Genomic DNA, 69060 nt, shown 5'->3' on the forward strand with positions numbered 1-69060 from the left:
CACCACGTACTATGATATTGAAACTGATACCTCCACCGGTACAACATCTACTACGACATCCGAACAGCCGTCTATTGTCATTGATGAGTCTTGGCCCAACACCACGTACTATGATATTAAAACTGATACCTCCACCGGTATAAAATCTACTACAACGTCCGAACAGCCGTCCAGTGGTACTGAGGAGTCTTGGTCCAAAACCACGTACTATGATATTGAAACTGATACCTCCACCGGTACAACATCTACTACGACATCCGAACAGCCGTCTATTGTCATTGATGAGTCTTGGCCCAACACCACGTACTATGATATTAAAACTGATACCTCCACCGGTATAAAATCTACTACAACGTCCGAACAGCCGTCCAGTGGTACTGAGGAGTCTTGGTCCAACACCACGTACTATGATATTGAAACTGATACCTCCACCGGTACAACATCTACTACGACATCCGAACAGCCGTCTATTGTTACTGAGGAGTCGTGGCCCAACACCACGTACTATGATATTGAAGCTGATACCTCCACCGGTACAACATCTACTACGACATCCGAACAGCCGCCTATTGTCATTGATGAGTCTTGGCCCAACACCACGTACTATGATATTGAAACTGATACCTGCACCGGTACAACATCTACTACAACATTTGAGCAGTCTTCCCTTGTAACAGAGCAGTTTTGGTCAAACAGCACGTACAATCACACTGAAACGGAAACTACCAATAAAAGCACACCTTCTACAACAACCGAGCATCCTACCGTTTCAGTTTACTACGCGACATTGGTTAACGTGGCTCAAGGTGACAACATTTGGCTGATATTTCTAGAAAAACGATATATGAACTGGACACATGTTTTCATATTAGAGTGTCCTTGCGTGCGCAGTGGGGTTGCCGCTCTCTTTCTTGTACCTACCATTAGTATCAGCAGAATATATAAGTAAGAACAAGCACTTATTGTTCACAGGGACCATTGCCACTACCATATCGCCTCTGGCTGCAGAGCTTGAGAATGCTTCTAGCTTGGCTTCCTACCCAGACAATACCGCTTATTATATTCACTCGACAGGCAATGTTTTAAATGCATTTGCGAGTGGTGTTACCAATAAAAGCACAGATTTTAACTTTGACGCTATTATAACAACATCAAAGTACTTTCGAGATTTCGCCGGAACCGAAATTCCTACCGATTTACCGGAGGGCGCTCAGCAGGAAGCCATAAACACACTGCTTCAGATTACGGATCAAATCATTTCTGCCCAAGAATCTGGTAAAGTAGCCGCGCCAGTTGCAAGAAGCGATGGACAAGACGCCGCAGCTGGGATTTATGAGGCGCTGGAAAACATGTACAATAATCTGCCGCCTGCCGAAGAGCCATATGTGTTTAATGATACGAGGACATTTGGGTGCTGTGAACATACCCTGCACGATTAGGCTGCGATGAACAGCCGGCTAAATTTATAGCCGTTTGCATTCAGACCGAGCTACGGCTAGCCAGCTGTTCATCGCAGCCTAATCGTGCAGGGTATGTTCACAGCACCCAAATGTCCTCGTACGTCTTCTGTGACATATGCCAATGTCGTTCTGATTAATGCATCTTCACAATTCGACGATCTAAATATTCGAACCACCATGGAAATTTCCAGTTATGATCGTGGAGAACTGACTTTGGACACCTCGAACAAGAGCTCTGAACCGGCAGCGACTATCGCTTTCAAGGATGGCGTGCTGCGGGAAGCTTTCGAGGAACTCAGTAAGCTTGGGGTTGTTTTCACTGTAAGTGCTATATTATAATTTTTTAAATTTACTGTAGAACGAACGGCCAACGAAACAGGCGTGAAATTCGCATTCTCCTTGTCTGCGATGCCAGCGTTTAAGTTCGCCCGATCTATTCCAGTGAACGAAGTACGGGAAAAGTCAGGTCCATTGGTTCTATTGGCGTCTGTAGGGCATAGCTTGAAGCGAAAAGACATCATCACCATCCGGCACAACGTCGACCAGTTGTTTAATGTAAAGTCATAAGCCACTCACTCACTGATCGGCCAATCTAACCAGTTACGTTTTTAGTATCCATCAGGAGCCAGAAGGAACCATGAATGCATTTTCCTGGACTACACGTCCAAAACTTGGGTGCAGAAAAGGATGGGTGCAGAATGTCAGCTAAATATCCAAAATGGGATAGCACGATTGTGGAATGCACCTGTGATCATCTGACGCCATTCTCGCTGCTATTGACGTTGTGTGGCAGTTTGTCGACTTCTTTCGCTCCCACCGATGAATCCTTCACTCCAGACTTGGCCATCGTGACCATAGCGACAACCATCGTCTCCGCCGTGTGCTGCGTGACAGCTGTGGCTATCATAATGTACGTGGTCTTGGCAATTTACAGCATGCATTTCCTGTTGTACATCAGGTTTGTTCTTAGAGTGAAAGCTTGGCGAAGGAAGGTCATCTTTGACGAGATGACCTTCACGCAGACCGGTTTATGGGTCGTATTGTTCGGCATGTACTTCTTCATCATATCCTCCCAGATGATGGTCCTGATCCCAGAAATGTGTGGACAGCGGTTCTGTTTGGCCAACGCCATTCTTGTACACTGGTTTGCGCTTATGAGTGTGGCGTGGACAGTGGTGCAGACAGTACGAATCGTGCAGCTAACACGCTACCCTGAAGAATACGGCAGGCGGGAGCCCATTCCTGGTGACACGTATGGCGGCTTCCGGATCCGAGCTTGGCTGGCAGCCACAGGTAATTTTTTCGCATAAGTTTGCATTGATTACAGGACTCCTAAGGGATTGTTTTTTAGTTCTTCCCTGTCTGTTTCCATTTCTCGCTTCCATGCCGCATTTTTCTGATACTCTCGCAACAATCGTTGGTGGTTATGGTTACGGAAATCATGAGAAATGGTAAGCAAACAGTAAACTGCAACGGAAAACAGCCAACAGTCATTTTCTGTGTAGGTGCTGGTTAGACGGCGATCATTCGTGGATTCCATGGGTGACCTTTATTACACCCCTATCTATCGCAGGGGTACTAAACATATCCGCTGTATTATTTTACGCTTTTAGTGAGTGGCAGTTCTACGTACTTTCAGGACCATCAAACAGCTTTCTGAAATTTTATACGTTTTGATTCATTCATTTTCATTGTTATAGCCTCCAAGAAGCGTCAGAAAAAACTGTCAATCCCATATACACGCGCCGCCGCGCAACCGGATACTGTTAAACAAAAAGTCCATGGGATCATCATAACCACGGGACTAATGGGATTGATCTGGTTGGGCTTGTGGTTGGCGCTTTTATCCTGCTACGTCGATGAAATTCTTCAGTATGTCTTTGTTCTACTGCTGACGGTGGCCTGCGGATCGCAGGCCGTTTATATCATTATCTTCCAAGCAATTATTCCGGAAAAGCGAAAGAAACGTTCAGTGCGCTCTTTCTCGAGTCTGAGCGGCACTATATCAGCGCAGCTGCACGACACCAGTAAAAGGTCATCAGATCTACCCCAGCACTATAGCGCCAGAATTGTGACTACAATTCAGTTATTTATGTACGTTAAACGGAAAAAAGACGATTCTGGCTTCTCCATCCGGTTTGCACCAAAAATTAATCATTCGAATTGTTAAGAATACGCATCTTTATAGAGATCCTTCTTCGTTTTGTTTTTGTTACCAATGAGATACTGGAAGTCGGGAAGGCTGTTTAACGATTAACGCGTTCTCTGTTCTGATTTCTTGATGAAGTTATTGAATTAAAAGAATTCTCTGACGCTTAAAAAGCAACTTCATTTTTTTTCACACCGCATGGTAAAATACAATCTATGTTAAAGCAAAGAAAATTATTGGTCCGCTATTCTTGCTGTTAATCGTAAATCGTAATTAATGTGGTAAATCGTAATCTGGGAACGGGTTTTGGTTGGGAGTACGGGGAAATTCTATCCTTATTAAACCCTTAAAATGTTTTTTTTTAAATTTTTTTCATGCCGAGTTTTGGGTTGGGGTGTTGCGGCGGAAACACAGCGCCTAATGATTATCAAATGAAGTTAGGTCAGTACAAACGGGCTAAATGTGGTCAGGAAACGGTGCCAAAAGCAGGGGCGTTGGATACGGTGGCTCTATTCTCCTATACCAACGGTCACCACATTGGTTTTACACCTTTACGGGCTTGATCCGGGAAACGGCAACATTCGAACCGAAGATGATGGGAGGTCATCTGAAGGCTGGATTCGAGGCACATAACATCATACCATTCCCTCCTAGTGATGACAGAAGCCTGAACACATAGACATTAATTTTTCTGACTATATACGTCGATTTTAGGATCCGGCATACCACAAAATACGACTCAAAAACGCCGAAAAAGGTTGAATAAAGTATGAAAAGGCTATAAAATTATCTTACAGGAAATTACCACTCTGCAGACATTATTACTGTTACACTGTAGAAAGTAAAATCAAAAAATTTTCATTGAATACTCAAATGTAAATGTAAGAATCCGTGCACGCAGCCAAAACGCGTGCGGACTCGAGAAGGTCACCCGTGCACGCTACCAACGCTCGTGTTAACCGTTGTTCAAAACGTTTTTATATGAGTACGTATTCATCGGGCAAAATGATTGAACTGCTCACGGCCAGCCGCAACGCGCATCGGCTTTCACTGGTCTTTAGCGGTTACGAAGTCGATAAATCATCCTATTTTGGTGCTGACTTCCAGTCTGTTTCGGAGCGATCCCAGTGATCGGGTAATTAATGCATGAAATAGATTTATTTTTGTCGTTATTGCTTTGTCGGTTGGTGTGCCGTTGCGCCCGCTGATACATGCATACTTCTAGTTCTAGTTGATGTCAAAGTGACTTACGCAAAAGCGGCCTCCCAGTTCCCACAACACTCGTCCACCAATTAAAACTCGTCACTGGTGACCCACTTATAGCACCTCTCTCTCTCTTATCGGCACCATTGAATACAAATGGGTCGGCAATCAAAAGTATGCGCTTATCAGCCTCAGCGTAGCAAATAACGGACGAAGACCAATAAAACTTTTGTGTTAGTCGGAACCTGTTAATTTTCCGTGCCAGTCAGTGAGTGCTCTGTGCATGTTTCTTTAGACTGGTTAGGTAAAAATTTTTCGGCAGTCCACACAGGTCAAGGCTTTAGGTTTCTATGTTTTTTTACATTCATTTGACATTTCATTATGTCAGGAAGGCGTGCCAACGACGCAGCAGTATTGACTACCCTACTTTTTTCCTTTATTATCACTGGTAAGATGACAACCAATTAGATGACAATAACATTTGGAATTGATATACAGTTATACATTTCTTGTTAAGGTTTTCATCACTTTTTTTTTAAGCAAACGTCAGGCTCAGTCATGACAGAAAGGGATAACGCAAATGGGTGGCACGGATGTGTCAGATCCCGGCGTAATCATGAAGTATTTAAATTAATGAAGTATTAAGTGAAGTATTAAGAATTAAGTATGAAGAATTAATGAAGTATTAATGAAGTATTAAAGATAAATGAAGTATTAATAAAGCAAAGTATACAAGTCAAGTACTTTAAAGTTTAATAAGCTAAAATGCAGAAAAAAAAACTTTCTCGTGTAACCCAGCTGCATAAAACGAAAAGGATATATGTGTACAAGACTGCAAACAGGAAGTTTAGCGCCATCAGCCAGCTTTCTCATAGACGGACGCTCTAGGCCATAGGTGGTATCTCTACTTTGTTAAAAATTCAGTTTGTTACTGTACCCGCGCGAGTTTAAGGGACAGAAAATTCCCCCGGAGCGCCCGCACTAGATGTCGGCAGCTTTGACATCAGGGAAACCGACGCCTAGCGCGGGCGGTCTGGGGGAATTTTCTGTCCCGTAAACTCGCGCGGGTACAGTACTTGCCAGTCATTAGTTTTTGAACCTTTCCGTTTATTGAACATTATTCTAAACTGAAGGGCATTCTAGACTGTACACCTCTTTTCCTGAGTTATAATATGTTCTCTGAGTTACTGATTCATTTATGAAGCAAGAGCATACAACTCGATTGCGGGACTCCAATGTCTACGAGTAGTTGGTTTCTTAAATTGTGCTGCTGTATCGATATTATATTTTTATATGTACTGCCAAACAGAAAAACGGTTTTCCAGCTGTTGCATGTGCTGACTGATTCTGTCGTATCACATACAGCTCAGCTGGTTCACGATTCCACGGAATCTGACGTATGCGAAAATATATACGAATAAAATTTAAAACTATACTATGGAATAATAAAGGATGATACGCCAGATGCCAGATGGTAAGCGCAATGAATGAATTTAACTGTAGGTAAAGGTGACTGACAGAAAAAAAAGTGAATCAAAAGGCACTGTACCAAGAATGACCACTTCACATTTAATGTTAAGTTGTGCAGAGAGTGGTAAGTTGTAACCGTCTACCAATTAACCTTAAGAAACGCCCTGTGGCCATTTGTTTAAGCGATTCAGATTTAATTACTTTCAAATTCAAACCATTTTTTTAAATTTCTAAAATCATTTTGATAAGCTATGCTTCTCATCGTTCGTTTTTTTATAAATCGTGTAACTTTCTAGAAAGTTCCAACGTGACTTACGCATCGATAAACCCGGGTTCCGCAAAAAACCAAACTCGCATGTGTATTTACCACGAAGAATGTTATATATATCCTCCTCAATCTCCCATAGGTCAGCTGACCTGCGAATTTGACAAAATTATGCATGGCAATGTAACGGTATTCCCAAATACATGCTCAAGCTGGTCTTTTACGCATTCGTTATATCCGTATCAGTTTCGAATTCTTCCAAGCACGGAAGTTGTAGGACGGGATCAAGATTCTGATTTCCAGTTTGCTCAGTCAAAATGCTATGTCAAAGACGATCCGCTATCCGCGTATCCAGAAAGGAAATCTGCTATTCTGCGATCGCAGATCTTTCCTCCAAACGACTGTATGAAATTCCAAACCTCATTCTGGTACCGAATGTCAGCTGCGCCGATTCTCATTGGGCGTCCTGACAAAGATTATTTTCTGGAGTTATTAGTTCACCATTATCGCGATGACTCTCCCGATTTCATCCCAAAATGGCAGATTTGGGGTAGCAAGAGAGATTACGCGGGGTTTCTTGGTTCAAACCTATGGATCTATGTGGTCGCGGAATACGCTACTGATTCTCAATTTGCACTGACATTCCAAGCGCATCATGGCGATACCTGCAACCGCACATCCATCGATCTCGACAATATAGTCACAGAGGCTGCAGGTAGGCCTTAATAAATACGAGCCTTGTAAAAAACCAATTTCTGAACTAAACGTTAAATTATGCCACAGTAAACCATATGAAGAAACAAAATGCACGGAATCTGGTATCCCAAAAATAAAATGCTGTTATCCGTAGTTCCGGCTGCTTGCCCATTCGATGAATCGGAAATTTTTATCGTAACTTCCACCGCTGCCGTTGTTGACAACGCAACAGAAGAAATTCCTGCATCTACTATTCCACCAACGTCCATTACCATTGGTCCCATCACATCATCCAGCACCATTACCGAGGATACCACGACAACTACTCCTGACCTCACCACATCATCCAGCACCATTACCGAGGATACCACGACAACTACTCCTGACCTCACCACATCATCCAGCATCATTACCGAGGATACCACGACAACTACTCCTGACCTCACCACATCATCCAGCATCATTACCGAGGATACCACGACAACTACTCCTGACCTCACCACAACATCCAGCACCATTACCGAGGATGCCACAACATTTACTCCTGTTCCCACCACAACACCCACCACCGTTACCGAAGATCCAGCCACCTCACCCGGCCCTTTCTTGGATGGTATTACGCAGTTGTGCATGCTACTCCCTCATCTACTGGTTGATGGTGTGTTTGAATAATTACAGGAGCAAGTGGCGTAATACAATCAGTACTCAGCGCTGAACTAAAAAATGTTACCAACAAAGAAAGCTACGCGAATGAAACCGAGTACTACGTTCATTCGGCTGACAATGTTTTAAATACCCTCAAAAGCGGTGTTAGTAATGGAAGCAGAAAACTCAGTTTCGAAGACATCGTTGCAACGTCCAAGTTTTTTGAGGAATTAGCGGGAACAAATGTAACTGCTGATCTACCAGAGGGGGCTCAGAAGGATGCCATAAAAACTCTCCTCCAGATTACAGATGAAATTGTAAGTGCTGAAGAATCTGGTAAGTTAGCCACATCAGTGGTAGGCGACGGGGGTCAGGATGCTGCAGCGGCTATCTACGAAGCACTAGAGGACATGTACAATAGCTTACCTCCTGCGGAGGAACCCTACGTGTTTAATGATACTACTTGCGTGGCTTTTGTGAATGTGGTGGAAATCAACGGTTCTTCGCGGTTCGACGATCTGAAGTTTCGCACCACCATGGATATCACCGGTTTTGGTCAAGGAACATTGACTTTGGGTGACGATAACGAGAATGCCACTTCCGTGGCAACGATTGCGTTCAAAGAAGACGTGCTAAGAGAAGCCTTTGAAGAACTGAGTGCGCTAAATTCAGTAAATTGCTTATGGTTCAAGGTCAACACTAAGAAAAATACAAATTTTCCGTTATTGTAGAACAAACGGCCAATGAAACAAGCGCGAAATTCGCATTCTCATTGTCAGCTATGCCGGCATTTAAGTTCGCCCGCTCTATTCCGTTGAACGAAGTTCGGGAGAGGTCAAGCCCTTTAGTCCTTTTGGCATCTGTAGGGATTAGTCTTAAGCGAAAAGACGTTATCACCATTCGGCACAATATCGACCAGTTGTTTAATGTAAATCCAAGTTCAGTAATCATTCGTCCGTCGAACTAATAAATATCGTTTCTTAGTATCCATCAGGGGCCAAAAGACATCACGAATGCATTTTCCTGGACTATACGTCTAAAAAATGGGAGAAAGACGGATGCAGATTGTCAGCTAAATACCCGAAGTGGGATAGCACGATTGTGGAATGCACGTGTGACCATTTAACGCCCTTCTCCTTGTTATTGACTTTATGCGGCAGTCTGTCGAATTCTTTTGCACCAAACGACGAGTCGTTCACCTTTGATTTGGTTGTTGTGACCCTAGGGACGACGATTGTCTCGGCTGTCTGCTGCCTGATTGCTTTGATTACCATAATGTAAGTGACCATTACGGTTTAACGTAGAGCCCTTCGTTGTGACCAGCTCCGCTTTTTAGAATGAAAGCTTGGCGAAGAAAAGTCATCTTTGACGAAATGACCTTCACGCAGACCGGTCTATGGATTGTTCTGTTTGGAATGTATTTCTTCATCATCTCCTCCCAAATGATGGTTTTGATCCCAGAAATGTGTGGACAGAAATTCTGTTTAGCTAACGCCATTCTTGTACACTGGTTCGCACTGATGAGTGTCGCGTGGACTGTAGTGCAGACAGTGCGTATCCTGCGGCTGACGCGCTACCCGGAAGAATATGGCCGGGAATACATTCCTGGGAGCAGTTACCGTATTTTCCGAATCAAGGCCTGGTTGATAGCGACAGGTTAAATTTTTGCGTAACGTAGACCTCTGCAGTAATTACAATTACAAGTGGAATCTGTATTTAGCTATTCCCTGCGTGTTTCCTTTTCTGGCCTCCTTGCCGCATTTGTCTGAGAACTTCGCACTATTCGTTGGTGGTTACGGTTACGCAAACCACGAAAAATGGTAAGCAAGCGACCAATTAAAAGGGAAAGCAGTTGACAGCGTCCTGTTTCTGTAGGTGCTGGCTGGACGGCGATCACTCGTGGATTCCATGGGTGACCTTTATCGCGCCACTATCTACTGCAGGGATACTCAACGTATCGGCCGTGGTGTTCTACGTTTTTAGTGAGCAATCTTCTTTCGTAGTCATTGAGCATTATCAAACAGCTTTTTCGGTACTATAACTATTTGGTTGCAATTATTTTCACCCATTTTTGTTGGTAGCCACAAAAAAGCGCCAGAAAGAACTGTCAATACCTTATAAGCGCGCCATCACGCATGCGGATCCTGTCAGGCGGAAAGTGCATGGGATAATCATAACTACCGGCTTGATGGGATTGATCTGGTTGTGTTTGTGGCTGGCGCTGTTGTCCTGCTACGTTCATGAAACTGTGCAGTACGTTTTTGTTCTACTGCTGACCGTGGCCTGTGGATCGCAGGCCGTTTACATCATCATTTTCCAAGCCATTATTCCGGAGAGGCGACCGAAACGATCATTACGTTCATTCTCCAGTTTGAGCGGTACACTATCAGGCATCAGCACAGTACCCCAAAGTGACCATGCGCCGGTCGAACACGTGGAACGCGGACTTTGTGACCTGTGGGTTCTTTGCTGCTGTTTTCGTTGCACCTAAGATACAGCTGTGTAGCCGGTCGGGTGGGGAGAAAAGGTCAGCACGCCTTCTAGCGTCGTAACTAATATTTCTTATGTTAACAAAAAAATGTTTCGTGATTCGTTGCTAAAAGTACTTTTTTTTTATAAAAATGTGTGTTCAGATTCCATATTTTTGTTATACTGACTTGGATTACTAAAGAAATGTGGGAAAGTTACTTAAAGCGCGGTATACTTTCGATTATTGATACCACGTGGGTTTACGATACTAACGAGATAACAGCTGTCCGAAGGAAAAATTGCCTTCACATCAACGAGCACATTAGTCATCAAAATATTTTTCGTGACCACCTGAAACTCTTTGAAATTATCGCGAAAAATTTGTTCGTATTTTTGTGTCCGCCGTGCAAAGTATTGTACTTAATAAATAAATAATTATTAGACACTTGTTCGGTTGCTTCAGAGTATAAAAAATACACATGCCCTCAAACAATTACAGTTATGTTAATTTTGTGTACCAACGATTTTACGAGCTGCGGATGCTAACGGTCGATCAATATCATTTCCTTTACCAAATAAATAAAGTTTTTACTGTTAAGTGCAATAGGTGGATGAACCGATTGACCGTTACACAACAAAATGTTCCCGGTGTCTTCCATCCAGGCTACCCCAATTCACGCAAAGTCAACCGGAAATTTCTTCGGTACACAAAGTTCACTGCACACTGATGGTGTCCCGGGTATCGCCGTGCTTGTTAAATTTACCTGTTTCATTACGCCACAATAGCATTAGCCGCGCGCAACTTTATACCGCAGCGCCAGCGCGGAAAGCCGCCATACGGCGCCACAATAGCGCTCCCACACGGCGCTATTGTGCGGCAGGCAGCCTGAGTGACAGGGCCGCTTATTAGCGCAATTACACGACAGCACAGTACCGGGCACACATACAACCATGCTCACTTGTTGTTATATAAAACACCGCGGTACACACTCAACCACAGTCAAGCAGTCACCGGGGCGATAAGCAGCGACGATTAGCAGACGATGGTGGTGAGAGATTACACGCGGTTAGTTGCTACTGTCTTGATTGCGGTCGTCTACACTTGTTGGCGTGCTGGTGTGGTGTTGGCGCAGAGTGGTGTTAATAAGAATAATATTATAACCATTATGGAGGCTGTGACGAATTTGGAGCGCAGCACGGATCCGGCGTTGGATGTCAAGAGCAACATCACCGAACTGACCAAACGCGAGACGCTGGCCGTGCAGCAAACCTGGGAGGAAGTGCTGAAGCTCGGCACGCCCACCGTCGGGGTGGCGCTCTTTGACCTGTAAGTCTGCATACTTGCACCTTCAATTTTTAATTGATTTACCGTTGTATTATTTTTTGTTAAACTTTTTTGGCTTGATTATAAATAAAAATGGCAAGTTTTAGGATATTTTGCAATACATACTCTGTATGTGCATGTATCAGAAAAATGTGTAAATAACCCAGAGCACGAAACGAACCCAAGGAATACTGCAATAAATTGTGAATTTATGACAAATTAATGCAGTCAACGTGCTGCCTAATTGCTGTGTATGGCCTTGCTAATTGCCGAATATAACGGTAAACCAGCGAAAATTACGCGCTCATAAATAAGATCCTGCAGAGAAAAACCGGTTTTCGGTGTTTTACGGCCATTAATTTACCCGTATAAACTAGCTTAACTATAATGTCGTAAATAAACATATAGTAGTTAAACACAAAATTATAGTTACTTCTTAGTTATCAAAAATCGTACTTACTTCAAATCGTTAAAATTGGTATATTAGCTTTACTGATTACGGCCACAGCCTGATTTATTTGCAATGCAAATTCCGCTGTGCTGCGGTGTGAAATTTAGCGTCTGCTATCTTAACACCGGTTTAAGCGCTTATCACAACAAACGAGCGCTGTCAAAACATAAGATTAAAAAAGACCGTTTTCTGCGAGACCACTTGACAAACGGTGCGTTATTTCAACTGTACTGCAACATTTACCGGAAGTGCCGGAAATGCTAGTGTAAATTGTATTAACTGGCAAACATATCGTTGAAAAATCAGAACTTACATAAAACTAGCGATTTTTGTTACTTCCATAATTATAGCAATTATTAACAGTAAAATAAATTTAAATTTACCTAATTGCGCCTCGTTTTTGAATCTTATGTGACTAGCCTCAATATGAATTATGATCGTTGTTAAAATACGGTTGTGTTGGTTGTGATGACAGGTTTTTCTCGCGCAATCCAAACTACGTCCAGTTCTTCAAAGCACTGCGTGACGTGCCAGCTGGCCAACTGAAGACACATCCACGATTGAAAGCCCACGGAACGACGGTGGTGCAGTTGAGTACTTGATATCTAATGACTAATATTTTATAATAATTCATCGTGTCGCATTCCACCTCGGCTGTCAGATTACGGCCGACTAATTGGGCCCGGCTTGACATTGGCCGTCGGGCCGGATTAATGTATTCAAGCGCTCTTTGACAGCCCGCGATTGACAGTGTTGCTTTGTATAGAGTACCAAGCAGAATCTAATACCGGTGTCATGTTCGAGTTAAATTATACAATCAGATGCCAAACAGCCACATCTGAACAAACTCAACGCTTAACATAGCAAATAAAGTCAAATTAAGACGTCTTTTGGCATGACTTTAGAAGCATGTTTACGGATTTTAACGAGAGTATTTTTTGTTTTCTTACAGGACACTTTCTGGAATTATACGTAAGTCTCACAATTAAACTAAATATTTCGCTCGATACAGTTTAAACGAATACTGAATTGACGTCAAAACTGCGTTTGTTTTTCCAGAAACTCTGGACGATCCCGGTAAAAGCAAAGGTCACAATCATCCTTGCTTCAGTCAGCTGACTAATCGCTTGTTTCAGAGACAACCGTGCTGATTCTGCAGAAGACCGGCCGCGATCATGTGCGCCGTAAGATCCACGCGGAACAGTTTCAAGTAAATCAAGGCACTATTGAAAAATGTGACGCGAAATTAACAGAAGAAAAATGGTGCATTCTATGGGTAATTGTTTGCAGGAGCTGCACCGAACCGTGTTTGTTTTATTGGAGCAAGTATTGGGTCCATTGTGGACGCCGTTGGTGCGCGAGAGCTGGGATAAAGCATTGAGCGTGGTGATGAAGGTGGTCCTGGATTCCCTGGAAGATGAAGAAGCCAAGCAGCGGAATAATGCGGTGTGAACCAACCCAGCGGTGCGGAAACCGTGCTTGTTATTTAATCATTCCCGGTGATTGCGCAGTACAAGCTATTCAATGCCCATTTAAAGGTTAATTTAAAGTTTTAAACATGCCTAGTAGTTATTCATTACATTTGGCCATTATTGCATGCAAAATGCTAAAGCGAAAGTGCATTCTTTGCCTGGTACAACAGTAAAAGTACGTGCTTGTTTCTGAGGATTTAGCGGGAGAATCATTGTGACGACATTTTAATATTTATTTGTCTGCGGCGTTTTCACGTCACATCGTTATTCTGTACAACTTTTTCGGCGTACATGCGCATACATTAAACCTGTTTTAACCACACAAAACCAACAAACTTGAGCAACAATAGTAGTCGTACAATATTAATAGGCCAAAAGGAACTGCAAATTGAAATAACCCTCCATCCACCCATGTATTCAACCCTCGAATTCGCCTCTACCAATCACAGTCTGTTTTATCAGGAAAACAAAAATCAGCTTAAGTATTTCTTCAACCGTGTATTTTACCTACACAAGTACGAAGAAATAGTTTTGACTCTGTTGCAAGATCGATAGCCGAAGGATCAGCCGTATCTGTCGTCTTCCTCGTACTCGTAATCTAAGTAGGACGCCTTGTCGGTGTCCACACTGGATAGGGATAGCGCATCAACTGAAGACGTCGGTTTGGCTTTGGCATCGTAGATCAGATCGAACCGCATCCCGGGGTTCGGCCGCGGTACCGTCTATGTAAACAGCGAGTTATATTGCGCGTTAGAGGAAGATGCTGCTTGAACGCATAATCTCTTCGTTGCGCTTCAAAAAAATATTTAAGAAAAGGGAATAATTATTGTTCTAAATTGTACATGCACAATTTTGTTACTTGCTTGCGCGCTTACCGTCTCGTTAATGGCTTCAACGACTGATTTAATCTCATCGTCACTAAGGATCGTCGACATGACGAGGTCATCTGGGGGCATGGCAATCTCTTCGGCATCCATGGAGGCCAGTGTTATGTTCGTCTTGAATTCTTTTTGTGCTGTACTGTTCTTTGGTCTACAAAGATTACTGTGCATCAATATTCTACACGCACAATTATTTATGGCGCTAAACGGATGTGACTCACTCTCTTCGAGACAGATAACAAAATAAAACGGTCAGACAGACAATTAGCGCTCCACCAATACCGATTACGGTGTAGATCAAGATCATAGGAGCTGTAGAAGGAAAAATGGTCAATAACCACAGGAGCAATGCTAACGTTATTCTGCCCAAAAATTAAAGGATAATCCGTTTGTTATTTGTGGCACCAAGGATACAGTTTACTCACCGTCTGAATCCTCTGCAAATAAAAAACAACAGTATTAACAAGTGCCGCAGAACAAACAGAGTCAGGAGCATTTTTACCAGTGCAGTCGGCGTTAAAAGCTGATTGTAGCGGCCTTGAGAATCCTTGGCGACACGGACACTCAAATCCGCGTGCTACAACCCGATCGTTCAGGACACACACAGCGTTTTCACCGCACGGATCTTGCCGACAGGGATCGAACGTGCAGGATTTGCCAGTGTCCGACAAAAAATAAGGACCATCATTACATCGACACAATGTTTCCCCGGTGGTGGTGTTGAGCGCACAACCGGCTGTATTCTGGCCACAGTACCGAACGCCTTCGACGTCGCAGCGGTCAAAGAACTGTGCGGTGTTGGAGGAGACTGTCACTGGGGTTTGGTTGATGGTTGTGGTGAAAGCTATGACAGCAGCCGCCTGAAGGATTTCGGGCTCGCTCACCGTACTGTTAGTGTCGACAATTTGCAGTACGGTGTCGGCGAGCACGGAGCCTCGTCGGAATCCTTTCATTACGGCTCGGCAAGATCGGGAAGCTAACGTAAGATTGGCACACAATGCAGTTTGAATCTGAAAAGGAATCATTTCGGTGTCGATGTATGGCATGATGCAAGCAGTTCGATGTTTCTCGCATTCCGAACAACTGGCTGCTTTGGCAGACGCTTTAGAGCGCCAGTTATTTAATTTATCAGACACACAACGAACATAGATTAAGCTGGCGGTTGCATTAATACTGTAACTGTCTTTACATGTGAGTTCTGAAAACCACAACTGATGCTTTTCCAGTATAACCCTACATCTGCTGATGCAGCAAGTTGTCCGGCACACGAAAGCAAAAAAGCATTACTGAAGTATGGCTCTTCCATACTGACCTGTGGCACTATTTGGCTGACCAGTTCCTGAGATAGAATACTTGACATGTCTGCCAATTCCTCTTGGAACTCAAAGTCATTCAATCGGAAAGTAGCTTCCACAACGGCCTCAGCTATAGAACAATTTATTAGCTGCTGCAAAAACGCAGAACCAAACAAAAATATTATAACGATTCTTACGATCGCGGCAAAAGCCAGATTCTTCATCCTTGTACTGACTAAATGCGCAGCGACAACTCATCAGAACCGAGTCCATGACGGAGCCATTCACGCACGGCATAATTGTTGTTTCTTCCGGAACAGGTGTACTTTCCTCCGAAACAGGCGACGGTTCCTCCGGTAGCGATGTAGTTTCGCCCGGTTCCGGGGTGGTCTCATCTGTTACTTGTGCGGTTTCCTGCGTCTCTAATGTTGTCTCATCTGATTCGGGTGTGGTTTCCTCAGGTACTGGCGTCGTTTCTCCGGTCTCGGGCGTTTCAGCAGGGGTCGTTTCACCCGGCTCAGGTGTTGTCTCTTCTGAGACAAGTGTGGTTTCGTTAGACACAGGTGTGGTTTCTTCAGGAACCGGTGTTGTCTCCTCTGGTTCAGGTGTTTCTTCCGATACCGGTGTAGTCTCCACTGGTTCAGATGTGGTTTCCTCTAGATCGGGTGTCGTTCCTTCAGGATCAGGAGTTGTTTCACCTGGAACCGGTGTAGTTTCCTCAGGGTCAGGAGTTGTTTCCTCAGGTTCAGGGGTTGTTTCTCCTGGAACCGGTGTCGTCTCCTCAGGGTCAGGAGTTGCTTCCTCAGGATCTGTTGTCGTTTCTACGGGTTCCGGTGTGGTTTCCTCTAGATCGGGTGTCGTTCCTTCAGGATCAGAAGTTGTTTCACCTGGAACTGGTGTAGTTTCCTCCGGTTCAGGAGTTGTTTGCTCCGGAACCGGTGTTGTCTCATCAGGTTTAGTTGTTTCCTCTGGATCTGGGGTCGTTTCTACCGGTTCCGGTGTTGTTTCCCCTGGAACGGGAGTGGTCTCTTCTGGTTCAGGAGTTGTTTCTTCCGGGACCGGTGTAGTTTCCACTGGGTTCTGTGTGGTTTCCTCCGGATCGGGTGTCGTCCCTTCAGGATCAGCAGTTGTTTCACCTGGAACCGGTGTAGTTTCCTCCGGTTCAGGTGTTGTTCCCTCTGGCACTGGTGTTGTTTGCTCGGGTTCAGGAGTTGTTTCTCCTGGAACCGGTGTCGTCTCTTCAGGTTCAGGGGTTGTATCCTCCGGAACCGGGGTCGTTTCTGCGGGTTCCGGTGTGGTTTCTCCTGGAACGAGAGTCGTCTCTTCTGGTTCACGGGTTGTTTCCTGTGGAGTAGATGTAGTTTCCTCTGGTTCAGGCGTTGTTTCCTCTTGAACTGGAGTCGTCTCCTCAGGTTCAGTTGTTTCTTCCGGGACCAGCGTAGTTTCCACTGGTTCTGGAGTGGTTTCCTCTGGAACGGGAGTCGTCTCTTCAGGTCCAGGAGTTGTATCCTCCAGAACCGGTGTCGTTCCTGCGGGTTCCGGTGTGGTTTCCTCTGGAGTTGGTGTAGTTTCCACTGGTTCAGGAGTTGTTTCCTCTGGAGTAGATGTAGTTTCCTCTGGTTCAGGCGTTGTTTCCTCTGGAACGGGGGTCGTCTCTTCAGGTCCAGGAGTTGTATCCTCCGGAACCGGTGTCGTTTCTGCGGGTTCCGGTGTGGTTTCCTCTGGAGTTGGTGTAGTTTCCACTGGTTCCGGTGTGGTTTCTTCTGGAGTTGGTGTAGTTTCCACTGGTTCCGGTGTGGTTTCCTCTGGAGTTGGTGTAGTTTCCACTGGTTCCGGTGTGGTTTCCTCTGGAGTTGGTGTAGTTTCCACTGGTTCCGGTGTGGTTTCCTCTGGATCGGGTGTCGTCTCTTCTGGTTCAGGAGTTGTTTCCTCTGGAGTAGATGTAGTTTCCTCTGGTTCAGGCGTTGTTTCCTCTGGAACGGGGGTCGTCTCTTCAGGTCCAGGAGTTGTATCCTCCGGAACCGGTGTCGTTTCTGCGGGTTCCGGTGTGGTTTCCTCTGGAGTTGGTGTAGTTTCCACTGGTTCCGGTGTGGTTTCCTCTGGAGTTGGTGTAGTTTCCACTGGTTCCGGTGTGGTTTCCTCTGGAGTTGGTGTAGTTTCCACTGGTTCCGGTGTGGTTTCCTCTGGATCGGGTGTCGTCTCTTCTGGTTCAGGAGTTGTTTCCTCTGGAGTAGATGTAGTTTCCTCTGGTTCAGGCGTTGTTTCCTCTGGAACGGTGGTCGTCTCTTCAGGTCCAGGAGTTGTATCCTCCGGAACCGGTGTCGTTTCTGCGGGTTCCGGTGTGGTTTCCTCTGGAGCAGGTGTAGTTTCCACTGGTTCGGGAGTGGTTTCCTCTGGAGTAGAGGATGTTTCCACTGGCTCAGTAGTGGTTGCCTCTGGAACAAGTGTAGTTTCCTCTGGGACAGTAGTATTTTCCTGAGTTGTAATGGGGGTGGTGTCTTCTGGCACAGCAGGCTCGAGTGTTGTGGTATCGCAACCAGGTAATGGCACTGAAAATGGACAACTCGCTTAAATAATTGACGCTGGTTTCAGTAAATGTGGGAATTATTATTTTGTGTTTTAGTACTATAAACGTTTTTTCTTGTTGCCACAAAGGCTTGTCAAAAAGCCATAGATTTGGTAAGCAAAAAGCGCGCCACATTTTATCAGCACACGAGAAGTATTTTATAAGCCCGAGCACTCTAACGGGTGATGCATTGTTGCGGTATGTGGGTGTATGTCGGCGATGGTGCTTTACTTGATTAAAACGAATTTGTGAGATAACAGCTTATGCTACTCGCAGTACTAGTACGGTGTGTTGCGCTTAATAAAACCTGTCGGGCTGATCTTCTGGCTATGGTGCCGGAACATCAATGATCAGATATTTCCCTGTTAAATAACAGTCTACCGGGTGCCGAGACTTTCTTGCTCTCTTGGGTCCACACCGTAGTGTGGTTATCGGCAGTGAGTAAACGTGGCACTGGCAGGTGCCCCTGTCGTAATTATCCGAGTGAAATGCGACAACTGGACGATGCAAGTACGTAGTACTGGTCAGCAAGGTCTGACTAATGAACTGCACGTTTAATAGTTCCATCGTGATGCATGATTGCCCACATTGCCTGAGTCCAGTTAACACAAGTCATCAGACCACGCATGTCGAGCAACCATAAGCTGCTGGTGTCCATCCGGGGTTTACAGATTACTGTACAGCAAACATTTATCCACTTTGCTGAATCGCGGGACCGACATTAGTGAATGTCAAGGTATCGACATTTAGAAGCATCAAGCTCCCGATGGGGAAAAGTTAATTTCTGTGCTTTTTTCGCCGACGATTAGCATATGAGGCTGTGTGATACTAGTGAAATTATGATTGTATCATTATCGTTGTTCCAGTAGTAAACCGAAATGAACGAGAGGGCTTAATCCTGTTCTGATGTCGTGTTTTACCTGCTATTCTGGTGTCGATGCCATCTAGATCGATGGATGTCGTGTTGCAAGTGTCGCCGTGATGCGCGTAGAAATTGAGAGTGAACTGGTCGTCCGCAGCGTATTCCGTTTGGACCCGTGTCCACACATTCGGACCGGGAAAAGTTGCGTAATCGCTGGTGCTGCCCCAGATCTGCCAGTTCGGGATGAAGCCAGGTGCGTTATCCGCGGAATGATGCACTACTAACTCCAGAAAGTAATCTTTGTCGCGGTCACCAGTGATTATCGGAGCAGCAGACATCCGGTACCAGAAGGTTGTTTGCAGTTTGACGCAGCCGTTTGGTCGAAAGGCAGCTGATCGCATGGTGGCTGATCTTCTGTTGGGGTATGCAGAATTGGGAGCAAATTTGACGTAGCATTTCGACTGCGCAAACTGGGAATAAATCTTCCCTGCAGCTTCTCCACCTATTTCAATGGGTAGGATCTGGAACCGGTAGGGATAGAGCGAAAATGCCCGGAACCAGCCGGGACAAGGATCCAGAACTGCATTGGGACTGGTCTGCTGGACGCTGTCCAGATCACAGTTCAACGTAGTGTCGGACAGAGAAGTCCATGAGTAACAATGCTCCGGATACGGATAGTCGCAGTTGCTTCTAACTTGTTTTGAGATATCATGTTCCGACCAGATTGGGATGCTCCTGCAGAAAGTCTCTGCAAAAACACGAAAAATGCTTCCTGTTTGCGTGCAATTAATATCCTACATATGATACAGTCCCAACTGTATCAAGGAAAACTGACGGTGTGGAGCGCTGCTTCCCTTTAATGCATCAGTAAATAGAATCAACGATGGAAAGCACAAGCGGTGATATTTCAAAGAAGCTTTCAAAGTCTACACCGTCTCTATTTCTCTTTTCGTGCTAACTGTAGGTAAGTACGCTAATGCAGGTAGAATTTAAAACTATTCTCTGTGCGATTTTGCTAGTGGTTGCGTATTGCAGTTAACCTTTGGCATAATTATTGTACTATGTAGTTATGACATAGTGCATACGCGTGTGCTGATACGCGCAATTCAAAGTTCAGCTTCCGCTTTGTATAGTTCGTTGCTTCGTTTGTTTGTTTGTTTGTATCGACTTCAAACTGCCGGTTTTTATCATGGCCGGCGGATGTACATTTACACTCTTTCTGATGTCTTTTATTGACTATATGAAACGAATTGTTCAAAATTCTACCGGGTACTTAAACAAGAGAAAATGGAAGGACAGCGGGGTACAGAGCAATATCTACAAAAGGAGGCGATCGACTAACAGAAAAATTTCGCCTAAACTCGCCACCGGTGTTGCCAATTTAAAGTTATTTTGTAAAGAATTCTAGTATAGATATGACTCGAATTAAAAGGTACATAATTATACTTAATGGTTTAAGCTCTCAACCGTTTTAAAAATTTGCTACTACGATACCGATAAGCCCAGAAATCATCATGTCATTTAACACTATATATGTATCTGTACATAATCGATTTAGGATTTTACACTGGCACTGTTCTATGGTACCGGTGTATTGTACTCGCACGTACTTTCGTCGCAATCTAAAGTTGTTAATAAATTGTTGTTAGGTGTTAATAAACTTATTTGTACAGTAGTTATAAAATTCAAAAATGTATAAATCTACTAAGGAGCATTTGCGCGGTTCGTACAGCAGAGACGTATCTGAGATAATCTCCAGCTGCCCACTTACCGGCTACCAGGAGCGAGCTGGCTATTATAATTCTCCATAATCCGTATGTATCCATGGCAGGTTGGCTTTCACGGTCAAAAAGCGTAAACAGGTCAAACCGAAGGCAACGTTCTTAAAGGCTTTAAAATGCACAAACCTCGTGCACAGAGTGTAGCTATTAACCGAGGAAAGGGAAATCGGTAAACCGTGCATTCTTCGACAATAACGCACTTCCGTTTCGTCCGATAAGATACATGGCGAAGAAGCTGCATTGCTGCTGTAAGGTGTCATCACTGATAGCCTGATAAACAACAAAAGCAGTGATAACGAAAGAATACGCTGCTACGCTCGCTGGGGCTCCGTTCATACGGCCGTGAAAAGACCGGTATACTGGTTTACGTAATATGTTAGTTTAGGCTAAATGAGATTTTGCAGTATCTGTACAGGTAATTTTCGCCTACGTATTTCGACAATCCACTGAAGAATCGTGATTTATAGCTATGCAGAAATGGCAGATGACAGCTACCTCATTCAGTTGGTGGGTGATAAGTGAAGGAAAATAATAACACTCGTTAAAATTGTAATCAGGGTTGCGAAATGTCCCACGGTTAGTTATGTACAGATACAGATACATACCGGTATCAATAATATAGAGAGTTCAACTGGCAGTTTCGCATTTGCTATTACAACAATTTAAATATGTTAACGAATGAAATAAGTACAAATGGATATTAATACTATTAATTGTATTTTTCGGGTCTCCGGCTTTTAGAATGACACAAACGCGTCAGCGTCACTCCCTAATGCTATCCTATCATGAATTAATTAGAATTATCGGCGCTTTCGCTGGTATGGATTGTATTTGGAGCAACGTGTCAGGAATAAGGTCAGGAGCGGAGTCTCTGCCGATTAGCAGGAATTTCTAATTTTATCGCAAGTTGTAATTACTCGGGTATTATTTTCCCGGAAGGCAGCATACTGTTCGACATTCGCCGGTTGCCGCTCGTTTTAACGTTAGAAAATTAAAACGAACGACGAAAGGCTTGGGTAATACAGAATCATAAGATCAAAACTTTGACTATTTAGTTTTATTCATAATGTAAAGAATTATACTAAAATTTTACTCGATATCGTGTAATCTCAACCATAACTTTTCAGCGTCGTTTAACGTTTGGTCCCATAACGCTTTCAACAGAAGTTGTATGCGCATATCTATATACAGATACGAGGTACATGTACAAGCCCATCCAACAATTCTTTGACCGCTGTAAGCGGGAATTTAAAGAAACGTGGGCTTGAGCCATTTAATGTGCTTCGACACGTCACGCCACATGGGTCTGCGTATTCAGCGTAAATAAGCAACAAATCTGCATGTGTTGCAGTTACTGTATCTGTGATATACAACGTAATATGTTTAGCATTATTTATTGCCATCATAATTTATATTAATTTTATGCTTTTGTATCAGTATTATCTTTGCTTTGCAATACAATATCGCGGTGGTACTTAATATCCATATTACTTTCAAATTACTGATTGCAACATGCCCGGGCTAAAGATGATTGATTCCACGTTGGTCTAATAATGGTCGATTAATTGTGATCTAATATATTATTATTGGTTGAATATTTATAAATATATCTGCCACTACACTACGATGCGTATTTGCATTACTGTGCGCGATTTATATGCGCTGCGCTTACAGCGGTCAAAGAATTGTTGGATGGGCTTGTACATACATGGCTGAAAGCCTGTACCGTCATTTCTAACTTAAAGGTTCAAATACCGCAGCATGTATTTGGCGCAACGTTTGCGCTATGAACGAGTGCCGCTACAATACTACTACAACGACAAATTTACTCATCTCAATATTTAGGGTAATTACTAATTATCAAGGAGAAATGTTATATTTCATAATTCATGTTGAGCTTATAATTTGGAATTCGGATCGAAATTTGCCATGAACGAGCCATGCCAAAGCATGTAGAGCGAAAATATTGTGGCGTGGCGCGCCGTAGTACGGAGTTTGGCGTAACCCGTGAATTTGTATTTGTCGCTGTGTTAATGTGTCAGAAATAATTACGGGACAAGCTTGTACAGAAAATCAAACATTGTAAGAGTATTTGAATATTAAGCTAACTCGTATGCAGTCATGTTATTTTGGTGTAAACCTGCGCTCGCGTTTTTGATATAGAAGCTATGTAGTACTGTACGTGGTACTCTTCCGTATATTAAGCAAAGTAAGTTCAGCATAAATTATTCGCATTAAAATTAATAATACACCATGTACACGTTGTCGTTAATTAAACGATTGTGCAAACATTTCATTATCCACTTAACCAACAGCTGATAATCCAGTTTTCCAATGTTCTACTAGATTTTCTCAGTAAACAACGTTCGCGACCAGCAGACGATTTTTTTGTCTTTTCCCACCGTGCCAATTAACAAGTGACCGAACCGCATTTTTTTTGCAGCGAAGACATTCAAGACAATGGATTTGCACGATAAACTGACGCGATTATGCAACCGTGGCCAGCTGGAGTGCGTTTCCCGGGGCGTCCTAGCGGGCTTGTTTTATGTACCCGGCCTTACTTCCTGGTCGCCCGTGTATAGCGGCTCCACACAATAAAACGCGCGGTATCAACGGAACGTCGGTCTTTTATTTGGCGGGTGTTTGTTTCAGTTTTATTAAGATTATCACCAAAAAACGGTAATCCTATTATCCGGCTTGACAATGAATTATTCCACGCTGGTATTATTCCTGGCCGTCGGTGTCCTGGTTATGATATCCGTCAATGACCGTAAGTTAACTACTGTATCTTGTAGCGAACGTACTACGCTTTATTATAACTGCATTTACGAATTCACCGTTACGCTGCGCAAGCAACGCACTGAATCAGTTAATATTCAATTTAAATTTTTTTTTATATAAACAAATACTAAGCGTAATTTTCGTAAATTTATTTTTGTGTGTCGTCGGACTTAAGGACAATTCCACGATTCAATACTCCATATATTTTAAATTGTAATATTACAACGCCAGTTTCGTACGATATCGTACTCGTAATACGGTGATTTTGAAAATATGTGTGGTACCAGGTACAGAATACGGTACAATGTATTGTACATGTACAATACACTGTATGTACAGTTCAAATACAAAGTTGTGCATACGAATTATTAGTTTAATTTCTCTAACGTTTTTCTTCGTTTTCTATCGTTTTCTTTATCGTTTTGTGTGGAAATAAATATAGGCTTATTAGAGTGGAAATTTACGTTAATGCAAATTTTCCATAAAACATTATAAATTATAGTGACCGCGTTGCTGTATTTTAAACATAGGTTGTTTCGCTGTTTTCGCTAAGTTGCTAAGTTGTTTTAATAATTATTTGTGTGCTTACATACATTATCCATTGCGATACTTCTGATGGCCAACTGACATTTTGAATTATTTTGTAATAGACGGCGTCGATGCGTTCATTGGTGGATTCAGCGGTGGCGGTATGGGATACGGTGGCGGTTTCGGTGGGGGATTGGGCGGATTTGGGGGAGGATTCGGGCGCCGGAACCGTCGGCGTTGCCGTGGCCGACGAAACTGCCGGCGTGGTGGACGAGGGCGCTTCGGCGGCCGTGTGGGATACGGTGGGCGTGGTGGATTCAGCAGGTTTGGCGGCGGCCTCGGCGGGGGATTCAACAGTTTCGGCGGCGGGTTTAACAGCTTCGGCGGCGGATTGGGCGGATTCGGGGGTGGCGGGTTCAGCAGCTTTAGCGGCGGTGGTTTTGGTGGCATCGGCAAATAAACCCTTTACTGAACAGAATTATGACGTGAAGGACGCCCATGTTTTGTCCTAGTATTTGTGTCATTGCTCAATGTGTCGAAGAGGAACATAAATATGTACAGAAATCATCGGAAAAAAAGAACCGTCATGATTTTGCCGGTTCAGTTTTTGGAAAAAAATTTACAAATTAGAAAATCTGAAAAATATAGACTGCACGTTGAACTCGCGGGCTGCTTACGCTGGATTATTAAATTAGTGACAAATGTATTTCTTGAAAATTAAATAGTGGTCTGTAGGAAAGTGATAACTGACTACCGTACTAACTGTACTAACGAACCAACTCAGATACATTCGCAGTTGTTCATTCAGTGATGTCCACAAGATGTTCATAGATGTTCTGTACAACACTCGCTTATATAGCACAGTTGGTAACATAACAGTCATACATTAGTCAGCACTTCTCCCAGAAGTCTGATCATCATTAGGGATAGGTGTACTGAGTGGACGTTACACTCACTGATCAGCTATGAAGATTGTACACTCATAGATCAGCTACTGATTACGCACACGTAATACATTTCCAATCCTAACAGTATTACAAATTGACCTTAAAAATTTGTATATTTGTTAGACAAACAATATAGGCGTCTAATCGAAAGCATATTATTATTATACAAATATTATCGGCTTATGCAGGAATAAAACCATTTAATTGATCTTTACCGTTACTACATGTTTATTAGACAAAAATAGTTGAAATTAAAAAGATATAAACTGCACAGAAAAAATCGTTCAGTTAAATAGAACACGTTTTAGGGTGAACGACTCGTTACGGCATATTGCATAAGAATAATGCCGGCACACTTTATCCAGTTCACGGTTTTGAGATATTTACTAGAAAAAGTTAAAAAAAAAACAGAAAAAATATCCTAAAAAATTGGCAGTCGGTTTAGTATGAACTGGAGCGCACCGGACAGTTCCCAGCCTGATCCCACAATTCACTCCCGACACACTGATTACACACCAAAAATCCACTGGGATCCATACTTTTCTTAATCCCCAGTAACCTATTATAATTCTCCCCCCAAAACGCTTGCTGCCAATTCGGCTCCTGGATGAACGCCTCATTAGCGTACGCTCCCGAATCCGGGTAGGCGTCCCTCAGCACCTGGATCCCGGAGTTAATCCCGGCGGTGGCGCCGGCGATGATATCATCCGTGGAGTTAAACAGCCAGCCGCTGTATAAAACGATGTGCCAGGCGGACTTCCGCCAGGCCGGGGTCACGGAGGTACTGTTGGCCTGGGGGTTGTTGCGCACCCCGGTGCCGGAGACCAGGTGCCCGAGGAGGCCGAAGGGGAAGCCGTTCTTGTTCATGGCGGCGAGGAGGGTTTGGGCGACGGCGCGGGAGTTGCTGAGGGCCGACTGGGGGATCAGGCGCGAGCCGGGGAGGAGCCGGCTGCCCGAGTTGTAGATGCCGGTCACCAGGGTGGAGTCCAGCCAGTTGCGCCAATCCTATTAAATATATTTTTTAGAATGACTTTTTGTTATTAAAATAATTTTCAGCTTCCATGACAATCTTTTGCATAATTGTAATTAATTTTGGGTCATTTTTAGGCATTTTCAGAAAATTATTAAACTAAGATACATGTAGACAGATTTTAGGCATCTCTAGGCTATGCTAAAAAACTTACCTACCGTGAAAAATAATTTTTTAAAAAAACATTTTGGTTAATTTTAAATAAATTCAATTTCGATTTTTCTGGTAACTTATTAAATAATTTTCTCCAAATAATTTCATTATGTTTTTAAGTATTTTCAAATGTTCATAAAAATAAAATCACTCAATACTTTGTGAAGTATAAATCACCACAGATTTAACATTTAGTCACGATTGAATATGCAATTTAGCCAGTCAACTGAATATATGAAAAACGATAAAAAGCCTCGTACCTGAAATTTGGTGTAGTTCTGGGCGAAAGTCGTATTGGGAAACGGATTAATGACCACGCCCCACTGGCTTCCCATACTAGCGATCTCATTCTTAATCCCATCCATGGCCGGCAGCGCATTCGCTCGATCAGCCGGAATCAGAAAGGTCAAACTGATCCCGAACGCCGGCTGGAAATAAAAGTAACCGCCCCACCCGACGGCGTCCAGATCCGCCGTCCTCCGCGCCATGACCTCCAGGATATTTTCCACCTGCGTTGCATTTAATGACCCTGACCCGTCTGTGTTGGTGATCAAGCCGGAGTATGCCGTATAACCTGCGTTGATTTTGTGCAGTTTGTATGTCACGGAGATTAAAACGCCGAAGGTCCCGCCACCGCCCCCGCGCAGCGCCCAGAAGAGGTCCTTGTTCTGGCAGGCATTGGCGGTGAGCAGCACCCCGTCGATGGTGACGATCTGGAATTCCAAGGCGTTGTCGACGGCCAGGCCGAATGAGGGTGAGAGGATGCTGTGGCCGCCGCCGAGAACGTAGCCGCCGGCCGCGCCCACGGTGGTGCAGTGACCGGCGACTAAGATGTAGCCGCTGTTGAAATCATCCTCCACCTGCCGAAAAAAATTCATGTATTTTAAATTGCTGCGTCAGCTTCAGAAATTGGTAAAAACGGAAAACAAACATAATTAAAGGAATTAAAGCCGCTAAAATAAAATTAGATTAATCTGCATTTGATTCATAATTCAATATCGATTAAATATTGACTACATTCAATAATAATTAAACTGACAATTACTACAGAAATAAATTTAAAAACAGAAAAAAATAATGTGATATTTTTTCTATTTTTCATAAATGTGTAGTATTTGTCAATTTAAAATTTTTATTAAACCACTATAAAGTTCATTACGATCGAAATTACGATTTCTTAAATAAAATAATTCTGATCAGCCAGAAATAATAGAACGACCATTAAACAAGAGATGATAAATTTATAAAGGTTAGGTGACCTTTTTGTACACTTCGCTCCAGACTTTTCCGCCGGTCACCGTCACGACGGGCACATCGGATGCCTGACTGGCATCGCAGCCGTTGGGCGTGAACGCTGTCTTCGTCTCGATATTGGCCAGTTTATGCATCCAGATCAATAAAGACCCGGGTGCGGCGCTGCGGCCCTGGTAGTCGTGTCCGGTGGACTTGATGACCACGCGGAGATTGTACTGGTGGGCGAAGGCGATGGCGTTCTGGATATCGGCGACGGAGCTGGCCACCACCCCGTAGGAAGACACGCGACCGGCCTGGCAGACGGCACTGGGTGAGGAAGCTTCCTGGAAGGTGCAGCGCGCCTGCCCGATCTCCTCCCAATTGGTGGCCTGCATGCTGCCGGCATTATTGACCACGAAGGATGGGTTGGCGAAATTCTGTTGGACTGCTTGACAGGCGGTGGCGTTGAAACCGGCTCCAGCATAACACGGATATCCTAATTAAAGATACACTGTAATTTCTACTGACATTGTAATTTCAGCATTCTTATTTACAGAGTACAGTATGCCCAAAATAAGCAGTTCAATAATTTAAATCTAAAAATTTGGTACGAAATAATACACATTAATTTCTTGTTAAATATATTTTTATCGTTTTAGTAGTAATAAAAACCTAAATATTAAAATTTATTTGCAATTCATTTTTATTCAAGTCAAGTGTTATAAATTTTCATATTCATAATCTACAGCTAATTCTTACATAGAATAAAAAACGTATGTATATAAAAGAGAAATATAAAAGATCGGTATATGAAATTAATTAGTTAAAACTAATAATGTACAAGTATCGGTCGCGCTAGCGCGCGACCAGTTGTGTTTGAGGTATGGAAGAATGAAAGAAATACAAAATATACTTCCTTCCGCATTAAAAAAATTTTGAGAAATATTTCAAATATAACACCCAGCGAGGCCAGCTACGCAAATATTTTGAACATGTAGAAATGCGGAATTTTTTCAAGCTCGCGTTTTTAATGTAACTTATCGCGTAACGTTTTTAATGTAACTTTATATTACCGATCTAACGAACTGAAAACTTGAATTTTTTGGTACCACAGATTAAGATAATATTTTAACGGTGATAAAATGGATTGAGTGGGGTCATATATCTGTACACGATGCCTATAAAATACCATTTTTTCAGCGCAGAATTAATGGAAACTTGCGGGAACCGTTAACGGTCGCCCAAGGTGTCCTTGCAGGCTGCATCTTTAGATACTAATTGTAAGATCTTTTAACCATCAGTCAAGCTCTTCAGTATTTATTAAAATAAAATTAATACATGTTTATTAGATTTCGAGGTTAGTGAATTCCCAAGCTACCACCAGTATCACAGAGCCGCCATGTGAGTGAATACGGTAAACGGCCGCGGGCCGGCTTTTAGATATTTAGGAATTACATATAAATTAGACAATTAAAGGATTTGGCCCGGCACACATTTGTAGTACCAAATTCGGGTACATACATGGGAACTTTCGCTGTCGCGCAATCCTAAACACTTTTTTGCATGGCTAGGTATGTACAGTACCTAATATTCATAACGGCTCTCATACTCATACTCATAATCCTAATTCCGAATTCATACTCATAACGGCCCTCATAATCATAATCATACTTTGGTCCTACCGGTTATCATATTAATTTCTTCATAATTATAGCTCATATCTTAACCATTACTCATGCTGGTGTGTCAAAAATGTAATATTCAATTACAACCAAGTGTTCATGTAAGTCTACTCAACCGCCCGCTTTCGTCCACTCGTAAAAATTATTTCATCTGAATCAGTAGCGAAAAAATATTTATTAGAAAATGGCTTCGTTATAAAATGACTTCAGTAAACTTGAACTGAGTTACGAAAGCTAAGTAATTTAATCTACATATAAAAACTGAGCAAGAAAATTTACCATTGTCCATTTTCGTCCATTTTTTAAACCAGTGCTAATGATAAAAAAACCGGAAATGGTAATGGGCTTACTACGTAGCTTCCACCAAACAAAAAGTGAACGGGCCGTTAACTTTGCATTCCACAAAACTAAATTTCGACAAAAGCATCGTGTACACCGTACAGCAATGGAACACAGGAACAGTAATAACGCAGTTTATATAATCGCTGCTAGCCAGGACAAAAGCAGATATCAAAGAAAATTTTTTTAAAAAATTCAAGAACGGTGCACAACTTGCGCAACAGCTATTACTACTTGTGTCAATAATACGGTTTTTACGATTAATAAATAATATAATGCTTTTACTAATAACATTAAGCGCAGTAGCGCACTGGTATGAGTAGCGGTAAAGGTTTGAGTTATGATTATGAACAAAAATATGATAACCGGTAGGATTAAAGTATGATTATGATTATGAAAGCCGTTTTGAGTAAGAATTCTGAATTAGGAAAAGGGTGATAAGTATGAGGACCGTTATGAGAATAAGGGTTTGGGAGCGCGCGACAGCGGAAGTTGCCGTGGATATATACAAATTTGGTGCTATGTACCGGGCCAAATCCTTTAAGACCGCGAGATATTGAGGTACTCAGACATTTCTAGACATTTTTTAAAATTTCGAAACTTTGGAGGCTCAAAAAATTAGAGGTAACGGCCCCGCTGCGCGGGGCCGAGTCGAAATATTTAGAAATTCTGGAAATGTAAAAGCTTTGGAGCCGACTTGGAAAAATTAATAGTTATTTTGGAAAAATTAATAGTTATTTTGAGGTATTCGAACATGTTTTAAAAACATCTTAAAGATTTCAAGAATTTGAAAAAGTTATAATTTTGATGGAATTGACAATTTAAATAACATACACAGATCTGTAGTTTAGGTTGCTAAGCTGCTAAACTTTTATTTGCTCATTCGAAACGTTTCCAGAATTTACTGGAAATTTCTATGAAGTTTAAACGCTAAGTACAGAAAGTTTGAAAGGGTTTCTGAAAACGTTCCGGAAACCACAAATTTTTTTCCGAGCTGCAGGTAGGAAGCTTTCGAAGATGCTTTATTTTATAAAATTAACAACTTAGTGGAAAAATCAATGTTGATTTAGTAGATAATTTCCAAAACTAGCAACCGTTAAGTACTAACAACCCTTAAGTACTACAACCTTCAAAAATTTTTTTAGACTTTCTCCAAAACTTAAGATTTTTCTAAAGATAAAGGTAGGAATGTTTGTGCGATGCTTTATTTTATAAAATTATCACCTTATTGAAAAAATCAATCTTGATTTAGGAGATAATTTCAAAAAATAAGGACGTAAGGATATATGAATCTATTGATAAATAATATAAAATCTCTTACACTGTACATGTACTACTGCAAGAAACTTGAAAACACACTGAAATACTTGCAGAAGTCAAACAAAATGACTGGTCTGTAAAGTAAATTTAAAAAAATTAAATAAAATGCAAGATTTTGACAAATTTTACCGGTGGGTCTTGGAACGATAAGCTGACCATACAGCGTCGCATTGAGCCGATCCCAATCGGCCTCTGCCGGCCAGCAGCTATTTCCGGGCAAGCATCGACACTGACCACTAATTACATCGATCACGGTACTTAATACCGCGATCACCGCAGTGATCACCCGCAACCGGAAGCCGTACATGTCACCGGAAGTCACCACGTTTGAGTAGGATGATTAGCGTTACTGTCAGTCTAAAGTAGCCGTTGCTTGGGGATCGACAAAGAACGTGCAAAAAATTGTTTCTTTGTCGGTTCCGAATATCTTAGGTTCTTTCGAAACTGTCGTACCCAGCCGATCATTATTTACCCTGCGTTATAGAAAACGAACAAGGGTTGCGCCATTGCAGACAAACGGACCCCATATATCATCATATAAATCACTGACCGCTAAATTTTTTCTACATATGTTTTGTCGTCTAACAGTCTGTTTGCTCAAGTCATAATTACAGAAGCTGCAACATTTTTGCCAGCGTCATTAGAATGTTTATTCGCCGTATATAATGCCGTACATTACAGCTTTTTATGCCAGTGTGAACGAGCGGCATTGCGATTCTTCGGCTGCATTCGGCAATAAACATACAGCTACAGTATACCATGATACCGTATGCATCATCTTTTGAAATCTGTTTTCCACTCTCAACCGGCTAATGTTTATTCACCAATCGCCAGCCCACGGTGGCTGACGCCACTTATGCAAGTGTATAGAAAAATTTTACCTTATAATAATATTGACACCATGTACAAATCTGCAGGCATTTCGCTCGAGAAATTCATCACAATTGCCGATAGCAATATAGCAAACAAGCTGTCATTATTAACTGGTGTAAATCTTTTCTCGGCGCACATTTTGTATTCTATCACAGTTGGTATGAATTATGGAATTCGGAAAAATGTGCTTTGAAACTTCCATGTTTACAATTGTCCCTACATGCATAATAATTTTTAATGATATTTTAAAATTTTAAGGTTGCTGCCAAAATCACCGGTAATTAGCTACTTCGCGTATAATATCTGATTAATAATTTATCGGAAGCCATTGGACTACCGGTTCGTCGAATTGGGCAGATGATTTCATACGGGTGAGAGCCGTATTTTTTATGTATGTGACCCACGGTCAGCATTTTTTGTTAAGGTTTTTAGGCAGTCTTAATTATGGGAAAGATTTTAGAGTGGGAGTAATACAAACGAAACAAATACAGTACAGAAGGAGCAATATACATAGACCGTTTTGTAACGTTTTTAGTTCTATTTGCCTGTTGCATCGGAAAGGAACACCAAGAATGACAAAATGTATGCTGTAGAACGAAGCATGCTTTCTAAGGCCACGGATAACGATTTTATGTTTTTTTTTTCAGTGAATACTTTCTGCACCATTTTAATTACTGTCCAGTGCAATTATTTTTGTACTTGTATCGCCTTTTGCTGAATAATGGATTCAAATATGCATAGGAAATGATTTCACGTATTTCGGTACCTTCGTTTGCTATAACGGTTCGCCTGCGTACTTACGTTCCTTAAAATCAATGCAAACATGAACGATGGGCCAGATTCAACCTGCTGCCGACGATAACCGCGGTTTATCAATTATCCGTATAGGGCTTAAAGCTACGGGCTTAGAACGGATTCGTTAGCTAAGATACTCAGGATGAAAATTCCGATCCGAAAGTTCACCCAGAATATTTAAGCAAACGGTCGATCCGCTGGACGGGTGAGAAAGTCGTTGATCATCAATAATCTAGCGGATCACAGTGTTGAGATGTGGTGGTCACATAAAAATGGCCAGGGTATACCAACCGGACCATTTTAAGGTGATAACCACGTCAAAACCGATGTAGACACACGTCTCGAAATTAAATGGACAACTCCCGGCTTCCTAGTTATATGCATCCCCCACCTATTCTTCTTCTACCGAAGGGGAAGGGGAGAGCAGCTTTAGCCAGTATGAAAAGGTCACAACCTAACCCACCGTTCGTGAAGGCAAGGCGGCTTTGAACGAAATAAAACAGGGGACGTTTAAAGTGTCGATGGGCCGCTCGCAACTGATCGGCAGAATAATGTGTGCTATACCGTTAAAGCATTTACAGAAAACAAGTAGACTCAGAAGGATATCGGATCGAATGATCAACTAACCCGACATAACAATCAATCAACGCAGGTATCTAACATGAAAATCTTCCTGTATCAGTACGTGGCATACGTTGCCCACTGCTGTGCCATCAGCGGCAGGAGTATTTCAGAAGTACGGCCGTAGATGCGGTAGGTAGTTGGAACGGTGGTTTGACACTGCATTTAATGATTTTAGACAACAGGCTACAAGGGACAGCAGTGGTAGCACCGCAATGGACTTTTAACTAATGCCCATCATCGCTATCGCTCATCGCTACATTTAATGGCAGAGTAATCAGACAATCGGTTGCCAATAAACTAATACCATCTAGCCCAACAGAAATACAAACTGCATAATTTATTAGACATCCAGAAAGAATTCTATGGACAACTACAGCGGCATGGAGGCATCGGTCTGCGAGAACTTTCGTAACCATTCTTACAAAATTTTAACAATACTTGCTGGATTTTTATGTGCTGCGGCAGACTTGAGTTCAGGTCATACAACATTCTCAGGGCGCACACAATACATAATAAATACAGCCTTAAATAAAGAAACGGCAGTTAGTAAGGATACATTGACAGTGGACAGTTTCCCGATGTATCCCACAGTTCACTGCCTACGCACCTATTACACACGAAAAACCCACCAGGATCCATGCTTTTCTTAATACTCAGCAAACGGTCGTAATTCGCTCCCCAAAATGTCTGCTGCCAATTCGGCTCCTCACTGTACCCTTCATTCCCATACGTCCCGGAATCCGGAAAAGCGTCCCGTAGTACTTGCAACCCGGCATTCAGCCGCGATTTCCCGGCGGCAATTTCCTCGTTCGTAGCGTTAAAATCCCAGGCGGTGAAGATCACCGGCAGCCAGACGGATTTCCGCCAGGCTGGTGTGTACGAAGTATTGTTGGCTTCAGGAGTCTCCCGGACGCCCTTCCCTGATACCAGGTGACCGAGGACGCCGAAGGAGAAACCGTTGGCATTCATGGCAGCGACGACCGTCTGGGCAACCACCCGCGGGTTCGCGAAAGCCGATTGTGGGATAAGGCGGGAACCCGGGAGGAAGCGCCCGCCGGAGTTGTGGACTTGGGTGACAGCGGTGGTATCCATCCAACCTCGCCAATCCTGGAGATACATACAATTTAAACATTACTATCTTTCCCTCGCACCGCTTTTTCAGTAGACCAGCTGACAAAAGTTTCAAAAGACACACACGTCGGTCGCACAACAAAATATTCTCTTAGCTTTCGTTAAAAAAACGATTTTTACATATTATATAACATTTGTACGCTTCGTACGAGCAGAGAATCACTTGGTTAGGCTTCAAGGAAATTCTGCGTGACGGAGACAAAATATGTTTCTTTACCTGAAAACTGTTGTGATGCTGCGAGAAGTTCCTCCCGGGAAACGGCGTAATGGCCACGCCCTGCGCTCCCATCCCGGCAATTTCATTTTTAAATCCTTCCATGGCCGGAAGCGCGTTCGGCCGATCAGCTGGGATTAAAAACGCCCATCCGATCCCGAACGCCGGCTGGAAATAAAAGTATCCACCCCAACCGGCTTCATCCAGTTCCGCGGACCTCCGCGCCAAAACTTCCAGGATATTCTCCATCTGGGTGGCGTTGAGTGCTCCAGATCCGTTCGTTCTGGTGATGAACGCCGAATACGACGTATAACCGGCGTCGATCTTATGCAGTTTGTACGTCACAGAAATCATGACCCCAAAGGTCCCCCCACCGCCTCCGCGCAACGCCCAAAAGAGGTCCTTGTTCTGGCAGGCGTTGGCCGTGAGTATCTCCCCGTCGACGGTGACGATCTGGAATTCGAGGGCGCTATCGGCGGCCAGACCGAAGGAGGGAGAGAGAATCCCGTGGCCGCCGTTGAGAACGTAACCGCCGGCTGCGCCAACCGTGTTGCAGAAACCGGCCACCACGATGTAGCCGTTATTAAAATCGTCTTCTACCTGATTCAGGGTAAAACGCAGTTCTTAACAAAAGTAACCAGTTGCAGTTTTTACAAAATAGAACAAAAAGGCAGATTTACTTTGTTTAACCATAATTGGCGCAAACAAGAGTTTCTCTGTCCTATCCCAGTGCTGACAATTTATGCGCATTGGGCAATGTTTGCTGATTTTATTAATAAATTTTTTGAACCTCGGACCGACTGGCTGATTTACACGTTTTTTAAGTTCCAAAATGTATTTAGCGTAACGCTTTGTGACCTTTTTGATGACGTCCTTCCACACTTTTCCGCCGGTCACCGTCACCACCGGTCCGTTGGACGCCTGACCGCCATCGCATCCGGATGGAGTGAAGCTCGTCTTCGTCTCAATGTTCGCGAGTTTATGCATCCAGATTAATAAAGACCCGGGTGCGGAGCTCCTGCCTAAGTAATCGTGCCCGGTAGATTTGATGACCACGCGCAAATTGTACTGATGGGCGAAAGCAATGGCGTTCTGGATGTCGGCGATTGACGTGGCTGCCACCCCGTAGGAGGACACACGCCCGACCTGACAGACGGCGTTGGGGACGGCGGCTTCTTGGAAGGCGCAACGCATATCGCCCGCCTCCTCCCAGTTGGTGGCTTGTGTGCTGCCGGGGTTGTTCACCACGAAGAATGTGTTGGTGAAGTTCTGCTGAACGGTTTGGCAAGCAGCGGCATCGAAACTGGGTCCAGCGTAGCACGGATAACCTGACAAAAAGGACCAACACTGATGGTAAATTAAGGTGGTTGCAGAAGTACCAGAATAAATGCAGCGCTAGTTAACATTTTCTCTTTTTCCAAGAAATTCTTGAAAATCCACTCAAAAGTATTTTGAAAAAACAGCCATTAATTTTTGTATCATTTTTTTTATATAAGGTGTTATTTTTGGAATGCGTAAATAATTATTTTCTTATTACCGGTGGGTCGGGGAATGATGAGCTGGCCATACAGCGTCGCGTTAAGCCGGTCCCAATCCGCCTGCGTCGGCCAACAGCTGTTTCCAGGCAGGCATCGACACTGGTCAGCGAAGATCTCAGATGTACACAGTAATAGAGTTGCTGCCAGTGCAGCTAGCCGATCTACAGTTATGCACATATCTGTACTTTTTTACTGTTTACTTCGGCTCAGATCCTCACCGACGGAAACAACATACTGTTTGTCCGTTCCAACTGTGGCTAACTGCGTTTTTTTTACTTTCGAACGGTATCTTTTCCGTCGAGGTGTGAAAGCGAACAGGCATTGCGTCACGGACAGACGTTTCGCGGACGTTTCATATCTCAAATTGTGTTCTTGCTGTATCCATTTCGATTTTATATCCGGGTGGAACGGTATGTTGGGAAATTGAACTTCCGTTCAAACAGCATCACCGGAAGCGTCAGTTATTATGTTCACCGTCACTCACTACTCAGTACTCAGCAAGAACACGTTGCAATTAGTAATTAGTTGTCTACATAAAGCCGCGAGCATTTCCATTGCCAGTGGAAACTGAAGTTGTTGAAATTTGGCAAGCTTTACGTACAGGTCTTCATGGTTACAGCAAATTTTGTGTACGCCAATTACGGCTTTATACATAATAGCATCTCGCTGCGCTTGGTTTAAAAAATAATTTTCTTCACCTTTTCTTGGACCTTGCTATTTTTATTTACGAATTGAGTGAAGGTCAATAAGTGCATGATAATCATTCTGTAAAAAGACGTTTACCGAGAACAGCCGGAGCGTTGTTGATTATTTATTAACACTGAGTGATCACTGACACGAGCACAAAACATCCATATCAGTGAACCGGAAACACACAGTGGGAGACCGTATCGGTTATTTTCCTACTACCCAGCATTTCCCCGATGAATTATGTTCCATGCTGGTATAGTAATTACGTGCCGGTCTTTTCACGATCCTCTCGAATGCACATCCAGCAGCGGTATGAGAAAAAGTCATTCCGGTTGACTGCGAGCCTGTACGCCGCAAACCACAACGGCATTTTGCTGCTGGATGAATAATAAATGAAAGCTGCGTGGGCGCTATGTATCCAGTAGCGGTGTCATCGCAGCGGATACTTTCGCTCCAGAACACAAATGAATGCCCGATGACACAATCACATGATCCTCTTGAAACCGACCAGCGACAGCGCGCAATACTCGGCTATCAACATGCCCGAAGATATGCTAACTCAGCCCAGTTACTGGCGGTCGTTATTGCTAACATTCTTGGCATCTGTGTCATTCCAGCGAATTTTTTTTTATTAACATGTCTTTTAGTTAAACGTGTTCCTGCCTGTACAGATAAATTTCCCCTGGTTTCGTGGATGTACAAGTATCGTGAAATCTTCCGAGGCAGCTTGGTGTTCATAAGCTGCGACCGTTGCAAATATATTTTGCCTTAAAGTCGCCGGATTTAATACCATTCTCTGACAGTTTCACCGGTCGAAATCACGTCAAAATCGAGAGCAACGATGCTGTTGAACAACACCACGTCCCAGGCCACCGCCCCGTTTTCCACACTCTGGACCTCCACGGACATCTTCTCCTTGATCAATCTGGTGGCCATTTTACTGACCAACGGCACCACGCTCTTCGTCTATGCCCGTTGCAGCCAATTACGCAGCAACACCTTCAGTCTATACTTGATTAATCTGCTGATCAGCAACGTCTTCAAGGCCCTCACCGCCCCGGTGGAGATCATCCAGCATCTGGCCGTTCGGAAGGACCAGTCGGCCGCCTACTGCGCCACGCTCATCGCCCTGGGCTATACGTCCAACGCCGTGATGATGCATAATCACGTTCTGATCACCATGAACCGGGTGTGGGCTATAACGTTCCCGGTGGGCTATCGGAACTACCATTCACGGCGGACGGCGGTGGTGTTGTGCGTGGCCATGTGGGTGTATGTGTTTGTGTGGCTACTGCCGGGGATTATTGTCGATGGAGTATGGTACGTTAATTCCAGCGTATTGTGCTGCATTCAGTAACGAGCATCCCTTGAGAAAACGATTCATAATTCGCATCGATCGTCAGTTATGGTACAGAACAGCCTAGCGGTAAAACGAAGCATTATGCTCCTGAACAAGGAAGCACGATTCATAAAATAATAATTTATTATGCTCGTAACTCTTACTGTCGTTGAGTATTGTCCGGTCCTCTTTAACTTTTTTATACGTCAATTCTCATTAATGGCATAAAGCAGCTTAGCGGTAAAGCAAAGCGTAATACTCACAAACTCCAACTAACCGTGATTAATATTTATGCAGATATTTCGGCAAACTTGTCCTTATACGAGTAATTCGTTCTGCTTAAAAACTTTGCTGGAGCTAAATGCACATAAATACAATGTTCTGCCTTAAAATATTCTGAAAAAAGGTTTAATGGTAATTTTCGAAGGCAGTTAAGGTGATAGCAAAGCTATGATTTTGTTCATTGTTTTAGGTACCACGTAGCCACAGGCTCCAACTGCATGCTCAACAACGCCATCCCCGCCCAGCGTAACTGGAACATGGCCGCCCAAGTGATCGTCTACACCCTCCCCATCTTCGTGGTGATCCTGGCCTACCCGCTCATCTGGTACAAACGCCAGCGACAGCGCCGTCTCCGCCCAACGGAAAGCATCATCTCCCAGAAGGAACCAACGTCCCTTCCATCAGACAAAGACGAACGCCGACAGCACTCTCACTCCTTCAAAGTCCTGACACTGTTAACCATCAGCGTGTTAGTGTGCTGGACACCGTTGACCGTATACTACGACCTCCTGGTTTTCGGCGAAGTGGATGTGGGCGGGCTGTATGAAGGAGGCTGGGTGTTGTGGGAAATTGAGCCGGTTTTTGATCCGTTGCTGTTTGCCGTGGCGCTAAAAACGTTGCGGGAGGAACTCAAGCGGTTATTGTGCTGGTAACCGTTATCAAACATTTTGAGTGTATATTGTCGCCGTGTTAGGCAAAGGTTGGTCGAGTGTTATCGGGCGCTGAAATCGATTAATTCCGCGTAAATAGAACTGCTGTTGCTGCAAAAGCCATTGAAGGGTGTTGCTTGTAATTAATCGATGGTCCACTGTCGGATGAAGACGGAAACTGTTTTTGTATACAATTTTAACCACGTTCGAAATAAATTAAAACCACTGCCAACGTACTGTATACTCTATGGTATGGTTCACGTACATTAATATTTGGAAGTTTCCAGCACTTGCATGCCGGCGGCGATACATATACTTCAAATGTACACGGTTGTGAAATTTGTACCGTGTTTATCGATCACATCAACTACGACGACAAAATTAACGCATAGACCGTTTCACAATCATTTTAAAAGTGGTAGGAAAAAGATCAGTGAGTCGGAATAATGGAACTCCGCAAAACAATCTGGATTATTATTGCTGCGGTTTTTGTCGGTATTGTGGGAGGAAGCCCACGATGTCGCTGTTTACCGGGACATAAATGTTGGCCATCCGCGCAGGAATGGGAAGAGTTCAATGCCACAGTTAAGGGCCGGCTCATCCTTCCGCGACCCACGGGTTCGTTGCATATTAAATCATAATTTGCTGAAAATTTGGAATAAACATAGCACGGTCTAATTGCGTAAACTAAAGCCAAAAATAACGTCCAAGAAACCTCAGAAACATTTGCACGTTTGGAAGCGAGAACCTAACTGAATTTTATTGCAGCGTATCCATGCTATGCGGGTCCTGATTTCAACGAGCCCGATTGCCAGACCATTCGCGTAAACTTCTCGCGTCCATCATTTCTCCTGGATCGCGCAGGAAGTATGCAGAATTTTAACTGGGAAGATCTGGATGGAAAACGATGCTCTTTGGAAGCCGCAGACAGTCCGGATGCAGTGTGCGAAACCGGAAGCGTTTCCGTGTTCGGTGTCGCGGTTCACTCGGTTGCGGATATTCGGAAGACCGTGAGTTTTGCCCGTCGGCATAATTTACGTCTGGTGGTCAAATCGACCGGTCACGATTACCTGGGACGCAGTGCCGCACCGGGATCGCTGCTTCTGCGGATGCACACGTTGTCCGATGTGGAGACCCGCACGTCATTTTACCCCGATGGCTGCTCAACGGATCACGACGTAAACACGCCGGTGGTAATAGTCTCCGGAGGGAAAACTTGGGACGACGTGTACAAAAAGGTCACGAATATATTCAGCAATATTTGTACGTTAAAAGCTCACTTTTTTGTATTAGACCCAGTTTATTGCACATTTCTTTTCTTTTCCTATTTAATTATATTTTATTTAATTATGCATTTTAGGTGGATGAAGACTTCAACAGCAACTACGTCGCCGTCGGTGGCATCTGTCACGCCATCAGCGCCGCGGGGGGCTACACCCTGGGTGGTGGGCATAGCGTTCTTGGCCCCTCTTTCGGCTTAGCTGTCGACAACGTCCTGCAAATCCAGCTGGTGACCGCCGACGGCAAATTCGTAACGGCGAACCCCTGCCAAAACCAGGACCTGTTCTGGGCGTTGCGCGGTGGCGGTGGAGGGACCTTCGGGGTGGTTGTATCCGTCGCCTACCAGCTGCATCCAGTTCCTAATGGTTTCACTGATTTTGCTCTACAGATAACTAATACCAACAACTCTGGCGTGTTGACGCAGCAACAAGTGGAAGTTATCCCGGAAGTGCTGGCGCGACGGTCACCGGAACTGGATGAGAAGGATTGGGGCGGTCTCTTCTACTACAACCCGGCGTATGGATTCAGTTTGAACTATATTACTCCTCATAAAGTGTATCGCTCACCGATGGACGGTTTAAAAGACGAATTAATCGCGATGCAGTCAACCTCCGGATTTCTCGTTAGCACGTTCTCTGACCGACCATTTTTGCAGCACTTCCGGAAATTTCAAAACTGGCATCGGTGGATTGCGTCGGATGTGTACGCCATGCACTACAACGCCGGGACCCGGGTGGTCGGCGGATCCCGCTTAATCCCCAACGCCGCTTTATCTGACCCGCGACAGGTCGCAAAGACCTTGGTCGCCGGGATGCAGCGTAACGGTTTTGAGTGGGGCATTCTCGGACACGCGGTCCTGGGCGACGGAGTACGAAACAACCCCGAAGCGAATATGACGTCGGTTACGCCGGCGTGGAGACAGGCTGCTTGGCACCCGGTCTTATTTACGGTGTGGGAGCACAACGCCTCCCAGGAGACGGTGACGCGTTTGTTGGATGCGTTGAATGCCGGGACGGAGGTGTGGCGCCAGGCTTACCCGGATTCCGGGGCGTATTTTAATGAAGCGTTTACGGAGGAACCGAGCTGGCAGGAAGCGTTCTGGGGCGCGAATTATGCACGGTTGTTGGATGTGAAGAAGCGGGTGGATCCTGAAGGATTGTTCGTGTGCCGGCAGTGTGTGGGTAGTGAAATGTGGGACCGGTCGGGGAATTGTCGAGTGTAGGAGAACGAAGAAAACGTAATCTTGGGACTGCCACATGGCAATAGTTGCCTTCGTCCGACACAAGGCCACTCACGGCACGCTAATTATAAATTTCGGGAATCATTAATAAAAATAACAGCATCGAGCTTGTTTTGTTATACATTTTGCACATATCTTCAACAATAATTCTAAACTCCGACGACTGCCAAACTGAGGGATGAGAGGACACTGATTATTGTACGTGGATGCCAATTGCCAAAGTAGGGCCACTAACGGACTTCTACAGGCGCAAAGCGTATCCAAATAGCAAAGCGTATCCAAAAAGAAAACCAAAATTCCGCCCAGAATCACAGAGAACATTCTAAAAAGTTCAAGGAAATAATAGCAAGTACCAGTAATGAGTACAGTACGTACTTAACGGACAACACTGATAGATCACAGCGAACATCACATGCTCGAGACATCGCTGCCACTAACAACACCACAAAAAGGTTGGTTAAGCCTGATCGGAGCACGGTTTAACCGACAATTGATAACGGTAATCCGAATTTCAGGCAACAGTTCTACACTTCAGCAGTTGCGTTAACTCAGTGACCTTAATCTGATCTCCAGTGTCGATAGTCAGTCATCAATAAAACGATCGCAAAACGTTTGAAGGAGGACAACGTTATCAGCAGCAGAGAATTCCCGCCAATGCATAGCGAAAGTCTTTCGATGTCTTCTCCGTCAAACAATCTGCAGGTACGACCAGGCTAACCGTGGACCATTCGGTGTCCCGCTCGATATCGTACATTTCCATTATCCCTGCATCCATGGCATCGGTCTCTCCGCCATACACAAATTAATATCTTGTTGGCGACACAGCAAGCCGCGTGACGATGTCTCGATTGTCGTAAAGGTGGAATCTCCTTCCAAACTGCAGTTGCGCAGTTGAGCTTGTGGCACCGTGCTGTTAACTTTCGGGTCTCCCCTTCCGGGCCAGTGGTTCCTCCCAGTACATAGACGCACTTGTCTACCACAACCATGGCAAAGTCCCTTGTTGTCAGTGGAAGATCGGGAAACGATTCCCATTCCTCTCGCGCAGTATCATAGCAGAGAACGGAAGTCGATGAGGATGATACGGATCCGGCATAAAATATCTTGTCTCCCGAGTTGGCCGCTGCGATATAGTTAAGTGGATCAACTCTGCAAAACAATTTAGGTGCTTACCGTGCTTTCCGCTTTTTCGAAGCACAAATCTACATAATAGCATTAGTACATTTGCGTGAGTAATAGTCTTATCGTCACCATGTTATGACTATGTAACGTGATCTAATAAACTTATTTTGAGCGTAGCATTCGGCTGAGAATTTTTTGGAACCTGGTTTCTTAGTTTTTTAGCGTTCTTAGATTTATTAGCGTTCTTAGTTCTTAGGTTTAGTTTTCTTAGCTTTTTCTAAGTTTTCTTGACTGTTTTCGAAGTCGATCAAAATATTTGCTTCATAAACGAGATGTATCGGCGTAAAGTTACACGCAGACTCGAACCTAATAGTTGACCTCGACGAAATATCGAATTTAGACCGCTTTGAGGTGCACTTACCGTATAGGAGCCGCCAGTTTCTTAGGTACGGCGTCACTGACAAAGGGACCATAGTCCTCCATTATCAGTTGGAAATAAGTGTTGTCGGTCATATCGCTTCCCACGCTGACTATCGCCCTGCCTTTCTGGAAACGCTTCTCGTTGTTGTCCAGAAAACATTCAGCGATCTCCAGCAAAATACACCCCAGACTCCAAATATCGGTCTTTCGCCCCGGCGATTTGCAGGGCAGCTGAGTAAACTTTCTCAGCATCTCCGGGGACATGTAACGCAAAGTGCCTCGCAGATGCGACAGATCAGCCGAGCAGGTATTATTCTCCGTGCACGAGATCGTCCAAGTCGCCGATCAGCAGTCTCTCGTCGGTACCTGACAAACTCTCCACGAGTATATTGGCCGGCTTTAAATCTCCGTGAATAATCTTGTTTCGATGCAAAAACATCAGCCCGCGCGCCATATCCGTGGCATAGCAAATAATTTTGGCATAATTACCGGCAAGGAGCTTGTTCTCTTTGGCTTCGCTCAAGAGGGTGGCAAGGTCGCCTACGGAATAAGGTTACAATACAGATACAGCCCGTGGTTATTTTAGCGGTTATTGTCTATTACAAAATTTTTAATTTTTTTAAAGTACAAGATAATTTTTAAATCAAACAGTCTAAGGATAATTTACACCATCCATAGATTGTAGGCATAAACATGATATAATGGTTATTTACTGTAGAAAAAATAATCAATATACTCGATAATCTACTATACTTTCGCGATAGTGTCTGTGCATGAATGGACTCGGCAGAAACGCTCTCCTGCAAAGATTCGACACGGCGCAAGAGAAATCGCGGGCTTCTCTCTGTTTAGTGCCGGTACAATATGCTTACATGCTTATGGTTAGCTTGTTAGGCGCCTGTATGTGTATATGATGCAGCCAAGACAGTGCTATTGCAGGCTTGCGCTCAATAAATGTATCAAATTTCACTTTGCGCCGGTTCGGCTGATATATTGGAGTTCCCATAGGCAATGCATAGGGTCGGGTCGGCAGAAATGTGGGCGCAGTTCGGCAGAATTACGGGAGGAAAACCACTTTCCTGCCGGGCTCGCCAATAGGAAACAGGCCAATATATCTGCCGCGGCTACATGTGTTCATTATATATGTACATACCGTCGTGGTAATCCATCATTAGCTCGATGGTACGGCAACCCGTGGGGGCGTCGCTGATGCTGATCTTGTGGTACGACACCAGATGGTCATGCCGCAGTTCGATAAGACTCTTCAGTCTGTCACAGCATTTAACTCAGTTTTCCGGGGAACCGGCAGTGCCGTCCTTCTGACAATGCACATGCACGACTTTAATCGCGACAGTTTTCTTCCCGGTAAAATCACCTCGTGCGATAATTGCCGCTTCATTAACCACACCATACTGTCCATGGCCAAGATAATCCGCGTTAGTATAGTGGTACTGGCAGTTGCTACCAATTACATCGGTGCCAGTAGGTTTCTCGATCGTGTTCCCCATCTATAAACGTCCAAACCAAAAAAAAGGGTATATTTTTCCGCCTGCTTAAAACCGGATATATTCGCACGATTTATCGCAACAATTTCGACAAGTGTTTTAATAAGCAGCAAAGTGCTACCCTCGTCAGAATTGTGATATAGTTTATTGGTAGCTTTTGAATCAAATGTAGATGTTATAGGTAATGTAATAATACTTAGATTTATACCAAAATGACCGATTTCGATATGAGTACTAGATGTAAAATATATTTATTCAGGTATATACCAGCGAGCTTGTCTAAAGCACAGCGATGATGCCATTTGCAATGAAAGCACGATCCGTTACACATTTATCACACAAAACCAGATAGTGTATGAATAAAAAAGCTTTAGCAGCTCAGCGTGAGACCCTGAAAAAGGTAGCACTAGGCATTTTGCATTCAAATTTGGATGTCGACATCCATGCATTTCACGGCAAATCTGCTTTTGGGAAGCCGACGCAATCATCCATCGATCATGCAAAATATTTAATCAGCGCATTTATACTACTGATAGATCAAATGGTTCTGGAAATACTTAGAGTGCGCTCAGGTGCCACGAAAAGTTTCCCTATACTGCACCAAATTATTTAGGTTTGCTTTGTGCACCGCATGCATGTTGACATGCAATTGCATTATGAAAAATACAAAATAAAAATCACTGCTGCAATTAAAAAGCAAATAAAAATAAATAGATTATTTTAAGATTAAAAGCATTTTATTTTTAAAGTTGTTTGAAGAGGAAGATTTCTACGGCATTCAAGTTATTGTCAGCCAAAATGCTGACAACAAATCTATACGATTCTGTGGTTTAATTTTTTAAAACAAAATTACAGAAATGGCAGCTTAACCTCAGAAACATATAAAATTTTATATATCATTATAACTTTACATTCAAACTTTCAGTTATTAAGCGCTTGCATGTCGACATGCACCAATACAAAATAAGATTTCTGCGGACAATTCGTCTTAAGCAATTTAAAGCAGCGCTTGAAGGTTTTATTGGCGATTCAATCAGCTATAATTTTTTTGGGACATAATCCCATCCTAAATAAAACTGCTACTAAATGCGGGTTGTTTACGATGATCTATGAGACGCGCACCTGCTGTCCTACTGCACGTCGTCATGCAAAGTTATCCCGTTGGGCAACATTTTCCGAAATCCTACAAACAAAATCATCGACACAAAATCAGAATAATTTTTCTACTTATCTGGTGTTTGACATTTGAGGCTGCTAGTGGAAATCTCACCGAAGGATCAGCGCAAAACTCCTTGAGGTCTTCACAGCATTGCAGACAAGCCCAGGTCTTGCGCGCATTTCCATAAAAGTGCTGCGCTTGGCCGCTTCAAGGCACAAAATGCGAACAGTTTCAGTGTTCGCGGTAATGCTGAAGATCGATCTGGCTGTCGACAGCCATATAATTAAAAACTCGAGATGTTGATACAAAATTTAAATTAAAAAACGTGAATTTTAGAAAGTCAAAGACTGTTTGTTTTTGCAGTCAGTTTTCAGAAGCCAAAAAGGCACAACGGCGCTGAACGTGAGCGTGCTGTGAACGCTGAAATTGCGGCTGAGCCAATCAGAAGAGGCGCAACAGCAGCTTTTACTGACTTAGCTCAGCAGCGAAAGTTTTATTGCGCGCTTAAACTTTTTTGAATAGCTGCATCTGGAAGTAAACAGTTACTGGAGCCGCCCGCACAAGTTGCTCCACTGGCAGATCCGGCCGTTGCCTTCTCCCTGTACACACGGCGCTGAACAGCGAGCAATGTGGGTGCAAATATCCGAATACCTCTCTCTGTGGGCAACTTGCGCGGACGGCTACAGTATCAGTCTTTAAAAAATTGCAATTGTATACGATTATTTCGCAATGTTTGGTAATTTATGTCGGTTGACCGACAGTTTTGTTTTTGCACCAAAACTATATTTTTGTTACTCAATGAATCGCAAGGCTATACAATGCGAGTACTGGACGAACGTTTGCGCGTGGTGATAGCGATTTAAAAATTGAATAAATATCCTGGTGTGAGGCGATGGCTCCCTTGCGTCCACCTGCGCGACGCTACTGGCGCTATAGGAGTGCTTCGTTGCACTACTCCGTGGGGAATTGCCGTCTGTGACGCAGCGCCTCTCTGATTGGTCGGCTACTGCCGTTCATTGTGTTCACTGCTGCGCAGTGCTTTAGAGTTGTCGAGAGCAGGTGGAATTTGGCTCTCTGAGTTGACTGAACGTCAGTGTGTTGGTTTTCATGATAGAGAACGTTAATAAAGTGTACTACGTAGACTGGATATCGTGCGTTGTGCATTTCTTCCCTAAAACGTCACGTATTACACTCCACGGAGTCCTGTCAGTCTGGGCTACCGTCCTGGACTCTTTCACAGTCCACGGTGATATGGTAGCAGAGCCGTGAACAGACGGTTTCTGAGTAATCTGCTGGCGAACGGCCATAGTCATCTGTTTGGCGAACGGCCACGATCATCTGTTTGGCGAACGGCCACATCGATCTGGATCATATCGATCTTATTACACCAGTAAGGCAGTGGTTTTTCTCATCTGAAGCAAGGCGCGCTCATCGATCGGATTGCCAGCATCAACGGCTGCACTGACTAGAGAGTCTCCTGTAGGAGAACTCGTCGTGCATTTCCAATCAGACGGCAGAAGGCTGCGGTGCAAGATCTCTCCTGTCGGAGAACTTGTGCTGTTTCCTCTGCTAGGCAGCGAGCACCTCTTGTTGGGGTCAAGGCTGTCGGGCACAAGAGCCGAGAAGCCACGAGTTGGCAGCACCGAATGAGGTGCCAAGAGATCAGTTAACGCGCTCCATCAAATTGGTTGTAGAGCGACCTGCTGGTAGGCTTGACAAGCCCAGCAGAAGGCTGAATAGGTCGGACAGGAAGGCGCCACAACCGTGCGGAATACGGCTGCGCGGGATCGGACTGTGGAGAAGATCATCTGGATCATCTTCGTAATCTGGATCATCTTTTCGTGGGATCGGAACGGTAGACAGGTAAAAACCCGTTATTAATTATCGGATTGGTTGAGGTGTAAAATACGCAATTCTTATTGGTCGGTACTGAGCTGAGCTAGACGTAGGCGTAGTTTTTGCACGCGGCGCGCAAGTCTGGCCGTCGATCTGTGACGTCAGGCCGGTCAGAAAATTTTAACAGGCACACGTGATTGGTCAGTTAAACGAGCTCTGATTGGTCAAAATTTTTAACGGTAAAGTCGATCTAAAACGATCTCCTAACGATCTCCCAGCAGTGAGATCGATCTCTTTTCATCGGAAACGATCTAAAATTAGCTAAAGGAGGTTAGTTTTAATTGAATTGAAGTGACCAAAAAAAGTGACCATCTCGGAGATCGATCATCTCGAGATCGTCAGTGACCTTTGAGATCAGATCAGATCAGAGAGTGACCTTTACAGATGAGCTGAGATCATCTATTTCAACCGAATACGAACTCTAAAACGATCTTTCCAGCAGTTTTATTGATATTAGCAGTTGAACGAGATCATTTTGAGGCAAACCTCTCGATCTTTTTATCGAAAAAGTGACCTTTAAAATCGAACTCGATCAAAGTAGATCAGCTAAAAAGTGATCTCAGGGACTTAAACCGATCTCATAATAACGTGTGTGTGAGCAAAACCAACAGGTGCGTCACAGTTATCCGATCACAATGGACAAAGAGATCATCGAACCGACATCGAATAGTAGTCAGGGGAGCCGTAGCTCTCACGGGTCACAGCAAAGTGCACATAACCCGTATAAGAAGGACTTATACCCGTTCTCACGCCCAGTTGAACACGGGCGAAATACTCGAGCACCAAAAGTCCCCGTGAAGAAGAATTCACGTGGGTCGGACGCAACGTACCAGAAGGCACTCGAAGCAGTGTCAGCTCAGGAGAGCTCAAGCGACGACCTGAAACGATTTCCCGCGCCTGCGGCGGGAAGTAGCGAGGTGAACCAGGAGGTCACCAAAGAAGGAACGAAATCGGAAAAAGTCGCGGAGATGGATCAGACATCGCAAAAGGATATATCAGACCAGGATAAGAAGGAGAACCTGGTCAAAACCGATCTCACGGAGCAGCCAAAGATCACATCAGATGATCTCAATGAACTCAGGCTAGACGATCTCACACTTGGAGATGAAACTGGAACCGAGGATCTCTTCATGAGTCCGATGGCATCTGATGAGATGATGTCTAATCGCGGAAATGAAGAATCGTACTTCACTGAGGATGAGATGACATTGAATATGTCATTCAAAACCGCAATGAAGGAAGCTGATCGAGCTCAGGGATTGACACCTTTTGAGGACATCCCCGAGAGTCTGATCGAAAGGAATCAGACAGGGAAGATCGTCAACGTACGATCTCCATCTCCGAACAGCCCTACCTCAAACTTGAAACGACGAGTCCGAGAGCTGGAAACCTTATTGGAAGAAAAAGAGGCCCAGGTTATCAAGAAAAAACAGGAATATCGAACTCAACTGGGATCTCTGCAGTCGCGCATCTACGACTTGGAACAGCAACAAGGTGCTCTTGAGAGCTCAGCAGATGAATGGAAAGTTCGATATGAACGACAAAAACAGATCGCTGAAGAATCGATGAAAGTCGCTGATGACAGAGAGATGGAAGGCTACATAGCCGTAAATGAACTTAACGAGAGAATGTCCGAAGAGACAGCTGAAAGGTCACGGCACATAGCCGAATTGAAGGATCAGTGCGATGAACTTCGCAAAAAGGCAGATGAAGCTGAAGCGAAGCGAGACGAATACGCAACCAAATTAGCGGAAGCAACCAAACGATTAACAGCGGTGAATAAGGATATATTTAAGCTCAGAGAGGACCTGAAGCTGAAAGATGGGAATATTCAAACTCTCCAAAGGGAATCGGAAGATCACCAGAAACGAGCTGATGATGCTCTTAAAGTGGCACAAGACCTGAGAGAGCTCCTAGCTACTGAAGGGGGACGACTTAAAGATGAAATCAGGCAAGTCACTGAGGAGAACGCACAGCTCAAAGAAGCTGGTCAGAAAGCGGCCGAATGGGGCCAAAGATGGGAAGATGAAGCACGACGACTAGATACGAAGGTGACAAAAGTCGAAGTGGAAAGCAAAGAACATCAGAAAAAGATCCGTGAGCTGACAGATGAGAATATAAAGCTCAATACGGAAATAGTCGACATGACACAAACAGTGATGACTCACCAAGACGAAGTCACCCGATCGAGAACTCATCTGAAATCGGCAGCTGATGCGTATGCTCAACTGGAACAGCAAATGAATCAGCTAATCGACCAGATCAAAGCGAGAGAGACAGACGAAAAGGAGTTAAACGCGGAGACGATTCAGCGGCAGAATTTCGCCCATATGCTCAAGCAGGAGCGAGATCAGCTGCAAACGGAAAACGAGCAGCTCAACATCAGAATCAAACGTCTCGAAGACGAGAACAAGGGCCTGAAAGTGACAAATAAACACAGGGAAGAGCTAATTCTGCAAGCAGGAAGTGGAAAAAGGGATACGGCTGATACGCCCCCGCCTAGCAACAGTAAGGCACAAGAAGCGGGCGGGAGCTTCCATTTCGAGATGCCGCTGCGAACGGGCGGCGGCACAGGGGGGCTGAAAATGGAAGAAAATGGAGAAACCACGGACAATAAGAAACCGTCAGGTAGTCACCAAACATATATGAGCTTGGGTGACCCTTCACAGTTCTAACGGCCCATCGAAACAGCAGTCAAAGACGGCGCAAATCAAGATGCACGTTCCCCGCGGCACGAACATGACGGAAGATACTTCCGCGAATATCAGAACGAACGTAATCAACGGGATGATCGAAATGAAAATCGAGGACAACGGGAATTCAACAGATCCATCAGGAACATGGGCCGTAAAACCGATCTTACGACCTTTGATGGTAACCGAGATGCGGTAGGCGGATGGATCCGGCTGGTTAAAGAAACACAGCGAACATATGATTTAACTGATGATCAGATACTCATCGATATTGCCAGCGCCGTTAGAGGACCAGCGAAGATCTGGTTCGATAGCGAGAGAGACATCGAAGAGGCCGAAGAGGAAGCTTATACAGTAACGGAATGGTTAAACAAATTCAGAGATGAATTTGGAGATCGAAACGAGGAAGTCCTTGGTTTACGTGAAGCCATGAACAGGAAATTCAGACCTGGAAAAGAGACGCTTGAGCAGTTTTACCAAGCGATCATGAAGTTCAAAGCTAAGAAAGCTATCACCGAATTGCAAGCGGTTGCATTCCTTATCGACGGATGCAGAGTTGATAACGATCTCTATAAGGCGCTGAAAACGAAGGGGTTCAGAACGCCAACAGAGATTAAGGACTTCTTCCGATCTTGGGCAGCTGGCGAGGATAAATACAAGGTGGTCGAAGGTCAACGTAATCAACCGGATTACGTGACCATCCGCTCGGGACAGGTCGAGATGGCACAGAGGCAATATGCAGCCACACCGTCCCCAGTGGATTATCAGGCGAGATCACCATCCCCAACTCATAAGGAGATGACATTTATCGACAGCCAAACTGGACAGCCGATCTCATACGCCATGGTCGCCGCGATACAAGCGCAGGCGCAGGCAAGGCCAATGGCCCCGGCAAATGTGATGCCAAGTCCCCTGAAGGGAGGGGTGCCCCAACAACAAGGAAGGTCCAATTATGGAAACGGAAACGGAAATGGAAACTGGAATGGTGGCCAACGAAATGGCAACTTCAGTCGAAACCAGGGGCAGGGCAACTATCAGCCCAATAACCGACAAGGGAACTACCAACAGAACCGAGGCAACTATCAGCCACAACAGGGTTTCCGTACAGAATGGAAATTTGGTCAAATCGATGGATGGATCGCTCAGGGCGTGCAGCTGTGCCAGAATTGTGGATTCGGTAACCACGATGCACAGAACTGCATGTTCGCTGGTATGCTACCGAACCGGAACCCGAACTTGTTCGCCACCCGAGAATGGGAACGGCTGCGAGCCCAAGGCGGCTGGCGACAAGCAGTAGCGAACGGCTACGATCTGGTTGCCCGATGGGCCGCGTTCAAACAGGGGAACGGCGGCGGCGCCGGCCAGGGAAATGGAAACGGTGGCGGCGGCGGATATAACGGCGGAGGAAGAGGTGGCTTCCGCGGGCGAGGTCGCGGCAATGGACGCGGCGGCTACGGCAACCGGAACGGCGGCGGTAACGGACGCGCCGATAATAACGACGGTGGCGGCGCGAACGGCGCTGACCGGGGAAATGAACAAGTCCAGCAACAGCGGGTGTTGGACCAGGGAAACGGCCAAGATCAGTAGGCGCCGGTGAGCCTGCTGATCTCCCTGAACCAAAACCACCGGATAAAAGGGAAACGCAGAATCGGACTGCGAAGGAGATGGCTAATAAGATGCCATCATCAGTGGGCAAAGCACCACAGCCACAGAATCGGACTGTAGGCGAAACGGCTAATAAGATGCCGTCATATCAGCTGAAAGAGATGGTTCATAAGATGCCATCACAAATGGACAAAAGGCCGCTTCCGCAGAATGTTACTGCGAAGTCACCACAGAATGGTACTGTGAGTGAGATGGCTCAAAAGATGCCATCACAGGTGAAGAAAGGACCACCTGCGCAGAATGGAACTGCGAAACCACAGCAGAATAGTACTGCTGATGATCAGTTGATAAATAAAGGAAAATGTAGTGCCGAAAAGCTAAAAGAACGGCGCGCTCAACGTAACGAGATCATTCGAAAGGCGAACTTGAAGAAGAAACTGGAAGAAAAAGAGACGAATGATCAACATTCCAGATTCCGAGAATTCCTACTTAAACAGAATGCGGAGACGAAAACGACGTTTGGGAATTGTTCGGAAGATGAAGATGACACAGTACTAAAACAAAAGTGGTTAGAACAGAACGCCACAGTGGGCAGCAAAGATGAAAAACCACTTCCTATAAGGAAAGCACCAGTGGGAGATCGTGGAGCAAGTGCTAACGCTAAAAGCGACGACCAAAAGATCGTTGCAACAGGTCAGGCAAAGGAACTGACGCTGCGAAAAGTGCAGCTTAAAGAGGGCGAACAAGCACAACAGATCTCCGATGACTCATTGGATGATGCAGAGATGCTGCAGCGGAAGCAAGACTGGCAAAAGGTGACATATCGACCTCATGGGAACCACGGCATGTGGATACCTGTTTCGCCGAAAGCATCTCAGAAAGCGAGGATGTCAAAAGAAGATTACTGGGACATGCAGCAGCTGCGAACGCAATTCCAGAGAAAACGTCTCGATGAGTTGGTTACCGGGAAACCAGCTCAAGGATTAATGAACCCTGTCCCAGTGTTCAACGAGATCGAATATAAAAAGACACTCGTTGACCAAAACCGAAATGCTCCTCCAGCTGACAAACCGCCGAATTATGGAGAAAAAGTTCCGTTACAAAAATTGCCAAGCGGCGGATTCGCTATCAAACCGACTGAAAGGTCACGGGACTTTACCGAAGCATTGCAGAAAGATCCCAATGACAAGTCACCAGTTCGAACAGATGGGATGTCTTCACAAACCGATCCGACGAAAACGAACAGTGAGGTATCGGCGAAAGTGATCGACTGGATGACCCAAAACGGATATGAGATGGTCACATATGAAAGATCACCAGATCAACCGGACAGCGAAGAAGATGAGCTAAAACGAGTTCACCAGATCACAGATGAGATCGCTGAGCATCTGCGTGACAAATCAGATGATGTCACATTGCATCAGACCATCTCTGAGGTGATCAAAGATCACTCAGAAGTTGCGAAGGGGCAACCAAACGAAACCGAAAAGATCATCAACGATGAAAAAGCTGCAAAGAAAAAGGGGTGTGAGATGATAAAAAGTTCAAAAGATGAAAAGAAGAGACAATTTTACGATATCCGAACCGATGTCCCACATAGGATCGATCATCTGAGTTCGATACTGAGGAGGAACAACACCTTAGCGAAGGGGCAGGTGTCTTCTTCAGCAGTTGATATGGACCCGGGATCTGTATCGCTCATCCCAGTCAAGTGTACTGTTCGTACGCTTAAAGTGCAAAATGGATCGAAGCATAATCTGCCGAAAAGGATCGAAGCGTATACACATGAGGTGAAAATCGGCGACATAAAGGTCTTAGCGATGTTGGATACTGGTGCAGAAACATCGTTAATCAGCCGACCGTTTTGCGAAAAGAACGGACTTCACGTCTTACCGCTGCCACCAGATCGATTGGTGCGAATTAATGGAATCAGCGGAACATCAGGCTTCAACGTGACGCATTATTGCGTAGCACCAGTGACATTGCGGAAACGGACCAGTCAACACTCCTTCTATGTCCGACCCAAAACGGATGATGTACAAGTTCTACTGGGACATGATTTTCTGGCGACAAAGTTCGTCCTGATCGATAATCATGGGGAGGAGGAAGTTGAAGATGAGCCGAAATCAGCTGTCAAAGTACAAGCTGGAAAGGTCACTGGACTCGGAGCAGCTAAATCGGATCTCAAGGCTATCCCAGTACCAGAGGCACCGGGAAAGCAGATGATGAACCAACGAAGGGGAGGTTCACCTGCTCAGCTGTCGATAATTGAACAGATGGCAGCCATCCAAAAAGAGATCGCGACCCGATTAGGGAGGTCATCAGTTAAACCGAAAGAACGGGCAAACGTCGTTCTCCCAGTACCAGAGGCACAGGGAACGACGAAAGATGACCAAAAAGTAACGGATAAAGATGTTATCCCAGTACCAGAGGCACTGGGAATGAACGATGAAACGCTGTTAACAATGGAGCAGATCGCAGCCATACAAAAGGAAGCAGCTGCTGAATCGAAACGATCTCTCGTACCGGGAATGGAGTGGGCAAAGTCTATCCCAGTACCAGAGGCACTGGGAATAAAAGTTGCCAAAGTATGGGACGATAAGAAGTTCGAAAAGGAACTAGACGCTCCGAAAAAGATGACACAAGATGAGCAGATACTCTTAAGCGAGATACGAGATGGAGCGATCGAACAGCTGAGAGATCATCGAACCGAAAAACAACCGGAGATCATCGAAATCTCATCTGACGAGATTAAACGGACATCGAATCATGGGTTTTCGAATAAGGAAATCGACGATACCAGTAACCCGTTCGCTTGCCTCGATAAAATGACACTGGAAGAACGTATCAGCAGTTGTCATCACGGTTATAATGAGAACCCGTGTCGAGTGCAACCTCAAGAGAGATGTGAGGAATGTCGTCGAGATGCTTGTCAGGATGATCTCAGAGATTGGCCAAGCTGCAATGCAGCAATTGAAGAGATGAAAAACCATGTCCAAAAGGAAGTTAAAAGCATTAGCAGGACAAACTCAATGTGGAATCAGCATATCGAGCGCTATCATTGGCAGCGATATAAGGAATGGCTATCCTGCGTTCGAAACTTCATCCTAACAAGGGGAAGATCCTTACTTCATTGGGATAACACGGTTGATAGCTCGATTGCGAACTTAGGGAGATCAGACCCGAAAGTTAAGCAGCTCCAATTGAAACTAAATCGAGAAATAGTCGAGGTGTTCGATGAAGGAATCATGTGGGAAAAGGCCAGAGAGGATCTCTTCTGGGACTTCCGCGTTAATCACCTCTATAAGGGAGAAGGAACAACGATCATCTTCCCAACCGGACTTGGTAAACCAGTATATGAGCTGTTCGAAATGTTCTATAAGGCGCTGGAGAGAGGAAATGAAAAATCCTTTGAAAAGTATTGGAAAAAGTTGGAAGCCGAATTCCCTCCACTGCCAGATACCGATATACTTGAACTGAAAGTATATCGAAAACGCAGAGAAGTTGAACCAGCTGGTTACCCGGTCAAAAACAAGGTGACCTTCGCACCAGTCACAGATGGAGATGAGTACCCGCAACGAGGAGATGATAAATGGTGCATATATGAGATGAACCCTAAAAATGAACTCCTCGCCGAAAACTTAAATGCGAACTGTGTCTTCATTGGGAATAAGAGACCCATCGGATACGAGGAGGATACAGATGAGGAGATGATCGTAACAGATGAAGAGAGATCACCAACAGCATTCGAGATCTCGCAGATGATCTCAGAAAAGGGAGCGATGTGGAAAAAGTTCCAAGAGGAGCTCGAAAGGATCTCAGCAGGGCAACAAAACCCAGTAACAGAAGCAAAAGAAGATGGAAATGTACTCGATACTGGTGAGGAAGGTCCACCGGTCGAGAATAACAGATTGATGAGTTTGGAAGAGATCGATCAGCTCGAAGGGACAGTTCCAGATGATCGGAGATCGAACTCCGATGAAAAAAGGTCATCACCGAAAGTGCGAGTAACGCGCAGTCATCCGAGAATCGCAACGAAATATGGAATCAAGGCAAAAGAAACGGGCAAACCCCTGCTCAAAAATCCGAAAACGAAAAAACTACAGTGAGTCTACAGTGATCAAGAGTCTACAGTGATCAACGGACCCTTTTAAAACCATCTGTTTGTACCCGTGTAAAAGTTAGAATGGGGAAATTCGTACCAGCTAAAGAGAAGCTGATGTTCACACCCGTCTTCCAAGTGGAAACTGATGTTCAACCGTTAGCGGGAGTGACCGATCATAGAGGAAGGCACTTTGATCTGGTCATCGCTAACCACAGCAATAAACGGCAAGTTGTTAAGAAGGGTCAGTTCCTTGGATATGTTGAGCCATACGATCATATGGAGAACGTCCAGATCAATAGTGGCACAGTAAAGAACGTGCTTTTTGATCCCGAAGTGGATGACACAACGAAAGCCGAGCTGACAAAAATCATCGGAAATTTGAAACTCGGACCTGATCTCACACAAGCTCAGAAAAACGATGTGTATAATGCATTCTGGGAGTTCTGGAAGGTGCTTCCCACATCGAAAAAACCGTATGGCGATGTAAAAGGGATCACCCATGTAATTGACACGGGAGATGCGAAACCAGTAAAATGCAATCCCGCCAGAACGAGCTGGACAGGTCGCGAGTTCATAACAAAGCACATCGAAGAGATGTTGGCGCAGGACGTCATCGAGCCATCAGATGCCGATTGGAGTTTCCCAGTCGTGCTGGCTGCGAAAAAGAACGGTGACGGGACAATGGGCACAAGATTCTGCGTCAACTACATCATGCTGAATAAACTAACGAAGAAAAATAACTACCCGCTACCGAATCCGGATGAGTTGCTAGATGCATGTGCAGGCAACAAATACTACGGAAAGATGGATCTACAAAGTGGATTCTGGCAGATACCGATGGATCCAGAATCGATTAATAAAACGACTTTCGTAACGCAAGACGGCATGTATCGATTTAAGAGGATGCCATTTGGAGTATGCAATGGACCTGCAACATTTCAACTGTGTATGGACAAAGTCCTATCCAAGGCAAAGCGAAAGGGCTGCGTCTTTGGATACATCGATGATGTCATTTTTGCTGGAAAGACTTGGGAGATTTTCCTGCAGAACATGAGGAATGTCCTTCAGAGTTTGGTCGAAGCAGGTTTCACCATTAAACCGACGAAGTGTGAATTCGGAATGCGGGAGATGGGATTTTTAGGCCATATACTCAGCGAAGATGGAGTTCGCATGGATCCCGAAAAGATCACCGCAGTATCCGAGTTCAAACGACCTCAGACTGAACGGCAGCTGAGATCGTTTCTGGGACTTGCGAACTATTATCGAAAATTCATAGCTGGATATGCGCAGCAGACCTGTCACTTATATGAGCTGCTGAGAAACGATAAACACGTGCGAAAAGACTGGACAGAAGTTCATACGAAGGAGTTTGATAATTTGAAAAAGCTGTTATGCGAAGGTCCAGTTTTAGCGAAATTCGATCCAGCTAAGCCAACGGTAATCGAATGCGACGCGAGCAAAGAAGGAATTGGAGCAGTACTATCACAAGAAGGTCATCCAATTGCCTATGCGAGCCGCGTCTTACACGGAGCTGAACGGAATTACGGTGTAACTGAATGGGAGTGTCTGGCGGTCGTGTTCGCCGTCAGAAAGTTCAAATCGTACATCGATTACTCCGAGTTCACCGTACGAACGGATCATCAGGCATTAGCGAATTTGCTGAGATCAGAAACGAATAAAGTCGGCATGAATCCGCGACTCACGAGATGGGCGATGGCGTTACAAGGTCATCAGTTCAAAATCGAGTACAAACCGGGAAAGTACTGCGACAACGCGGATGCACTATCGAGGGCACCAATCGAAGGTCCGACATGCCACGATGAAGAATTCGATGAGATTCCGAACTTCGAAGATATAAAGAAAGAGTATGACATAAAAGAACCGGCAGTTGAAGTGTGGCAGCTGTTCGTACAGATGGCCGAAGAGCGAGAGAAGCGAGTAAAAGATGATCCGGCTACGGCGAATGAGCCGGCGGAATCAATGATCAATGCTAACCGTGTACGGGCTTTAAATGAATGCCCGATTAAGCTGCTGAGATTTCCTAAAAAGAAGGATAACCGACATAAACCGTTACCGCGATGCAAAGTCATCACGGACTGGAACGATCTCAGCACCGCAACTGTTCGCATCGTCAACCTGCAAGGAGATGGGGAAGAAGAAGATGACTCGAACTTGCAGCTTCGAAATAAGCAGCTGAAAGATCCTCACCTTGCAATGATCATCGATGAACTCGAACATTTAGCAGACGCCCAAACGAGATCGAAGTTCGAAGTTCATTACCAGTTGTGGAATGGAATCTTGTACCGAATAAAAGATAACAAAGGGAGATTAGAAAGGTCATATGTCGTACCACTGTCCATGAGACGAGCGATCATCCATGCGCTGCATGATGAGAAAGCAGCAGGTCATCTTGGATATGAAAAGACGCTAGCAGCAATAAGACTGCGCTATTACTGGGACAGAATGAGTACGGACGTTAAGAATTATATACTCGCATGTCAAGGATGTCAGTTTACGAAGACACCAAGGAAATGCCCACCTGGAAAGCTGCAAGAGATCAAAGTGGAACATCCTTTCTTCAGAGTATATGCCGATCTGAAAGGACCTTTATTACCGACAAAAAAACGAGGATATAAGTATATAGCGGTGTTCATCGATCAGCTGACGAAATATGTGATAGCAGTACCGATGAAAACGGCAACAGCGAAGGAGTTTGCCAAAGTCTTCGTAAAACACGTGATATTGGTACATGGAGCACCGCATATTTTACGTACGGATCGCGGAAGGCACTTCACAGCGGAAGTCTTATCGAAAGTCACCAACGTGTTCAAAATCAAACACACGTTCGGAACGGCATACCACCCTGAAGGTCAAGGCCAAGTGGAACGGCAGATGCAGATCATCGGAGATGGTCTTGCACAGTATATGAAAGCGGGAAACGAACGGAAATTTAACAAGTACCTCCCGTACGTGGTCTCAGGCATGAACAGAGTGGTACATGCCACAACCGGCTATTCAGCATACTACATGCTACATGGAAGAGAGATGACTATGCCGGAGGATGCGGTGACAAAAACGAACTTACCAGATGATTATGGTACTCCAGACGAATGGGTGGAGACCATGAAAAAGAATCTGATATTCGCTGAAGAAGTTGCCAGATGCAATATAAAGGACGCATATGAAAAGAACGCCGAGATCTATAACAAGAAGAAATCGGAACCGAACTTCAAAATCGGCGACTTCGTACTTATTCGACTCCCCAAAGATACGAAACAAGGGAAAAAGGAAGTTCAATCGGATTTCAAGAAGAAGTACGATAAGGTCTGGAAAATTCTCAGCTTTCCGCGACCGAATGAGGTCGAAGTCATCGAAATGAACCCGATAAAGGAAGCCGACCTGAAAGTCGTTTCCATCGATCGATTAAAGCCATGGCATCCACCTTTAACGGAAGAACGAGAGGACAATGAAGGAGTATCAGAGCGTGAACCACGATCTGCTACCGGAGTAGATGAGATGGAGACCGAGGCAGACCGCGGTCCAAAAGAAGCTTTTGAACCACGATCCGCTACCGATGGTGTTAACAACGCAGAGCGCGCTCCTTTCAAACCACGCTCAACGATACCTCAATCATCAGAAGATATAGCAGAGACGAAGAAAAAGAAACGAGGAAGATCGAAGAAACAGGATAAGGACTTTGAAACAGCAGTAACTATCAAGTTGAGCGAACAAGCTGGCAACTTAGTGGAAGCCGCCGAACCGGCAAACAACGATGGTGATGTCACCGTAGCAGATCGTACTTTGAAACAGTTTTTCAAACCACGCACTGCTACCAACGTTAATAATCAGCAGAAAGATGCTGAACTAGCAGATCGTGCTTCTCCAGAAGACTTGACTCAACAGTCTTCTTTCAAACCACGCACTGCTACTGATCAGCAGAAGGGGGCTGACATGGCAGTTGATAACGATGAAGTAGCAGATCGTTTCAAACCTGCTGCTGCTGATAGGCAACAGCAGCTCGAAGCAGTGAGAGCAACAGCTGCACAGCTGGCAAGCGATATCGCCGCTGCCATCGAGAAAAGGAAGGTCAAAAAGACCAAGTCGAAACCCACTCCTACGGAATTCCTAACGCGACAAGGAGCTGATGAAGATGCCGCCGATACGGGACTCCTTGATCGGATAACTAAAGGGCGCAAAAACACAAAATAATACTAAAAAGGGCGTTATGATGCATGCACAGGAGTTGGGGAGGTGTAAAAGTTAACCGTTATAAACTGGCTAACGGATATTGTTTCATTGTTATAGCAGGTAATAAAAGTTAATGGAAAGGTTGGAACGGCAAAATTCAGAGAATTCCGACTCGGAAAGCATTGGAAATCCGTTAAAAGCATCGACGCCGATAAGAATGGAAGGCGATCGTAGCCAAGGCACTTATTACGGAAACGAGTCCACATCGTCTGCAGGAATGGCGCAGAACGAACCGGGACAGGGAGATCAAACGGTCTACGCGGCCGGCGTCCAGGCATACTATCCGTATCAGGACCCTACGAATTATCAGAGTACACAGAATTGGTTGACCTACGGCCATCCGGCCGGACCAACTCAATATCCGGTACAAAACGACCCATTTCAACTGTTTCCCGGAACACAGACTCCACCGATGTATGGATCTGTGCAAATGCCGATGGGACCATCGCCAGTACCCAATTTTCCGACGGGACATGGCGGATTTGGCCGGATGCCGTCCACACCTGTCCGGCACGGGGGACTTGGCGGAATGTCCGCGTCGCCTATCCGACATCACGGATTCGGAGGCCCAATGTCAGCACCAGTGCGACATGGCGGAGCAATCGGCGGATCGCCACCAGGATCGGTGCGCGGCGGAAGGGCGCCAGCACCATCTTTCCCATCACTGTTTCCTGAACAGAGTGAGACACCACCTATGAGGGGGAATCAACCGTCTAACAGATTCAACAGACGATCTCCGAACCAAAGAGGCGGAAGATCGCGACATGGAAATCGTAATTCACCTCGACCACGAGGAATGTTGCCCCCATTAGGCCCACAGTTGGAGACGATGACAATAAGTCCTCCAGGTTCACCCTCCAGATATGTACCACGATTGGCGGTGAACGTGAGTGAAGATGACGATCGGCTCAACATGATTATAGGAGCGGAGGAAGAGCTCACCGCAGATGATCGGAGGGCTATCCATAATTTTAACCGTCTGTGTCGGGACTTCTATCGGATGCACGAAAGGGTGAACGATGAGCAACTCCTATACGGATACATGATAGAGCAGATGGCCGTAACCGATTCGGGACACATTGTGCTTAAGGATCGGAAAAAGAAAGTTCAGGAAGCACGGACAGACCTCGGAATCAGAGTTGCCACGATGAAAACATATCACCAGGCGTTAATAAACAGGCCGTGGCCAGAGATGATTGAAAAGATTCTGAGATGGATCGAAAAATTTCCCGAAGAAGTTGCACAGCCCGAGCCTATTGTAGCCGGCCCATCACAGATGCAACCTGCGACGAGCGGCGCACCTAAACCTGGTACATCAACTGCGAAGCCAGTTGAAGAGATGACAGATGCGGACTTAAAAGAACAGAAGAAACGAATTGACGAAGCTATCGAGCAAAGAGCGAGATCACGTGAAAGCTCAACGGCAGATTCATCTCGCGGTAGCGTCAAACGGAATAGATCGCAGACGACAAGTCCTAAATCAACGGAGAAGGGACATCAGACTAAAAAGTCGACGGCGAGTAAGGAACCGCCGAAAGAAAAAGAGACGCCGGTACCAGTGAAGCCCACGGCGAGTAAGGAACCGCCGAAGGTGCAGGAAAAGTCTGTGGTACCAGTGAAGTCCACGGCGAGCAAGGAACCGCCGAAGACACAAGAGACATCGGTAGTTCCGGTGAAACCCTCGATGAGTAAGAAACCATCGAAGGAGCAGCAAATTGCTGTACCGGCAGGGAAGAGCTTGACTCAACTGCCACCACCACCAGCAAGAACTCCGATGATCATACCACAAGTTAGGGCATATATGGTGACATACTCGAGATCAGAAGAAGTTCCGAATAGAGTTACTGCCCAGATCATCGATCAAGTTACGAACGAGGAGATTCCCTCATACCATCCGAGTACACCGACAGAAATCAGAAACCAAATTACCAAACAGTCGAGAGATGAGGTGCAGGGGGCGCTACTTAAGATCAGACGCGAGGAAGATCGCGCGGATCCACGAATCCTCATTCAGATGTTAAGACAACTGATCACGCCAATAGCCGTGAAAGAGAAAGCTTGGATCTGTATACGAGTGGGAACGCATGACGACCACTTCGCGTACATGTACGCAACCGATGGAGAGATGCTGGCAGTTGAACGAAATCGGCTGAAAGAGGGGATCGAGTCACATGGTCAGAGGATGCCGAAAGAGGCATATGACACGACTTACTTGTACCAGGACATGACCTGTCGAGTCTTCAAATTGGGACTCCACTGTACGGTCGGATTGCCCATCGTGATGATCGCCGAAATTGTCGATCCTATATCAGGAGATCCCGTCCCATTTGCGCCTTGGTTCATATCGAAGGAAGAAAGGGAATAGGCTAAAATGGAGAACGAAAAGGCACTGGCGAATCTGTATAACATGTTACCTGAGGACAAGAAAAAAGATGTTGAAGCTAACAGAAATGGAATTCTGAATATTATGAGTCATCGAGCTGTTGAAGATGAAGCCTATGTCAGGGTGACAGTTACATATACTGAAGATGGCCAACTTCGCACGAGAGTCTACACACCACATTACCAGTTGGTTTACGAGATGGAGACTCCGAAGAAGCATCTAACAGCAGCAGCCGAAATCCACGAAACTTATGTCCAATCAAAACAGGCAGAGGAGGAAGGTCTTGCCGGTGAAGGTGAAGATGAAGATGAACAGATGGAAGCCGAAGATGCTCCATCAGGCGAAAATGCTCCCCAGGTGGAAGGTGAACCAGTTGATGAAAATAACCCGAGACGATCGATGCAACGGGCGATCGCGATCATCCAAGGAGCAGATCACAAGGCATGTAACGACGTGAACTGTGATCGATGTCACCCACCTGAGGAGTCCGAAACCGACGGAGACGAAGACGATGAGGAGGATACAGTTCAGGAAGACTCAGAAGACGATGATCCAGCGCCAGGATCGTCCAAAGACGAATCCAAATCGAAATCGTCTAAAGAGGAGTCGAAACCAAGCTCATCTAAAACTGACACAAAATCAAAGAAGTCGGAGAAATCAGACAAAGGGACTGATAAACCCGGAAAGACGGGAACGGAAAAGTCCAAAGGGAAATCTCAGAAAGATCAGAAACAAAAAGGGGGAAAAAGGAAGGACCAATTCCCATCTGATGATGAAGAGATTGTGAGCGAGGAATCAGACGAGGATGATGAAGTCCTCGAAATCGACGAGAGTTTGAAGTCATCGACGACCACACCGAAAAAGGGTGTTATACAATCAGCAACATCACCAGAAGAAAAGAAACCGAAATCGGTCGCGATAAAAAGAGCGATCAATATGGGAGAGATTATGGCAGCGTCGACTCAAAAGGAACGTAGAGAGAAAGTACAGAAGGAAAAAGGGAAACGCGATACATCTCGCGAGTCGACAGCATCAGAGGCAAGCCGTCCGAGTACATCGACAGTTGCTTCGAAGTCGAAACCCAGCATCCCAGTTCGCGCTACGAGGAGTATGACAACGGAGCCGAAGGTGGCCCCGAACAGTCTTGAAGCGACCTTGGAAAAACAGAAACAGGCAGCATTGGAGAAACAGAAGAAAAGTGCAAAGAAGAGGAGTACTAAGAAGAAGTCTAAACCCGCGGCAGTCCGACGTGTTGATGAAGTCGGATTGGCAAATTACACCAGAAGACAGGGGAATAGCGATTTGGAATATTCGGAACCGGAAGATGAGGAACCCTTTCCCGACTTCGAGGAATTAGGGGATGATGACGACACCTTATCAGAGAATGATCTGATTGAGGCTACAAATTTCGCAATGGCTACATTTCGCACGCGAGGTGATACCTCGGTGACAGTAAGGTTCCGAATACGCGTTAAAGAATGGTTGAATAAACGAAAGCGACGTTTGACTCCATCGAAGTTGGACACGATCATCGATTTTGCCTTGAATTCTGGTAGACTGATTAAAAAACATCTCGATTGGTGCTGTAAGTCAAAGCTGATTCGAACCGGTGGAATCGACAAAAAGTTATTTGAAAAGTCCGCTGATAAGAAACGACAGATCGAATCGGCCATCTCAGGCCTACGAAGTCCGGTAGGGTCTACCAAACACCGTATTAGCCAATATATGAATGGAGTATGGCAAGGCGGAATGGGTAGAATCGCTGAGATCGAAGCGGGTAACGAGACAATGCTAACGCAGATGCTCCAAGAGGGTAAACTTCTCACCACCAACGCTTATGAAGGATCTCCGATCAGATATACCATGTTGGGATTTATACCGGAAGACATACATGATTATTGCAACTTTTCGTCTAGCGAAGTCATGGAAAAGCTCCCAATTCCTCAACGAAATGATCCGGAAACTCCCATGCTGAATGTGCTCTTACAGAAAGGAGATCAGAAACGGGCTGCCAAGGAAAAGATCCAGGCAGACAAGTTGAAGGAATCATTAACACCGAAGGGTATAATGGAACTTGCTTATGGATCGGATGAGGAACATGACGCACCTCCGACATCTGGCGAGGTAGCTACGACGAGCCAACAGTCACATGGTGAGAAAACGAAGGCCGTGACTCCCATGGAAAAGCTGACGGCACAAACCGAAGCGGAACTGGAAGAAATGCGCCGTCGTCGACAACAGGCATCGCTGTTGCCAACATCGAAGCAGGCAAAAACTAGTGGCGGCAAATCGAAAGCTGATTTAACTTCCCAAGAAGAGGGAGCGGCAGCCGAAGAAGCATCGAAAGATGATGAGACGGACTCAGCTCCCACCCAGAAAAGCGAACCGAAATCGACTAAGTCGTCCTCAAGTTCAATCCCGAAACTCTCGATCGATGAAAAGGAATCAGCGTCAGAAGATCGCGACTACATGCTTGGGATTCCACTGGATAATCAGAACCACGCTTGGTGCGAACTGAAACGCATCTTAGCGAGAGAGCCATTCCAGACGATGACTCAAAAAGATCTTAGAGCGACAATCTGCGCCAACCGAGTCTTGAAATTATCTGGTGTGAGCTTTGACAGGATGACCAAGAGGGCCTACAAAGAAGGAAAGTTGGGCTTTTGTTACTCGGACTCTAACAGATGGTCATATTACCTGCCACAACCAACACTTCATCCACGACTGAAGATGGAACTGAAGTTTTGGAAAATCGCCATTACTGACGCGGCAATGCCGAGACTTGGTGGATCGATGGGAGTTACATGGGACGATCTATCGAACTTCTTTGCCGTGAACTATGAGCTGGGAATCTATAACATCGAGAGAGATCGCGCTGTGATCAAACAAGCGGTGGAAAGTCTCCTCGACGATAGCCTTCTTGAGATTAAGAACAAGCGTATCTTCTCAAAACCCGTGGAGCTTCCAGAAGATACTCCTGAGAAGGAGATCGTGGATTCAGCGAACATCCCGGCATCTCAGGAAGTTGTCTTGGAATCGCAACAACCAGCATCGGCCGAGCCCGTAGCCGGCGATGCTCAAATGAAACCAGCAGAAACTGGAGATGCGGTGTCAGCAGCGACTGAGGCATTGGAGTCGGCTGACACATCGGCAAAAGAGTGAACACGAGATGCGTGAAATGCGGTCAGGAAGGTCCACCGCATACCACAGAGGAAACAGCATCATATCAGTTTAACGAAAGCGAAAAAGTTGGAAAAAAACGTTGAAACAGATGGTTGAGATGGCTTAGCGAATGTGCTACATGAGATGAGAAGATGAGATAATCACATCAGTCAAATAGGCGAATGAGCTTAGAACTGATAACATGGAAAGGTCACCATGTTACAGTGTTAAAAATGTCGTCATGAGCTAGGAAGGTCTCAGCTCAGTACGGAAATAGCCTAAAATAGGCGTAAAAGATGATAAGAATGATCGGGAGATGGCTACGAAATGATAATTTGACATGCCTTAACATTGCAGATTAAAACCGAAGATGTCGGAAAAAGGTCCGACCAAGTCGAACACTCAAGCGGCGGCACCGGCGGCGAGAAGTCAAGCAGCACCAGCAGCAGCCGCGAGTAACCAAGCCCGATCTACAACCGGAAAAAACCAAGCAGCACCGACATCCACGCGAAGTCAGGTAGCGCCATCCACAAGTCAGGCGGCACCTGTGCCACAAGGTAGTCAACCGATAGCTGCGAAGAATCAAGCCGCACCTACGAATGTGCGAAGTCAACCGGCACCCCCGCGATCTCAACTTGCGACCGCACCTGCCGCGAACCAGCCAAAACCGTGGATTGATCCGTTTACGGGCTATAATTCTAAATGTCCGGACTGTATCAGAAACAACAAGGTTGAAAAAGGAGATTACCCTTGCTGGTTCTGCATCTTCAAAGAACCGAATCGAACTCTGGTGGCATATACTGAAGCTATTCGCGGGAATAAAGACGTTTTCCGAGCCATAACATCAGCAGAGGCATGGAAGACAGTTCCACCAAGAGAAAAGATGCTGATTGAAGATCGATATCGTCAGGCGATCAAGAACGGTGAGATCGGCTGGGACGCGACGTACGAACCTCCACAAGACGACTTATGCGATGCTTTCCGCAAAAAGTTTGAGGCGGATCAAGCAAAGATGATGGAGGAGAAACGACAGAAGGATCTGGAAGACAGTAGAAAACGTGCCGAACAACGGGCAGCCCAGGATTACCGAGAAAGATCGGTGCAGGGCAAAGTTCCTATTCCTGTGGCTCAACTGAATACAGCCGAAGCGGAGGTAAGAGTGAAGGCCATTCTCCTCCAGATCGATGAATTAATTAAGGAACCGTCAAAGATCCGCGCAAGTACATTCGAACTCCTCCTACGAGAGAAAATGAGATTGGAAAGAGGCGAACCACTTAAACCTGATGCGAAGATGCTCATCGAAAAGATGACCGAGGAGGTTCGAAAGACACACGAAATGGAGCGCGATGTTATGAAAGCCTTTCAAAGTTTTCGGCGTGATGAAGGTTTTCAACGGCCTCGATCACCAGTGCGAAGGGAACATCAACGATCACGAGAGTATTCACATGAACGCAACTATGACTCTCGCAATGAAAGATCAAGAGAACGTTCCCGCGAAAGGACTCGTGACTATCATAACGAAAGAGATGATAGATCACGCTCGCGAGATCACGATTACCGAGGCGGCAGATCATGGGTGCGACACGGAGATCAAGTGATTGAGACCAGTGCCCATCGTCGCCATGTACCAGATAACCGACGACGAGATGAACCTCGTCAAGATGAAACGCGCAGGGATGAACCACGTCAACAGATACCGATGGGAGTTGGTTTTTGCCACCCAAAGGTCAGAGGGTTCACACCAGAACGACGAGAAGGAACTTTAGCGGGACCTGCCCGAAGCCGCAGCCCATATGATAAGGGATGGCAGGATGATATGAATTACTTTGCCAGTTTCCCGATCAACCATAAACGAACTTCGAGTGGAGAACGCGACGATACTCCGCCGAAACAGCCGAAAGTGAAATCCGTGGTTCACATGGTAGAACCATTGATCGTGACGATGGATGAAGATGAACCGATGGAGACATCGTCGGTTGATAACGTCGTTCATAAACGGAACGTAGTATTAGATCGCGATCTCGAACCATCGACATCGTCGCGACGTGAGCAGGAAGGTCCTCACGAATCGCAGAAGGAACCGGATAAACGATATCAGCCCGAACGTCAACGTCAACAGGAACGACCTGATCGACGACGCGAAGATGGTCGCCGGAGAGATCAGTCTCGCTTTGATAACTCACGTCGGAGGCTGATCAGTAAAATGTATGATATGGACGATATTGAAACCCAAAGAGCGGAAATCTGTCGCTACTTTGGACTGGAAATTGAATCGGAGCAGTCAGTGATGATACATGCGCAGCTCCATAACCTTCGCCAGTTTCTACGGGATTCTAATTACGAAACGGATCTCAGAGAGAGCAACCTCGGTCGCCTGGAGATCACCACTGAATCTGCGATGGCGTGTTACACACCCATCCGACAATGTGGCTTACCGAGTCTCCTCGACTTGAGCTTATGGGAAGTCCCACTGGATACAATCGACAATACGGGACTTACACAGTTCCGCTACCAAGAAATTAAGGAGCGAAGTCTATACGTGGCACAATTCGTGCTACGTAACGTGAATCCGGCATTCAAGGTACTTGCGGCACGAGCAGCCATTGGACTGACGGTTGACCCTACCGACTACAAATCACGAGTTTTCGGTCAGAAGGTCTTTGCTGCGAGATTGGGCCATTTTCCTACACAGAATCAGTTGTTTTCGAACTTTACGAAGGGGGAAGTTCCGCCTGTGTACCGGGAAAAGGTTGCTAAACTAGGGATGCCAGCGCGACATCAGGCGATCGCACGTAAAGCAAACGACGAATTGGCGATCTGCAAAAAGCGATTTGATGATTGTAACCTCCATGAAATACACGAAGCACAGTACCAGGAAAGAATCAATCGAATCCGAGATACTATGGACACGCCGTATATCGAGCCGCAAGATCGAGTCCATGAGTACGTCGAAGATCACCTGGTATGGAAGGGATCGAAACAGCCGACAACTTCCAAAGTTCCGAATACACCGGGCAGACGAGCTGCTCGAAACCAGAATATCCGGAACCAATATGAGGACGCCAGACAACGGTTGGCAGAAGATCCTCAAGATCGAAACTTGCAA

General features: G+C 45.1%; 9 protein-coding genes and 1 long non-coding RNA gene across 11 annotated transcripts; 6 read left to right on the top strand and 4 right to left on the bottom strand.

Moving 5' to 3' along the window:
• The first annotated feature begins 1594 nt into the window (after nt 1-1594).
• On the top strand, nt 1595-2317 carry LOC129581758 (uncharacterized). The gene is made up of 3 exons (XR_008689535.1): nt 1595-1758; nt 1819-2015; nt 2073-2317. It is a non-coding gene; the product is annotated as an uncharacterized LOC129581758 (long non-coding RNA).
• Nucleotides 2318-2467: 150 nt separating this feature from the next.
• LOC129581730 (adhesion G protein-coupled receptor L3-like) lies at nt 2468-10379 on the top strand. Its single transcript, XM_055472947.1, has 13 exons — nt 2468-2753; nt 2812-2911; nt 2966-3072; nt 3161-3487; nt 6990-7262; nt 7398-7856; nt 7922-8545; nt 8620-8816; nt 8873-9165; nt 9225-9544; nt 9609-9708; nt 9764-9870; nt 9970-10379. The coding sequence occupies exons 1-13, from the start codon at nt 2468-2470 to the stop codon at nt 10377-10379; spliced, it is 3603 nt and encodes a 1200-aa protein (XP_055328922.1).
• Nucleotides 10380-11356: 977 nt separating this feature from the next.
• On the top strand, nt 11357-13850 carry LOC129581570 (globin-like). The gene is made up of 6 exons (XM_055472718.1): nt 11357-11684; nt 12608-12721; nt 13085-13104; nt 13192-13209; nt 13269-13342; nt 13423-13850. Exons 1-6 carry the CDS (start codon nt 11401-11403, stop codon nt 13582-13584), a joined length of 672 nt encoding a protein of 223 aa, XP_055328693.1. The 5' UTR covers nt 11357-11400; the 3' UTR covers nt 13585-13850.
• Nucleotides 13851-13954: 104 nt separating this feature from the next.
• Nucleotides 13955-21172, bottom strand: LOC129581569 (proteoglycan 4-like). The gene is made up of 9 exons (XM_055472717.1): nt 20980-21172; nt 19267-19956; nt 15978-18329; nt 15798-15910; nt 14988-15495; nt 14911-14922; nt 14707-14797; nt 14480-14636; nt 13955-14326 (listed from the first exon to the last, which is right to left on the bottom strand). The coding sequence occupies exons 1-9, from the start codon at nt 21032-21034 to the stop codon at nt 14168-14170; spliced, it is 4137 nt and encodes a 1378-aa protein (XP_055328692.1). The 5' UTR covers nt 21035-21172; the 3' UTR covers nt 13955-14167.
• A 1957-nt stretch (nt 21173-23129) lies between these two features.
• On the bottom strand, nt 23130-25219 carry LOC129581733 (uncharacterized). Its single transcript, XM_055472950.1, has 3 exons — nt 25184-25219; nt 24364-24761; nt 23130-23734 (listed from the first exon to the last, which is right to left on the bottom strand). Exons 1-3 carry the CDS (start codon nt 25217-25219, stop codon nt 23698-23700), a joined length of 471 nt encoding a protein of 156 aa, XP_055328925.1. The 3' UTR covers nt 23130-23697.
• Nucleotides 25220-25400: 181 nt separating this feature from the next.
• LOC129581643 (uncharacterized) lies at nt 25401-31532 on the bottom strand. The gene is made up of 4 exons (XM_055472843.1): nt 31132-31532; nt 27688-28157; nt 26689-27288; nt 25401-26250 (listed from the first exon to the last, which is right to left on the bottom strand). Exons 1-4 carry the CDS (start codon nt 31307-31309, stop codon nt 25687-25689), a joined length of 1812 nt encoding a protein of 603 aa, XP_055328818.1. The 5' UTR covers nt 31310-31532; the 3' UTR covers nt 25401-25686.
• A 517-nt stretch (nt 31533-32049) lies between these two features.
• LOC129581843 (mu-type opioid receptor-like) lies at nt 32050-39247 on the top strand. Its single transcript, XM_055473108.1, has 3 exons — nt 32050-32246; nt 37539-38187; nt 38679-39247. Exons 2-3 carry the CDS (start codon nt 37709-37711, stop codon nt 39139-39141), a joined length of 942 nt encoding a protein of 313 aa, XP_055329083.1. The 5' UTR covers nt 32050-32246; nt 37539-37708; the 3' UTR covers nt 39142-39247.
• Nucleotides 33609-36381, bottom strand: LOC129581842 (uncharacterized). The gene is made up of 4 exons (XM_055473107.1): nt 36177-36381; nt 35498-35967; nt 34643-35239; nt 33609-34401 (listed from the first exon to the last, which is right to left on the bottom strand). Exons 1-4 carry the CDS (start codon nt 36352-36354, stop codon nt 33838-33840), a joined length of 1809 nt encoding a protein of 602 aa, XP_055329082.1. The 5' UTR covers nt 36355-36381; the 3' UTR covers nt 33609-33837.
• A 215-nt stretch (nt 39248-39462) lies between the features above and the next one.
• On the top strand, nt 39463-41755 carry LOC129581924 (uncharacterized). 2 transcript variants are annotated; one of them, XM_055473227.1, is made up of 4 exons: nt 39463-39756; nt 39907-40376; nt 40499-40741; nt 40808-41755. In XM_055473227.1, exons 1-4 carry the CDS (start codon nt 39585-39587, stop codon nt 41639-41641), a joined length of 1719 nt encoding a protein of 572 aa, XP_055329202.1. In that variant the 5' UTR covers nt 39463-39584; the 3' UTR covers nt 41642-41755. The 2 variants fall into 2 exon arrangements, with proteins under 2 accessions (XP_055329202.1, XP_055329201.1); XM_055473226.1 differs by having other exon boundaries at nt 40499-41755.
• A 6638-nt stretch (nt 41756-48393) lies between these two features.
• On the top strand, nt 48394-50433 carry LOC129581734 (citron Rho-interacting kinase-like). Its single transcript, XM_055472951.1, has one exon. The coding sequence runs from the start codon at nt 48394-48396 to the stop codon at nt 50431-50433; it is 2040 nt and encodes a 679-aa protein (XP_055328926.1).
• The last annotated feature ends 18627 nt before the right edge of the window (nt 50434-69060 follow it).

This window comes from Paramacrobiotus metropolitanus, unplaced genomic scaffold (assembly GCF_019649055.1).
Source record: "Paramacrobiotus metropolitanus isolate TYO unplaced genomic scaffold, Prichtersi_v1.0 Parri_scaffold0000006, whole genome shotgun sequence".
NCBI classification, from domain to species: Eukaryota; Metazoa; Tardigrada; class Eutardigrada; order Parachela; family Macrobiotidae; genus Paramacrobiotus; species Paramacrobiotus metropolitanus.

Excerpts from the sequence above, each read along its gene's own strand:
- LOC129581730 (XM_055472947.1), top strand. The coding sequence starts at position 2,468 with ATGACCTTCACGCAGACCGGTTTATGGGTCGTATTGTTCGGCATGTAC. Across the intron at positions 7,263-7,397 it reads TATAGTCACAGAGGCTGCAG|TTCCGGCTGCTTGCCCATTC; the intron begins GTAGGCCTTAAT and ends TGTTATCCGTAG. Across the intron at positions 9,545-9,608 it reads GGCCTGGTTGATAGCGACAG|CTATTCCCTGCGTGTTTCCT; the intron begins GTTAAATTTTTG and ends ATCTGTATTTAG.
- LOC129581570 (XM_055472718.1), top strand. The coding sequence starts at position 11,401 with ATGGTGGTGAGAGATTACACGCGGTTAGTTGCTACTGTCTTGATTGCG. Across the intron at positions 12,722-13,084 it reads CACGGAACGACGGTGGTGCA|GACACTTTCTGGAATTATAC; the intron begins GTTGAGTACTTG and ends GTTTTCTTACAG. Across the intron at positions 13,343-13,422 it reads TCCACGCGGAACAGTTTCAA|GAGCTGCACCGAACCGTGTT; the intron begins GTAAATCAAGGC and ends AATTGTTTGCAG.
- LOC129581569 (XM_055472717.1), bottom strand. The coding sequence starts at position 21,034 with ATGGATACATACGGATTATGGAGAATTATAATAGCCAGCTCGCTCCTG. Across the intron at positions 19,957-20,979 it reads CAGCTCGCTCCTGGTAGCCG|AGACTTTCTGCAGGAGCATC; the intron begins GTAAGTGGGCAG and ends GTGTTTTTGCAG. Across the intron at positions 14,327-14,479 it reads TTGAAGCCATTAACGAGACG|ACGGTACCGCGGCCGAACCC; the intron begins GTAAGCGCGCAA and ends CTGTTTACATAG.
- LOC129581733 (XM_055472950.1), bottom strand. The coding sequence starts at position 25,219 with ATGATGATCAGACTTCTGGGAGAAGTGCTGACTAAT. Across the intron at positions 24,762-25,183 it reads TGGGAGAAGTGCTGACTAAT|GGTTTATTTGCCGATGCCAC; the intron begins GTATGACTGTTA and ends TGTTCAGTAAAG. Across the intron at positions 23,735-24,363 it reads GAAGTATCGCAATGGATAAT|GACACCGACGGCCAGGAATA; the intron begins GTATGTAAGCAC and ends TATCATAACCAG.
- LOC129581643 (XM_055472843.1), bottom strand. The coding sequence starts at position 31,309 with ATGTACGGCTTCCGGTTGCGGGTGATCACTGCGGTGATCGCGGTATTA. Across the intron at positions 27,289-27,687 it reads GGAGCGAAGTGTACAAAAAG|GTGGAGGATGATTTCAACAG; the intron begins GTCACCTAACCT and ends TTTTTTCGGCAG. Across the intron at positions 26,251-26,688 it reads AGAACTACACCAAATTTCAG|GATTGGCGCAACTGGCTGGA; the intron begins GTACGAGGCTTT and ends TATATTTAATAG.
- LOC129581842 (XM_055473107.1), bottom strand. The coding sequence starts at position 36,354 with ATGTGCATAACTGTAGATCGGCTAGCTGCACTGGCAGCAACTCTATTA. Across the intron at positions 35,968-36,176 it reads CATCATTCCCCGACCCACCG|GTTATCCGTGCTACGCTGGA; the intron begins GTAATAAGAAAA and ends CCTTTTTGTCAG. Across the intron at positions 34,402-34,642 it reads AGCATCACAACAGTTTTCAG|GATTGGCGAGGTTGGATGGA; the intron begins GTAAAGAAACAT and ends ATGTATCTCCAG.
- LOC129581843 (XM_055473108.1), top strand. The coding sequence starts at position 37,709 with ATGCTGTTGAACAACACCACGTCCCAGGCCACCGCCCCGTTTTCCACA. Across the intron at positions 38,188-38,678 it reads ATTATTGTCGATGGAGTATG|GTACCACGTAGCCACAGGCT; the intron begins GTACGTTAATTC and ends TCATTGTTTTAG.
- LOC129581924 (XM_055473226.1), top strand. The coding sequence starts at position 39,585 with ATGGAACTCCGCAAAACAATCTGGATTATTATTGCTGCGGTTTTTGTC. Across the intron at positions 39,757-39,906 it reads CATCCTTCCGCGACCCACGG|CGTATCCATGCTATGCGGGT; the intron begins GTTCGTTGCATA and ends ATTTTATTGCAG. Across the intron at positions 40,377-40,498 it reads GGGACGACGTGTACAAAAAG|GTGGATGAAGACTTCAACAG; the intron begins GTCACGAATATA and ends TATGCATTTTAG.
- LOC129581734 (XM_055472951.1), top strand. The coding sequence starts at position 48,394 with ATGGACAAAGAGATCATCGAACCGACATCGAATAGTAGTCAGGGGAGC.